Here is a 59,580-nt window from a genome sequence, read left to right as displayed (position 1 = left end):
GATTATTTTCACATTAAGAGTTTATTGTTTGTCACATTGAATATATGTTTAAAACATTGGTTGTATTTAATGATGCTACATTTGAGGACATTTTTAGGAATAAAAACAGCTGGAATTAAATAGAGTTTAACTGGGAAAAGCAGCAATAAAAGCTGATTTAATCCTGGATTAATTAGAAATGAGGGTTTTTTTTTTTGTTTTGTTTTTTAAAAAGCTTTGTGTCTTGGTTCCCTGAAAAGGTCATCAATTTAAAAAATATATATACTGTATATATTTTAAAGAAACGTCACAGACACAAAATGAAATCGACAAACCATCACTTTCTGTAATACTGTTTTATTACCTTTTCACATTTTTTAATTGACAGAAGTCAAGTATCCAAGTCATTTGTAAACAGTGTGTCCACAAATCTACATGTTGCCTCTATTCAGTGTGGCCTTTCAGTCAAAAACAAAAACTGTCCTTCTGAAATAAATACAATACTAATAAAAAAGAAAGAAAGAAATGAAAGAAAGAGGAGGAGGAGAGTAAACTAACCTACAAGTGTCTGCAGGAGCTCGTACAGATTCAGGTTCAGTCTTTGTGTTTGTGTGTGATCACAGTTGTTGTTGCAATGACGACATGAAACGAAAAGACAACGTGGAGGTAAAAACGTCCTCCTTTGACGATGTGAAACGAGCAGAGGAGGAGAAACCATGGCGACGCCCAGAAAATCCTGGAGCTAAGTGGCGCCGGTGACACACGAGGACGAGTCACTGAGGTCACCTGACGCCTCAAACACCCACCGGAGCAGCAAATGTGGGTTAATTCATTAATTAATTAATCCGCCTCTGGAAGTAGTTCCCCCAATAATCTGTTTTTTAATTATTAAAAACAAGCTCAGGACATTAATTATCTTGATTTTTCTAATGTGGAATCTTTTTCTTTTTTTTTTTAGCTGTTTTACAAAATACTAATATCCACAGACCAACTGCAAACTGTTGGTTTTGGTCTTTTTATGGGATTGGTTGAAGAAAGAAGAAAAAAAACACACAAAATTGTAATACTCTTTAGAAGAAAAATACTGTTTTCACATAATCAACTCATCAAAAAGTCTCAGTGACCTTTTTATTTTTAAGATTTTTACTTAAAGCAGAAGTAAGCAATATTTTTGTGTTAATATAAGTCTTAAATAGTTCTATCTTCCGACGGCAATCACTTACATAGAGTGTTTGGTCTGAAACACGGGTCTCTCAGTCACTCTGCTCTGCTCTGAGCCGAAGAGAAAACTTTTCTCGTATCCTACAAGTTTTATCCAATGAGGAGAGAGAACGGCATGCAGGGCTGTGTGTGCAGCCAAGGGATGCGCTTGAATGTGGTGACGTAGGGACGAGGACTGTTATGGTGCGTTCAGGGCAACCGGTAACTTGTGTTTTTCCGACCTGTGAAGTCGTACCAGTTCGATCTGGTACGACTTCACGGGTCGGAAGTTACGAGTGGCCGTTATAGTGACTTTCACCGGTAAAACAGGTCGGAAAAACACGAGTGGGTTGCCTGGAACGCTACAAAGTCGTAAGTTGTGACTTGAAGCTGTAATTTACGGTTTCAAAAGCCTGCCTGGAACGCAGCATCAGCCAAAACGACCGGATCGCTTACTTCTGCTTTAAGATTTTTACTTAAATGAACTCAGTTTTCTCCTCGTGGTTCCTGGTTTGAGGCGACGTCACCAGGCCGAGTACTTCAGGTGTCACGTAAACAATAGGAAACAGCAGTTTTTTTTTTGTTTTTACGATTGCGAACTGTTGGCACAAACAGAACGAAGAGTTTCCACTAACACGGTCGACACAGTTAACAGGACTTAGCTGTGATCTGCAGGTTGTTGTTGTAAAATGTAAAATAATAATGGAATGTGTTGTTGTTTCTACTCTAACATCTACTGTCTCTACTGTGTTGTTGTTGAGGACTGAGAGTTTTCTTCTTCGTCACTGCTTTTCAGGTGAACAAACCCCATCAACTTAATACACATACAGAAAAAAAAATAATAGTTCAACATGGTGCAGCAAAATTCAGATTGTATAAAATAAAAATGATAAAGTTCTTTACAAATCAGTGAAATTCATAAAAAAAGAAGAAGCTCCAGTTTGTCTCATGTTATTATTGTAGCACAAAGTAAAAAAAAAAAAAAAGAGAAATCAAAACATTTCCAGAGTCTTTAAATTCACATTTATCCTGCAAAAAATGAAAAACACTGATCCAGAAACAGAGAAGTTTGACTGTCTCTTATAAAACATAACGATTTAAATGGACTTTTCGTCGTGTTTCTGAGCTCTTATTCTGTGATGATCTAAAATATCTTAGTGTAATAGGAGATTTTTAAATTGTTGCTGAAAACACTCGAACTGTCTGCTCATCACATTAACATATTATATTATTTATTATCGCATTGTTAGTAAAGTTAAGTGTGTAGTGTGTTAAACTATATTTCATTAATATTAGTGTTCTGTTTAGAAATGTAAAAACAGGAACTTTTGATTAAATATCAACACATTTCAGTCTTAAATTGTCTCTTTGCATAAAGATTTTTGAATTTTTTTTATAATGTTTTAAGTGGATTTGAAATGACTCAGTTGTCCTTTCAATTCAAATATCTGCCTCAGTCTCCCATGATGTTAAATTTACTGTTTCTGGATCATCAACGACATTTTCTCCATTTTATTTATTAAACTTAAAATGTAAAACAAGTGAAACATGACACACACACACACACACACACAGTAACAATCTCTTTTGTTGTGTGTCCTGTTCCACCTGTGACCAGCAGGTGTCCTCGGAGGACAAACCACCAACAACGACCCGACTGCATCTCGTTTGTTCATAAACAGGAAACACTGAGGTCAGAAGAGTCGGAAATAAAACACACACACACACCATGATTCACCGAGAGCTGCGTTAACACTGCTGCACATTATTAACACTGTGTTAGTCCAACACCACCATAAACATCCGAACAACTCATAATTAAACTGTGAACCATTAATTTACAGCCCTGAAATATGTCACTCTGTAAAACCACCTATTTGTGTAATGTTTTTTTTTTTTTTTTTTTTTTAAGTGGTGCAGTTTCAAGAACACAAAATGATTTCTTTTTTAAATATACTGTATATATAGAGTCTAATCTAATAAAAAATTCAAACAAATTCAACTTTCAACAAAATAAATCCGGTTCCTTTTCTCAGTGACGCCTCGGTTCATCAATCAAAACAAACCAACCAGTTAGTCATTTGATCCAACACAGAAAAATTCAACTACTCAACTGTTAGAAACTTCAGATTCAGTTTTTTGTTAAGTTATTTTTATATATATATGAACCAGAAATTAAACTCAAACCACACCACTTGGAAAAGAAACAGATGGTTTTCAGAGTAAAAGACTCCAGAGCTGTGAAGTCAGTGATTTCTCAATTTCACAATTATTCTGCAGATCTAAATGTGATTGAGTTTTAACTACTGAAACATAAAAAATAACTTCTCTTCCTGTTTTCTTTCAGAGAGGATTCAAGGTTTTAATGTCCGGAGTGAAGTTTTTTTTTTTTTTTGAGTTCAAGTTTGTTATTGAGTCAAATCAGCAGTTAGCTTCACGGTCGGACGATGAAATGAAGCTCGGCGTTAAAGCTCAATAAAAGACAAAAAAAAAAAAATTACTTGATACAACGGAGGTTTTTTGTTTTTTTACAGTGTAGTTATGGCTTCGGTGAAACGACGTGTCGAGCAATCTGACAGGAACACGATCAATAAATCACCGAGACAAAAAAAACACGAAACACTTAAAAAAAACCTTCAGCGTCTCAAATGTTGAACACATGTGGGGGGGAAACTTCTTTTTCTTTTCTTTTTTCTTCTTTTTTTTCTTAAATCAAACAACTCATTGTTAATTTTAAAACATAATCAATAGATGTATAGATCATAATAATAAAATAAAAAAAACAATCATTAGCTGCAGTGATCAGAAGCCTTCGCTGTTCTTCCCCCCTGCTGTGATTGATGCTGAAAACCTGTGTGGCTGAGTGAGGTGAAGACAAACTGCACAGGAAGAATAAGAAGAAGGTCATTACCCATAATGCATTAGTACATCAGGCTGGGGATGAACTTCCTGTCCAGTCTTCTTCCTATTCTTCTTTTCTCTCTCTCTTTTTTTTACGACTACACTATACGACCGCTACACGACGATGGTCGACTACTCGTCTTCCTACATGTTTAGTAAAAATGAGCCATTGGCCAAGCTGAGTTTCTTTTTTTTTTCCTCCTTCTTCTTATTTTTTCCAGTTGTGAGGAATAAAAAAAATGCCGATCCAGTTTTTTTTTGTATTTTTTTTCAAGTTAAACCACTTATGAGGAGTGTGTGTGTGTTTCTGTGTGTGTGTGTGTGTGTGGGGGGGTATATGGATGCATTGTATGGAGCTGGCAGAAGCCAAACAATCCAGACTTCCAGCGGTAATACTACGTGTCATTGTGTCGCCGGGGGTAACAAACAAAAAGGACAGGAATGCATTCTGGGAGCGCCAAAGCTGCTTCGGATCGGTCCAGTGACCTGTCGTCCAGTTGGGCTCAGTTCAAATGTTTTTAACCCTAAAAAAAGAGAAAATGGACGCTAAAAACACTTTCTTTTTTCTTTAACATAGCACCATGCCATCGGTTTCCAGTTCTTCACACTTGTTTGTAGTGTTGTCACATTTCCATAGGGTGGTTGTTTTTGCGTTTTTGTTGCAAAAACTCAAAATCTTTCCAAGAATATTTGTCTTATTTCTTGTCAAAATGTCTAATTTCTAGTCAAAACGAATCAACCTAAACCTAAACCTAAAAAATGAACTTGTTTTTAGATCATTTTCATTTATTTCAAGCATATTTTCACTTTAAATAAGTAGAAAAATCTGCCAGTGAAAGCAAGTTTTTTTAAATGCTTGTAATAAGGAAGAAAAACTTGCTCCACTATCAGATTTTTCTTCTTATTTCAAGTGAAAATATCCTTGAAAGAAGTTAAAAAAGTGTCTAAAAACAAGCTACTTTTTAAATGTGATGAATCTTATTTTAAGTATAATGAGATTTGTTTTGACTAGAAATGACATTTTGACTAGAAATAAGACAAATATTCTTGGTAAGATTTTGAGTTTTTGCAGTGTGCTGATATGTGTAAAACAAAAATGGCCGACGTGGACGTGAGGGTGAAGAAATAAAAAAACAAAAAAAACACAAATGAAAGAGAAGAAGCGGAGGTGAAGCTGAGGTATCTGTCCAGGTGAGTCTCTCTCCTACAGGTGACCACAGTCTGAGTGTGTGTGTGTGTGTGTGTGTGTGTGTGTACAGGTAACTATACATGTGAGGACCGTGGTGACAGAAGGCACGTATCGCCGAGTGTGTGTGTGTGTGTTTTTTTTTCTTTAGGGGGGGATGAGGGAGGGAGAGGGATGAGGGATGAGGGGATGAGGGGGGTTAGTTAATGTAGCGGTGAACTCTGCACCGTCCCCCGAGCGGCGAAGCGAAGCCTTTGTCTTTCTCCCGCTGCTGCAACAAAGAAAACACCTGGCCCCCGCCGGCTTTTTTAACGTTTTCACCAACCAAGCAGATTCTTGGTGTCAGCGCGGGGTCTCCGGGCGGCGGCGGCGGCGGTGGCGTTGGCGTTCCCCCTCCTCCCCCACCCTCTGACACCAGTTCAGCTCGTCATCCTCCCACCTGTCGGGGAGCGAATCAGGATTTCTCCAGTTAATGTTTCTGCGGCGGCGGCGTTTTCCCTCCACGTGACGAGGTTTCACAATAAGAGCCGTCGGCGGTTCGTCGTCCTGCCTCAGACTCGCACCGAGACGTGATCCAGCGACTGGGCCGACGCCGCTGCGGTGGCCGTAGGCGGAGGAGGAGGAGGAGGAGGAGGAGTTATTGCTTTCAGCTCGTTGCCGGGGCAGCTCTGGGTGCTGACGCCGCGGTTGAGGGCGCCGGCGCGCGGCGGGGCGTTGGCGGGCAGCGCGGCGGCGCCGGCGGCAGCGTTGGGGTCGGTGCTGCGCGGGATGTTGACGGGGCAGGAGCGCGTGCGGGCGTGGCCCTTGTGGCCGCCCGGGTGGCAGACCAGGCTGCCCACGGTGTCGGCGGGCGACAGGTGGCGCTTCAGCCAACGCTCCACGCGCTCCTCCTTGTACTTGATGGAGTACCAGGTGAGGAAGATGAAGAGGAAGCCGAAGAACTTGAGGCTGGCGGCGAGGCCGAAGTAGACGAAGCGCAGCGAGGTGACGTCGTACTCCCAGCAGGAGCCGTGGACGCCGCAGTCCTGCTGCCACAGCATGCAGGTGGTGTCGATGACGGCGCCGAAGTAGATGGGCGTCGGGATGTAGGCTGAGAGGAGGAGAGAGGAGGAGGAGGAGGAGAGGAGGAGAGGAGGAGGGGAAAACATGGAGGAGCAGTGAGATACATTAGACCAAACTGAGAAAATTGAAAAAAACAAAACATGAGAAAAATAAGAAAAGAGATAAAGCAACAATAAAATAAAAGAAAAAGAATATTATCTTTCCCTAGCATTAGTACAGAGCATTAAAGGAGAATTTTACAATCTGGACCTTATTTCTAGCATAAAATACAATCATTTACTCACCCAGATAACTTTGGTGTCATTACAAGTCGTTCCGACAAAATAAGATCCAGCCGAGAGCCGCGTATATCCGTTCACCAATATTTAGTTATGATAGGCTAGTGCTACTCCCCTCTGAGTCCAGGGTTAGCTGTTATCAACATCCGGAGTCTGTAGGTTGACCTACTGACCTGACATCATCCAGGTCAGAGGTCAGTAGGTCAACCTACAGACCCCGGATGTTGATAACAGCTAACCCCGGACTCAGAGGGGAATAGCACTAGCCTATCATAACTAAATATTGGTGAAATTAACGAGTTTCGCGGCAGATAATGTGTTATTTAGAGGCTGCATTCTGCTGCCCTGTAGACTCCATTATACAGATATACGCGGCTCTCGGCTGGATCTAATTTCGTCAGACCGACTTGTAATGACACCAAAGTTATCTGGGTGAGTAAATGATCGTATTTTATACTAGAAATAAGGACCAGATTGTAAAAAAAAACGGCAATTCCCCTTTAATGGGTGAACAGATACTTTTTTAGCTGCTTTTAACGATATTGACATGGTCTCTGTTTCCTGCAGAAACAAACTTGAGGACTCATCGATCCTACGTTTCCCATGATGCAACAGAGAGTTGCCCTGACAGCAGCTGTGAGAAACGACCTGTCAATCAGACCCCGTTCCCCCTCCCCACTCCTCAATCAGCAGTTGGTGCGTTCACAGTCAGCGCGTTTATCTGACAACTCTGATCGCCCTCTGGCTGATGCAGCTTCTTTTTTTAAAAACCTTTTTGTTTTAGACTTTCTCTTTTTTTTCCAGGGCGTCAGGAACAAATTAAAATCTGGTGCTGAAGTGACTCGACTCACCGAGAGTCCTGAGGAGAACGAACTGCATTCCCAGAGCGAACGGCCGCTCCTGCTCCGCCACAGACCTGCAGCAACGAGAAGAAACCACACAGCAGCTGTTACCGACTGTCATGAACAAACCGGGTGCTGCTGTTCAACACTGAGAAACACTGATGTAAAAACCCCTTGGAAATTAAAAGATTCATAAATGTGTGCATGAAGAGAAGGAAGTATTTACCACAGAAGAAACTGGTAACAACTGTTTATTACCAGAGCTTGAACATTTTAAAGACCAAACAAAGTTTCTAAGACCAGAACAGGGATTTAAGATAAAGAGTAAAATTGTATGTCAACCACATAAATAATCTGTTGATAAAGAATTGATTAATTTATTACGTGTATATCTTATTATATGTATATATACGTATACAGCTCTGCAAAAAAATGAAGAGACCACTTGAACATATAAACACATATATATAGGTGTTTTGTTTTATTCTATAAACTACTGACAACATTTCTCCTATTGTCATTTAGAGCATTTATTAACTGGTCAAAATAACCCCCCCAAAAAAGAAAAAAAGATGCAGTTGAGTTTTCAGAGTTGGAATAAAACTGCTAAGAAAATAATTTAATATTCATTTTCAAACAACACAACACTAATGTTTAATTTAGGAAGAGTTCAGAAATCAACGTTGGTGGAATAATCTACATTATTTTATCCCAGCAGTGGTTTTTATAATCTTCCTTGTTAAATATGATATCAGGTGATCACGTGATCAGTGCGTCATTAAAGGAATACTTTAATTCACCAATTGTCTACTCACCGTCTCCGAACCCTTCCTTGGCATGACAGTGAGTAGGCCTAGACGATTGGTGAATTACCAATTTTGGGTGAAGTATCCCTTTAAGTAGAATGAGATGAACTTCTGTTGTAATGCTAATGCTAATTTATTAAGAACAATTTGGAGTGGTCTCCCAGTTTTTTTCCAGAGCTGTATATGAACAACAACCAAAAATAACTCCATTTAAGTTGAACTTGATGTCGATGTTACGTTTGTTTTTCTTTATTTCTGTTCTTTTTTCTGCGTGGTAAAGTGAACTTACTGTAAATACATATTGAAATGTACATGTTTATGTTTGTCAATGAAGGTCAATAAAAGGAAATAAAAATAATAATAACTCTAAATATGTGTGAATAGAAGTGTAATAGGGTTAATTAACGACTGGAAAAGCTCTGTATAAATGGAGTCTATTAAACACTTCAAGGCCAAATATTACATTTTCAATTGATTCGATGTCTATGAGTATGAAACAGGAAACAAGGACTGGGTTTATGATTTAATGAAGTTGAAAAATGTTTGATTTTTCAGCTAAAGTTCGACTCATTTGGACCAAAAGAGAAGTAAAACATGTTAATAAAATCTGAGCTAATAATAAAATAGAAATACAAGAAATTTCCAGGTTTGTTCTGAAAAAAATATTTTTTTTGGAGGTGAACTCGTACCTGAGCGTGACGATGATGGCGGAGGGCTGAGCGCAGGCAGTGATGAGCGTGACGATGAAGAGGAAGATGAGGAAGGGGATGAGGGTGCTGCAGGTGCGGTCGCACTTCCCCGACACCGCGTAGCCGTTCTCGTTCAGGTAGGTCTTCACGATGACGAGCTGCAGCTGGTTGCTGCCCTGACCGCTGGACGACGGCGTGATGACCTGTCGACTCTGGACGCAGGCGCAGTCCGAGTAGTTACGGATCTGGAGGGAGGAAAGAAAGAAGGGAGGGGACCATGAAGAAGAGGAGGAGGAGTGACGGCTTCTCTCAGACTCTGCACTTTTAAATTTTAGTTCAATCAAGTGACAGTAAATGTGTAATTTTCCAAAATATTCATCGCCTCCTTCGTTTTATTTTGAAGGGTCGAACCATGGGAGGATCTCTGCTCTGATTGGCTGACTGTTTTCTAAAGTGATCCAATAAAAAACTAGAGCAGATTTCAAAATAAAACACTCAGAGAAACCAAATCCTGCATAGTTTTTGATGATGGTGGGTCCAGGTGGTGAGGGGGCGGGGCTTTGTTGTGACATCACAAAGTGACAGGAAGTCCTGACGGCTGGTTTAAAGGCTCAGTTTCTGAATACAGGCTGTGTGCATTTCTCTGTGGACTGAGGCTTTGATACTTTCACAGTATTAATATAGATCCTAGAGCTGCTTTATAATCACACTACACATGGACATCTACCTTTATACTGTATGGAGCTTTAATACAAACATCTACCTTTATACTGAATGGAGCTTTAACACAAACATCTACCTTTATACTGTATGGAGCTTTAACACAAACATCTACCTTTATACTGTATGGAGCTTTAATACAAACATCTACCTTTATACTGTATGGAGCTTTAACACAAACATCTACCTTTATACTGTATGGAGCTTTAATACAAACATCTACTTTTATACTGTATGGAGCTTTAACACAAACATCTACCTTTATACTGTATGGAGCTTTAACACAAACATCTACCTTTATACTGTATGGAGCTTTAATACAAACATCTACCTTTATACTGTATGGAGCTTTAATAATAGTAATAATAATGATCTTACCCCGCTGCTGTCGTTGGCCACGCTGCTGCAGCCGGCCAGGCAGGGGTTAAAGTACGTGATGCCGTCGGAGCCACAGACCGGAGCGTACTCGTGGATTTTGCAGCCACAGTTCACATTACAACCTCCCGTCAGGTTCCTCTGGGTCATGGTGAGAGTCGGTCTGCAACGAAGAAAGTGACGAGATTAAAAACTAAACTTTACTTTTACTATTATTTCATCACATGTAGCAGTGAGTGAGTCTCCGTTGTTGTCATTTGCTGCACAATAATACCTTAAAAAAAGCCGATAAACATTCAACAATTTAAAATCATCTCCATAATGGATGGTATCACATCATTTATGATATATTTGTGATGGAAAGAATCGATTTCTCAGTAAGGCTTCAGCAATCCAAATTCAACTAGACATCTGGACGAAAAGGAAAATGTATATTTTCCTAAAACGCCCTTCTTTTGTTTAAGTTTCTTTTTATATCATAAGGATTACTTGATTTATTTTCTTCTATTATTATTATAATAAAAAAACATCCCAAGTTCATGTGTTATTTCATAAAATGCTTTGTTAAAGCAGTACTAAAGAACTTTCAGTTTGGCGGCGTCTGTGGACCAAAGCGGTAGTGTTTTGCCTGAAGGAAGACTCCATTTCCCATGAACACTAGTGTGAAGCCCTGTAAATATCCTGCATTAAAATTAACAGAAGACATCAAAACTAAGTTTCTGTTTCCAGTGGATCATTTCAAAGTGAAAACACAAACATAATCCATTGCTTAAGTGCTGTTTTGCCTGTTCCCTCCTTGTTGTGACTCGCAAAAGTGAAAGTGAAAGTAAAGTGAGAGCAGAGTTCCTACCATGCTCCTCAAAGTTGCTTAGTGCCAGAGAAAGAGATACAGACCATAATGATACAGACCCCCTCAGACCACGACAGAGGTGTCATTCAACTTGTTGTAAGTCGATGTATCATCACAAAAGTTATGAAAATATTTTATGAAGGTTGAAAAGTTCCTTAGTGTTGGTTTAAAAGGGAAAAAGAAAAAACATCTACATAAGCAGCTGAGGCTTATGGGTATTGTAGTTTCTTCAGCCATGAAAAAACGGACCAAGTTAATAATAATAACATCCTCTCTATTCAACCCAAACATTTCAAACGTTTCCATTATAAACAGTGATCATTCATAGTTATCTATTTACTGACGTTTAGTGGTTTGTATGTTGGATGTGCGTTTAGCCGCCCTGTAACATGTTGTGTTTGCACTGATCTACATTTACAGCTCAGGCTGAAAGAAATTTGGCCTCTACTTTTTATTATTATTATTTTTTGGTCAGCATTCATTTTCATGCCAATCTGTGGTTGTTGAAATGTTTCACATACTTTTAAAATACACAAACAGGCGAGCGAGCAGCCAACACCGCCGCCATCGCTGCAGCCAAGGCTTAAAAAAACAAAACAAAAAAAAACATTAATGAACTGGAGAAACAGCAGCGACTTTAACTGATATCGATTTGGTGAAAGTGCTTAATGGACACCGAGAAAGAAGCACAGCAAAAAAAACTGATAAGGAAGGAAAAAGACAATAATGAGGAGAGACAGAGAGGAAAAGATGGAAGCACAGAGGAGGAAGAGAAGGAGATAATAAGGAAGAAGAGGAAGAAGAGTGAAAGAGGAAGAGAACAAGAAGGAGGGATTTAAAGGGATAGTTCACCCAAAATTCAAATTTCACTCATTATCTACTCCCCCTCATGTGGACTAAGGGCTGAGAGAAGTTTCAGAGTCCTCCGTGGCTTCTCTGAGTTACAGGGGGTCTCGGCGTAGCAGTGCATGTCCATATAACGGTTGCAAATGGATACCAACTGTCTTTGTAACAAAGAGACACACCAAAAAACATCCAAATACCTCCATGCTGCTCGTATGTAATGTCCGCCTTGTATTGAAGCCCCGAAATGCGAAATTGTTCCGAAAAAAATTAAAAAGTTTATATTTCAAGCTTGTTTTGTAACAGAAGCTCCTCTTCCCGGTTCGTCCAAATTGGAATTATAGACTTATTAAATTTTTTCGGAACAATTTCGCATTTCAGGGCTTCAATACAAGACGGACATTACATACGAGCAGCATGGAGGTATTTGGATGTTTTTTGGTGTGTCTTTTTCTTACGAAGACAGTTGGTATCCATTTGCAACCGTTATATGGACATGCACTGCTACGCCGAGACCCCCTGTAACTCAGAGAAGCCACGGAGGAAAATTTCAATTTTGGGTGAACTATCCCTTTAAAAACAACTAGAGGAGGACAGACAGAGTAGAAACCGAAGCAGCAGAGGACGGAGAGAGAGACGCGGCCGGCGGCCAGGGGTCCTCTCCTCCAATCTGTCCTTGGACCTCGTCCATCGTTGCCATGTCATCGCTGCATCCAATAGGAGAAAACGCCTCCATTTACTGGCTCCTCGTCTCTTATCCTGCTCTGATCTCAACGCTCGTTTCCTCCCCGACGTCGCCACAGATGGGACGACGGATAAAAAAAACTAAAAAAAAAACTAAAAAAAACTATAAAACACGACCTCTGATTCTGTCAGTGAAGGGAAATGATTTATTTAACACGACAGTCGGTGAAACGGAAACGTCTCGATTGAAACGAGAATCAAACCGTTGGGATCAGGAGGAGGAGGAGGAGGAGGAGGAGGAGGAGGAGGGGGAGGAGGAGGAGGAAGAGGAGGAAGAGGGGGAGGAAGAGGAGGAAGAGGAGGAGGGGGAGGAGGAGGAAGAGGAGGACGGTGGGAGAGGAAGGAGGGGAAGGAAGAAGGAGGAGGAGAAGGAGAGAGGAAGAGGAGGAGGGGGAGGAGGAGGAAGGAGGGAAAAGAGAAGGAGGAGAAGGAGAGAGAAAGAGGAAGACGAGGGGGAGGAGGAGGAGGAGGAAGAGGATGAGGATGGATGGAGAGGAGAAGGGGAAGAAAGAGAAGGAGGAGGAGTAAGAAGGAGGAGGGAGGAAGAGGAGGAGGAGAGAGGAAGGAGGAGGAAGGAGGAGGAGGAGGAGGAGGAGGAGGAGGAGGAGGAGGAGAAGGAGGAGGAGGAGGAAGAGGAGGAGGAGGAGGGGAAGAGGAGAAGGAGAGAGGAAGAGGAGACGGAGGATAAGGAAAGAGGAGGAAGAGGGGGGGAGGAAGAGGAAGGAGAGAGGAAGAGGAGGAGGAGGAGGAGGGGAAGGAAGAAGAAGGAGGAGGAGTAAGAAGGAAGAGGAAAAGGAGGAGAAGGAGAGAGGAAGAGGAGGAGGTGAAGGAAGAAGAAGGAGGAGAAGGAGAGAGAAAGAGGAAGAGAACGTAGGGAGAGGAGAAGGGGAAGGAGGAGGAGGTGAAGGAGAGGGGAAGAGGAGGAGAAGTAGGGAGGAAAGAGGAAGAGGAAGACAAGGGGGAGGAGGAGGAGGAAGAGGAGGGGGAGGAAGAGGAAGGAGAGAGGAGGATGGAGGGAGAGGAGAAGGAAGAGGAGGAGGAAGAAGGTAAAGGAAGAGGAGGGAGGGGGAAGGAGGGAGAGGAGAAGGAGGAGAGGAGGAGGGGGAGAAAGTGAAGGAGGAGGAAGGAGGGAGAGGAGGAGGAGAAGAAGGAGGAGGAAGAGGAGAAGGAGAGAGGAAGAGGAGGAGGAGGGGGAAGGAGGGAGAGGAGGAGGAGGGGGGGAGGAGGAGGAAGAGGAGGAGGAGAAGAAGGAGGAGGAGGGGAAGAGGAGGAGAAGGAGAGAGGAAGAGGAGGAGGGAAAAGAGAAGGAGGAGAGGAGGAGGAAAAAGGATGTGTTTTTAAAACAGGTAAAGAGAGTAAATCTCTACTTTCAGACGTCATAAACAAAGATCAATAATCAGTATTAGTAATATATCAGTATTGATCTCTTGGTGCTTCAGACTGAGGACGACGACGACGACGGTAAAAGCTGCGTCTAGATATCGAGTCCAAACGTCAGCGACACTGTTCCTGTAGTTTATTATTTATTTGCCTTTCTGTTTGTTTCATATTTGCCGCTGCTTCAGAAAAGGATGAGGTCATCATTTCTCTATATTTCTGTTACTGTCACTGAACCCTCGCTCAAAAATGTTTAAAAACAGCTCAGAAAATAACATTTTTTGTTGCTGTTGAGGATCATTCAGTCTTTTAATGCTTAGTTTAGTTTAGTTTAGTTTGCATGGTCATATACAATGCAAATTTCGTTTGGCAGTCTCCTGTAGCAGAAAAAACAATTAAAAAGTTAAAAACATAAAGTGCACCAAGGGTCAATAAATAATCAAATATCAACAGTATTAAATCTATAGATCCCACAGGAGAGGCTGCTGTAATAGCTTTTAATTATAAGGAAAAGTGTGGAGAGTAGAAACTCTCACAAAGGACCAATATCTAACAAACTTAACAAAGTGGAAAAAGTAAGAAACTGGACGATGTAAGACCACGTCCACATGGAAACACAAACGGGGCGAAACCAGATACTTCTCTGTGTTCAGGCCGGTCATCCACCTAGACGGCGTTTCTGGTCCTTAAAATATTTTCCAAAACCTCCCTCTGGGCAGTCCACTTTTCAAAACATCGTTTTCACATTTACTTGTGGAGAAGGAAAACTGAGTTTCCGTTTGCACAGAGCGCTGGGTCGCATGGAGCTGCTGGAGAAGCAGGTCGGCAGAGCGGATCAGTATTATCTGCTGCTTTCTGCATGCGTGTCGCACCTACACGTAATGGATTTGTGTGTGCAAAAGACAAATATGCACAATTTCTTTGTGTTTTTTATATGCAATGATAATAAATCTATCTATCTATCTATCTATCTATCTATCTATCTATCTATCTATCTATCTATCTATCTATCTATCTATCTATCGTTCTATCTATCGTTCTATCTATCGTTCTATCTGTCGTTCTATCTATCTATCTATCTATCTATCTATCTATCTATCTATCTATCTATCTATCTATCTATATATCTGTCTATCTGTCTATCCATCCATCTATCTATCTATCTATCTATCTGTTGTTCTATCTATCTGTCTGTTGTTCTATCTATCTATCTATCTATCTATCTATCTATCTATCTATCTATCTATCTATCTATCTATCTATCTATCTATTTAGATTTTCTTTAAAGGTGCTGGTGTGGATGTGAATTGTTTTGGAAAACCTCTGTTTGCAAAATCTACCTGTATACGTGTGGACACGGCCTAAGAAGTAGAGACTGTGGAGACTGAGTGATGGATGAATTGTCTTCCAAAGGCTGATGTGAATAAAGATTTCCCCAAAAAAAGAAAAGAAAAAAAGAAAACATGGCTGCAGAGAGAGAGAGAGAGAGAGAGGGGGGGGGTTTCTGGGACACGAGGCCTTACGACCCCACCCAGGATTAGACGGATGGACTCACACATCCAGCTGAGTCCGGGGCCGACGTCCTCCCCCTTTGTTTTAGGGCAGAGGACGGGTTAGAGGAGAAGATAGCGGTCACGGTGTGTGTGTGTGTGTGTGTGTGTGTGTGTGTCTTTATCTAACCCTCCCTTCACTCTCCATCTGTTTATCTCCTCTCCTCCTTCCTTCATCCTCCACCTGTGTTTTTCTGCTTCGCTCCGTCTCCCACAATAAAAAAAAACGCCAACCCTCTCTGAGTAAATTTCCAATTCAGATCAGACACAGAACAGTTTGGCGCCGTCAGCAGCGATGCGTGACGACCCTCCCTCCCCCTCCTCCTCTTCCCCTCCCTCCCTCCTCACCCGGTGGTGTAGGGGATGTTGATTCCTCCGAGGTTGATGCTCTCGCAGCCCACGATGAACAGCGTGGAGAAGCAGAGCAGCGACACGCCGCTGCAGATCATGGCGAGCTTGGCCGACTCGCGAGCTCCCAGCTTCAGCTTCTTGATGATGTAGCCGCCCAGCACGATGCCGACGCCGGCGCTGGGCACGATGATCACACCTGGAGGAGAAGCAGACAGGACAGGTGTGTTAGTGAGAGGTCACTTAGTTCATAGACTGCTTTGTTAATTACTGTAAAGGGACATTCTGTAGGAATTACTCCCATCTAGCGTTGTGGTTGTAGATAACAAGCAACTCAATCATATTTTTCATGCTGCATTCACGTGAAATTGGGCAGACGGACGACAGCCGCTGCACGTAACGGCATAAACAAGCCTCTATGTAAACAAGTGGTCCGTCAGCACGAGGCAAAACAATACACGTGACAATATGTTGTCATGGTGATGTCGTATTAGACTATTAATAGTTTTGTTTGGAATTTTTTTTTTTCCGCACCAGAATTTTTAAAAATTATTATTATTATTTTTTATTTTTTTACACTTTATTATTTTATTTTACTGCAACTTTATTGCTATCATCATTGTTATCATTCTTCATTCAATTTTTGACATTTATTCATTTATCTTATTCTTTTATTTCTTTCTATCTTTATTTATTTGTATCTTGTTCTGTGTGCATCTGCTCTGGTTCTGTTCCCCTTTTTTATTTTTATTTTTTTTATTGTGGTCTTGTTCGTTAGTACTGTCTATCGTTTATCTACCACACTCCCTTGTGCCCTGTATTATTCACTATGTTTTTTGTTTTTTTTCTTTCCTAATGTTTTGAGGAATTAAATCAAATTTTGATCAAAAAAAAAAAAAAAAATGGTGATGTTGTATTGTTTAGCTGATCCACGTTTTACCGGCTTTCTCTGGACTTCTGTGACTAAAATGACATCTAGTTTGTTAGCGACGGCCGTCTGCCCGACTGCAGGTGAATGCAGCATCAGTGTAACGCTCCATTCCTCCTCGCTGCGTTACCACGGTGACTTCTCACAGACGCCACCTCCACCTGAGCCGACAGCTCCGGTGTCTCCGCTGAGTTTCCGTGGTTTCCTACCGTCACGCTGCCACTGAACGTAAAAACATGGCGACACGACATGGCAGCAGCACCGAGCTTACCTGCTCCATGGAGATATGAATGATATGAACGGCTCATTCAGAGCTGAAAGGAACACTTCAGTTTGTTGATGGGGGGATTACTGGTTAATGAAAAACAGACTTTTGAACAGAATAATCGATTTTCCTGAATAGATAACAAGAGAAGTTACACAATGTCCCTTTAAAGTAGCGTCAAAGTAACGTCTGTGATTATCAATATCTGTCAATATATTGATAGATAGTGATCAAACCAGGCTGGTGAGTCTTTCTGTATTTTCTGTATTGTCGCCTCTCTGTTCCTCTGTTGCCTTAAAACCCATCAACAGATAAAATGTCTATTCTGTCAATTCCTGTGACACGTCAACAGTACCGTACTTTCCGGACTATTGAGCGCACCTGAGTATAAGCCGCACCAGCTAAATTTTAAAAAGAAAATACATATATAGGCTGCACCTGAATATAAGCTGCAGGTTTTCATGTCGTAACATGAGATATTTACACAGAAAGACAGTAGGGAACTGTGCAAGTTCGCTCGCTTTTCCACTGTTTTGGTTACGCTCCTCTCGCCCATGTGCATTTGTTTACAACGAAGCCGGCGAAAAATCAATAAATGGAGCGGTGGATAACGTTACATGACATATACGATGTTACGGTGCATGTGTTTGTGTAGATTTGACCGTCATGAACAAAAAATTGCGGGTTTCGGAGCATGTTTGTGTTGCGGTGTGCAGAGACGAGAGCTGGGACACCGGGCGGGGAAAAAAAGTAGCGGCTTATAGTCCGGAAAGTACGGTATATTGTGTATTTTTCAGTTTCATTCTTAAAACTTATTTGCAAAAGTCGAGGCGGCATTAGTACAGAATTATACAGAGTGAACACACACAGGTCAATTGCAAGGTTGGTTTTCAGCCATGAGACGCCAGGTAGAAGGGAGTCGTAACAAGTCACAAGTCATGTAGTTAACTATCACTATTACTCCTGAGCTTTTTAATGAAGGTAAAGATGTAGCATAGCCACGGGAGAAATCCTGCTTAGTTCCTCTTTAAAAGCTTTGACAGTTCACCTGATGTTCAACTGGGAGGGACAAAACAGTAACGGTACTGTAGCTACGTTTTATTTTTTTTGTGTGAAACAAGCAGAGATTCTCAAAGTCATGTTTCACTTTCAACAAGAAATTGAATCAGCTTTATTTACATCGACTACATCGATGATGAGACAAACCCTAAAGAAAATGCAGCAACAACAGCCGCCTCCGACCGTTAACTAAGACAGCACATATTTCCAGTGCAGGTAGGTAGGTGGCCCCCCGAGGGGAGCGGAGCCTCCAGCCCCGGCTCAGTCAGAGTCAGAGTCGCTGCCTTTTTTTTTTTCAGTGGGTGTTAGATAATGTTGTGTCCTGACGTGTGCAGCTTTCTGTGTCCGGGTGTAAATCTGTGTTTCTGTAAATGCAGACGGTTCGGTCGGACGATTTCCCTTTAGAGCGAATTCTGGAGATTCCTGTCTCCTCCTGTCTCTGTGAGAAAAGATCTAGAGCCAACGGAGCAGCAGCTGTTGTTGCTGTTGTTGTTGCTGTTCAGGGGGAAATAAAAATAGGAAGTCCTTTTGCTAAACGGGCAGCGACCAACCAATCTGTCTTTCCAGGAAAACTCTTGACTGGGTAAAGCCTCTCCGGGAAAAACAGATGCACATGCAGCATCTCTCTTTCACTAACTGAAAATCAAGCAGAAGCACACATAACACGGCTTCCTGGTGCCGGCACAGGGACACGGAGTGATTCAGCATCCGCCGAGGGAATACGACCGAACACCCAGTGCCTTGCTCTACCCACTCAGCCAACCGCCGGATCCCTGGGAGCGATGTGATTCTCACTCCCGGGAGGTTGGCATTGTATGAAAATATGTGCGAGTGGCAGTTTTAATCAGAGGCTCCGCGGCACGGCGGCCCACTCCACCTACAGCTGAGACAGTTATGTAAGTGTCGACACACGGAAAAACATTTCCAAGATGGAATCTCTCTGGACAGCATCGATATAGAAAATAAAAAACTGTATAAATGGATGTTTCTGCAGTTTTTAAAAATGAAAACTTTGAACCAATCACAGAACTTTTTGTGTTGAAAGTACCAGGGGACTAATGCTGTCCGTGCTGCACTTTGACACCATGTAATAATTTTGTCCATTTAAAATGTAATAAAGCCAATAACGTGCCAATAATGTAATAAAATGTTTGAGCCAATAACGTAATAACTTTATTTTGCCAACATTTGCCACATTTTATGTCATAAGTTATTTCATTATTGGTCTTGTATTTAAAGGGATAGTTCAACATTTTGACAAATTGGCCCATTGCCATAATCCCTATAGTCATAGCAGTAGGTTCGTTACCTCTAATTGTCGGTACAATACATTTTTTTTTTCCCAAATGTTGGACTATCCCTTTAAAAAACCCTTTGAAAATGAAATAACTGGTGCCAATAATGTAAGAATATATAGAAGATGTCAATATGTTACAACTTGATGTGTCACAATGAGGTTGTTGATAACCTATTCTTACTTTTTCTGTTTGCAAACATATGTGAGAAACAGCCAAGCAAATGTCAAATGTTTCTTTAATTCTAGGCCAATAACGTAATAACCAGCCAATAATGTCATTTCTTATTACATTATTTGTTGGTTATTACATTTAAAATGGCCAAAATTATTACGTAATTGGCCGTGATGACATTTTGGGTTGCAACACAGCAGCAACCAACATAAACTCTTGAAAAGTGCATCGATTAAAAGTCACTGCCACTGTTATTTATTTCTCTTTTGGAGAAGGCATCAATTTTTTTTCCAAATGGAAGCTGCAAAAACTTCCGTAGGAAAAATTGAATGTCATGATGCAAATGTGTCCATCAAACCCACTAGAAGGGAAGCGAGCCGTCCTGATGTGGAAATGCTTTTCGCTATCAGTAGGCTGCAGTTCACCAAAAATAAAACCACAAGGAAATGTCATGAGGTCAGAGCGGAGCCTCTCGCCGCTCTCGGCTTATCAGACTGTGAGAGTCTCTGTCACTTCAAGATATCCTGCAGAAGCACTGAAGGCCTCCTCTGTCTGAGTGTATGTGTTTGTTTGCCTTTTTAACTTCTGTGACACTGAGATGAGCTCCACTGAAGTCAACAAAGACCTGACCTACTCTTTAGTGTGGCTGTCACAAACTCCTCTCAGCTCTCAGACGCTTAGGACGAGGATTATTATATCAGAAAATAAAAATGTTAATGGTTGTCAGTGGATTAAGAATCCTCTCCTTTTTGTTCATGACTGTTTAGGAAGAACTGGTTTGTATTCAGTTCTCCACGCTGAATCATGGGTGTAATGATCCAAATCGAAAGGAAGAAGGGTGTGTGTGACGACGCCATGGTGTTATATTATATTCTACCAATAAATTAAAAAAATAAATGACTTATACGGTTAACTTTCATATTATAATGCTCCCCGCTTTTCAAAATGTGTGAGCTCGATAGGCCTATCACTGCACATTTTGTTATGTGTTCTTATTGTTTCATTAAACTCAATGCCTTAAATGCAGCTATAAATAGACAACAATGCCTTTTTTTTATGTGTCAGGCATTGGGGATGCATCAGGTCGGGAAGTAGAAAGGGTCGGAAGCATGGCCTAAAAAGTTTGGGAATATAAGAGGTTTGGGAGCGGTGGATAACGTTATATAACATACAGTGTTACGATGTGTATATTTGTATAGTAACTGTTTATACAAAGATGCACTATGTTCACAGTTACCTGCTTTGAAAATTGACAATATTTTTTTATTTTTTATTTAATTGACATTGGGGTAGGCTATATGAATGAATGAATGAATGAATGAATGAATTATTTTTTATTCTCGTGTCATGCCACCACTGTGGCCCATCCCATATGGGATTACAAGACACATTTAATGACAAATACAACAAATTTGACAGTCCTTCCTGTTGGTATTACCTGCCACACAAGTGTGACACATAAATAAACAATTTAAGATTACTTTCAGTACTCATCTACTGTATACGCTCTTCGTCTCATTATCTATAAGACACAATTAGGACTTTATGAGGTCCGCACCTTTTACTTGGATGATATTTCAGTAACTGGACCTCATTGAATTTTAATCGAATACCCCTGTGTTAGGGCATCGACTTATGGCTCGGCTTCAACTGCACAACAGCCTGACAACGGCCGACCAGCATCTCTTATTGGTCAGAGACTCGTTCAACGGCCGATTGGTCCTCACTCCTCCCTGTCAACGCCAAACAACGAAGCTGAAAGGGATAGTTAAACATTTTGGCAAATTTGGCCCATCGCCATAATCCCTATAGTCATAGCAGTAGGTTCGGTACCTTTAATTGTCGGTGCAAGCTGTTTTTAGAACGGCGGAGCAGAGCCGTGAGCTGCTCAGAGCTACGCTACGGAGGCTCATGGGATTTCTTGGTTTCCCTCATCAAACTCATCAAATACACAATCCAACAACTCCACAACGCTCTGGTGGACAAGTTGTGACCTGCACATTCACCACGCTATGAGATAATAACACAACGTTACCAGACAGAGTTGTTTTAGAGGTAAATTCATGCAAAAATGTTGAATTATCCCTTTAAATTCTCCACGAGATGAATCTAAACTCGTACAGTGTGTCCTCGGCTTTTCCTTTGCCGACAAAAGCCTGACGTTAGCGCGCCTGAAGAGTCGACGTTCATTCAGTAGTTACTGTAGGTGTGATGTATATCAGCCTTTAAGCCTGTTTAAGCATTCAAGTGTTTCAGCATGTAACTGTGAGTGTATGTTAGAGCGTTTTAGTGCATGTGTGTGTTTCTAAATGTGTGTGTGCTGCACTCAGTGCTCCAGCTCGGTGTCCCAGGTGCCCCCTTCATTTGAAGACCAGCAGTGTCTTTATTATTAATGTGTGTTGGCTCGCAGCGACGGGCCGACAGACTCTCCTCTCCTCTCCTCTCCTCCTCTCCTCTCCTCTCCTCTCCTCTCCTCCTCTCCTCTCCTCCGATCCGCTCTGCTCTGCTCTGCTCTGCTCTCAGATAAAAACTGGCTGAACAGACAGAAAATAAAGTCCTGGGCGTCTCTGCTCTGTCTGCATCCTGTCTGGATTATTGCATGGGAGCTCACAGGAGGAGGAGGAGGAGGAGGAGGAGAGCGGTTCTGACGATCAAATACCTCCCAGGGTTTCATTCATGAGATGTAATGAGTGTGTGATTCACGGTAACAGAGTGACGAGGCCACTTCGGGCGTCGTGTCGTGTCGTGTCGTGTCGTGTCGTGTCGTGTCGTGTCGTGTGGTCGTGTCGTTCATCTCACCGGTGTAGATGCTGGCGTTGGAGGCCGGGATGCCGAACTGCGACTCGATGAACTTGGGGATGAAGGTGATGAAGGCGGTGACGATGGCGCTCTCCGCCGTGTAGGACAGGCTGACGAACAGGAAGGTCACGTTGCTGAGGATCCTCACTGCGGCTTTGGGCAGATCTGGAAGGAGGAGAAAAGGAGGAGAAAAGGAGGAGAAGAGGAGGAGAAGAGGAGAAGAGGAGGGAGGGATGACAGAGAAATGTTTATATTGTTTTGTTAGTTATCTGCTCCTGACATGTCGACTCTGATTATTCAGTCGGTGTTGCAGCGTTAGCATTCGCAGCTTTTTGGTAAGAGCTTTGAGTATTGTTCTGTTTACAAGACAAGAGGTTATAAATACTACATGTTAGCAATAAAAAAAACATACTTAGAATAACTTCTTCAAGTAAAACAAAAAGCTTCATAATATCTGCTTTAAATCCAGGAGTGAAGCCGACTGTATTCACTCATTATTTTCAATATTCATTCGTTTACGGATTCATTATCAATCATTTTCTCAACAGAATATCAGAAGACGGTGAGAAATGGCCTCAAATGTTAAATATTCAGTTCAATCTTTCAGTTTATGGTAAAACTAACTAAAAGAGTTACTCCAAATAAAGAATTTATTATTTATCTTCTGTCAATTGAGTAATTACGGTAATCAAATAAACTCTTTACCAACAAGTATTTAATCACTATATTTCTCTCACATTTTATAATAGTGTTGTTCAACACATCCAACACTCATCAATACAGTTTGTTCCTCTTTTTTTTTTAAGTTTAATTTATTTAAATGTATTTATATAGCACCTTAAAAGCAAAGAGCATTTGCAGCAAAGTGCTTCACGGTCAACAAGTCACATGAACCAACATCAATACAATGCAACAACATCATACACTTCAATTAATCAAAAGAAGAGATAAAAATGATTCAAACCCAGGGTTATCAGATGTATATTAAAAACAGATTAAGTGCTAATTAAAAGACAAAACATAAAAATAGGTTGCTATTCTTTTTCAAAATGTCCTCCTCCTTCCTCCATCACCAGCTCCAAATCACCGCTACTCCCAAACTAAATTAATTATTGTGCCACTTCTTGCAATGTGCCAAACAAAGTGCAGAAACACAACAAGGTGCAGTTAAAGTATATTAAAATACTATACTATAAAAGTGTGTTTTCACTTTGTTCATAAAACTGCTTCAAAACGCTCAATCTGACACCAGCAGCAGTAGAAACATCTGAGACACCAGGTCACATGTATGGACGCATGTCTGATCTTATAGAGCCGATGGAAACAGTGGATGTTTATACGGTGGCGAGGAAAAGTATGTGAACCCTCTGGAATGACCTAGTTTTAGTTTTCTGCATTAACTGGTCATAAAATGTGATCCGATCCAAGTCTAAGTCACAAGTATAGACAGAAACCATGTGCTTAACCTAATACTACACAAACATGTATAATATTTAATGTCATTATTGAACACATGCATTGAAAAGTCACAGTGCGAATGCCTCTAAATAAAAGCTACTTAGAGTCAGGGGTGAGGAAACCTGCAGTCCAATCAATGGATCTAGATTGGGGCCAAGGTTGAGCCACTTTGACCTATAAAGTCTAAAAGAGTTTTCTGTTCACAAGGAGCATCTGTGGATGTGAAGTAAGTTGACACCAAAGGCACGACGCAGGATGCTCTGTGAGGTTAAAGAGAACCCTATAGAGCAGTGATGAGAATAATGGCGTTATAAATAAACAGTGTTTATTAATCAAGTTACTGTTTCCCCTGTTATAATGCTGTTATCGTTACAATAAAATGCGCCGTTACTCAGCATCGTTACTATACTCAGCTCAGCAGCAAATCTGAATTTGATAGATGTCTGTTGCATCGTCCCACACAACAATGCAATGCAGTGTAGTGTAGGTGTTCAATGTTCATAATAATAAATTATTAAATGTCAATTTCATTCATTTAACATAAACAATGTTGAGTTTCATTACAGTTGAATTAAAAAGTTCCACTGGGGGGAGGGGTCCAAGTAATATGACATATTTGAGCATTTTATAAAAAAGTAACGCAATAGTTATCTTTCCTGGTAATTAGTTACTTTTATAATGTAGTAAATAGTTATACTAACCATAACTTTTACAACTTACTTTTTTAAAGTAACAGGCCCAACACTGCTATAGTGTAATAGATAAAGACTTGAAGAGGTCTAAGGACTAAAACACTCAGATAATGCGATTGGAAACCGATTTTCTTCTTCTTTTTTTTTGTCCAGAATACATGAATGGCATGTTAGTAGAGTCTAAACCCAGCAGAGCTCTGAGATCTACTGACTCAGGTCAGATAGTGGAGCTCAGAGTTCAGACCAGACATGGTGAAGCAGCATTTAGCTGTGATGCTGCTCACAAGTGGAACAAACTACCAGCAGAACTGAAATCAGCCCCAACTGTAAGCACTTTTAAATCCAGGTTAAAAACATTTCTCTTTTCACGTGCTTATAGCTGAGCTCTTTTTAATAACTTTATAGACTTTATCTATTTTATTTCATTTTACTTTTTTTTATTCTTCTTTGCTCCTGTTTTTAACTCTGTGTTTTTTGTTTTTATGCTGTTTTATGCTGTTCTTTTTTTTTAATGTTTTGTCTTTATGTAAAGCACATTGAGTTGCCTTGGTATAAAATGTGCTATATACAGTAAATAAAGATGCCTTGCCTTTCTTCGTCATGTAAACGTTTTAATCTGACTGAAACTGGACAGTGCATGTGTGCAACAGTAGAGATGGCAGAGAAGAGAAGCAGAGAAGCCGGACCGAACCCGGCCAAAGAGAAAAGACAAGGGACGAGATGCCCGACTCGAGCTATGATCATGAGACTGATAAGAACTGACTGAATTGTTGGGAAAGGTAAAACTATGTCATCTTAAACATCTTCTTTAAACTTTATCTATTTTCTTTTTCTTTTATTTGCTCTTGCTTTTAACTCTGTTTTTAGTGTTTTGTTTGTTTTTACTATCCATTTTCTTTTATTTTACTTTTATTTGCTCTTGCTTTTAACTCTGTTTTCAGTGTTTTGTTTGTTTTTATTCTGTCTTATGCTTCTTTTTTTAATGTTTTGCCTTTATGTAAAGCACATTGAGTTGCCTTGGTATGAAATGCGCTATATAAATAAAGATGCCTTGCCTTGCCTAAACAGCGTTCACACAATTTTTCTTCATGTCACAGTATGACATCATCACCATCACTGACACCATCAGCCCCAGTGCTTCCCGCCGGTAGGTACTGTACCTTTAATGTCCTTGCCGAAGCCCATGGAGGACGTGACGTTCTGGTTCTTGCCGTTGTTGTTGTTGCTCTTCTCCTTGAGCACGTCGTCGTCGCTCGACAGGTCGTCCATACTCAGCTTTTTCCTCCTCTTCTTCTTCTTGTGTCGGGGCGGCAGCTTCTTGGGGAAGGTGAACATGGGGAAGATGACCAGCAGCATCGCCACGGCGCACAGCAGGAAGCCGCTCCACCTGCACCCAGGAAACAGAGAACTTAAATAGTTATATCTTCCGACAAAACTTAAATCACTGATATGATGAGAACTGAACACTTAAAGCAGAAGTAAGCGATATTTTTGTGTTAATATAAGTCTTAAATAGTTATATCTTCCGACAGCAATCACTTATATAGAGTGTTTGGACCGAAACACGGGTCTGTCAGTCACTCTGCTCTGCTCTGAGCCCAGGAGAAAACTTTCCTCGTATCCTACAAGTTTTATCCAATGAGGAGAGAGAACGGCATAAAGGGGCGGTCCTCTCTGTGTGTGCAGCCAAGGGATGCGCGTGAATGTGGTGACGTAGGGACGAGGACCAATAGATCCATGACGAGGGCGGGGGCTGCTAACTCCAACGGCTGACAAGACGTTATGGTGCGTTCAAGGCAACCTGTAACTCGTGTTTTTCCGACCTGTGAAGTCGTACCAGTTCGATCTGGTACGAGTTCACGGGTTGGAAGTTACGAGTGGCCGTTATAGTGACTTTCACAGGTAAAACAGGTCGGAAAAACACGAGTGGGTTGCCTGGAACGCTACAAAGTCGTAAGTCGTGACTTGAAGCTGTAATTTATGGTTTCAAAAGCCTGCCTGGAACGCAGCATTAGCCAAAACGACCGGAACGCTTACTTCTGCTTTAAATATTCAGAATACAAGGAAATTACAGGAAGTTTCACGCTGCCAGAAAGGCGATCTAGATTTTTCGCTATTTCATCTTTTTTTGCTTCGTTTAGTTTGCACGTAAATAAATAAAAGTGACTGGCCCACTCATCCGTCCTCTTCCTGCCACCGTCACCTATAATTCATGTAGGAAGTCCGTGGCTCTCGGCCGCTGAGTCACAGGTTGTGATGCCAGTTAGAGGACGACATCACTGTGATCTGGAAATGTATGACTAACAGGACCTTTTCTTTTTTTCTTTTTAACTTCCCACTGTTTGATTTTTAAATGAGGTTAAGACACAATTTTCTGCCTTTCTACTTATTTTTTGGGGGAGGAAATGTCTCTGCTCATGTTGTGAGATGTCGATCACTTGGCGCTACATACGTAATTACAGATTACAGAGTACATCAATTAATAAATTAAATTCCAATTTTAGATTAGCTTCATCGGCCTCTGTATCAAGCCTCAATATCGACCTGCAGCACTTTAATCCATCGACCAGTGGCACTGCTGACTTTATTTCTTACATTTTCTGTAACAGACATCTCAAAGAAAGCATTATTGTCTTTAAAATAATAATAAAAAACTCAAAAATATCTGTTCACTTCTCCTCTTTAAATCCACACTCAAAACCCATCTGTTTCTGCAGTGCCAAATTTTAACCCGTTTTACATCTTGTGTATTTCTTAAAATGTTTTACTATTATGATTACTATCATTATTATTATTAAAAATATGGCGAGCAACAAACCCCATTGATCTTATTGATCTACAATTTCTGTGTCTTTCAGCTCCAAACCACCTATAAATCCTATAAAACCTTCAGTTCAAAGTTATTCCCTGAAATATCTAGACTTGGTCGTTTTAACCAAACAAACCTTACTTAACAGAAGAAATTGTGCATCTGTGTTGGACTATTTTTAGTGGTGGATTAATCCAGATTTGGTGCCGTAATCAGTATTTGTGTAAAAATGAACTACAGGTCTACAAAGCAACAGTGAAGGACTGACAATAATACACATTTTATAGTAATATAATGTCCAAACCTCCGTAGTTAAAGACTAAAATAACAGATAAACATACAGACAGATGTTTCTCACCAGTTGCCGATGAAGCGCGGGTCGCTCTGGTCGATGTTGACGACGGTTTTGGGGTCGACGTAGAAGCCGATGAGGACTCCTCCTAGTAAGTAACCGGCTGCTGGGCCCAGTGCTCCCATCACATACATGATGGCTGAGGAGAGGAAGGACACACACATGAAGACATAAGAATGGTGATCTAACGTCAAAGCTGCAATAACCACAAGTCTTCTAAATCCATCCAGCAGAAGTTAAGCACCATTATCACCATTATTTAAAGTGTTAACTACGCAAAGATGCAGGAAGAGACGTTGGTGTTAATTGACGTAACAATCTAATGAACAGAACAAAACACTTAAGGTTTTAATCAGAACTTTTATTAAAGGGATAGTTCAACATTTTGGCAAATTGGCCCATTGCCAAAATCCCTGTAGTCATAGCAGTAGGTTCATTACCTATAATTGTCGGTGCAAGCTATTTTTAGAACGGCGGAGCAGAGCCGCGAGCTGCTTAGAGCTACGCTACGGAGGCTCATGGGATTTCTTGGTTTCCCTCATCAAACTCATCAAATACACAATCCAACAACTCCAAAACACTCTGGTGGACAAGTTGTGACCTGCACATTCACCACGCTATGAGATAATAACACAACGTTACCAGACAGAGTTGTTTTAGAGGTAAATTCATGCAAAACCACTGATGCGCGTTCCCGTCGGGAGCAGTTTTTCATCAAGCAGTCTCTGCATTTCCCTCTAAAACAACTCTGTGTGGTAACGTTGTGTTATTATCTCATAGCGTGGTGAATGTGCAGGTCACAACTTGTCCACCAGAGCGTTGTGGAGTTGTTGGATTGTGTATTTGATGAGTTTGATGAGGGAAACCAAGAAATCCCATGAGCCTCCGTAGCGTAGCTCTGAGCAGCTCACGACTCTGCTCCGCCGTTCTAAAAATAGCTTGCACCGACAATGAAAGGTAACGAACCTACTGCTATGACTATAGGGGTTATGGCAATGGGCCAATTTGCCAAAACTTTGAACTATCCCTTTAAGGCTAGACTTAAAATAACTGTCAGAAAAAGCTTTTATTTGCGTGACACATATGCCAGGAAAATCCAAAAAGACGAGACACTGTTCAGCTGTTAAATTACATAAATTAATGAATCCAAACTTGCTGTGGAGGGTTTTTGGTCTCCATTGACCTACAACTTGTTAACTATCAAAGAAAGTGCAAGATTGCGAGCGATATTTTATTTCCGTGATGTGGTGATGAAGGTTGTGGTACCTTCACCTTTCACTCCTGGTCTCATGTGCGTGGTCTCTGACCTGCTTTATGTCAACTTATTATTCAATTATCCAAACTCAGTGACATTAGCCTTAACTTTAACCCTTATGTAACTGCCAGAAAACTAATCTAGCATTAAGAGCGGGGTACAAAAGGCCATGTGTGTGTGTGTGTGTGTGTGTGTGTGTGTGGGTCATGTGTGCAGTCAGATCATATGACCCTGCCATAAGGGGCCTGTGCTCAGGGGCTGAGAATAAGATTTCTCCAATTAGAGGGAATTAACATCTTAAATTCTTTGGCTGCAGTTGAAAGGTGGCGTGACTTAAAAAACGGCACCAGGCACCGGAGCGGAGTGAACGTTATCTAACGGTCACAGCTCTGGGAACTCACTGGGAGCTCTGGGTTCACGTTCGCCTCATGTCCAACTGGGTTGTACCTTTCAAAATAAAATCACAACCTGCTAGTGGTGATGCATCACCAGGTATCATGGCTGACTGTGGGAACACAGGTAAAACGTTTTGGGTTAGGGTTTTTATTTTTATTTGGCATTTTGAGCAGTCAGTTCAGTTGTTTTCTTGTTATCTTTGGTCTGTTGTTTCTTTTTTGTTGTATTAATAATGTGCAATTTTGAAATGTTCTGTTTATTTTTATTTTACATAAACCCCAGAAAGACTTGAGACGACTCTGTGGAGGCGAGTGAAGCCACAATAAACCGATTGTGAAGCTGCAAATGACAATTATTTTCAGTTCAATGATTATTTATTCAATTAAACTGTCAACTGTTTGGACTATAAATAGAATAGAGTAGAACTGTATTTTTTCTGTTTTTTGGTAAAGTTGTAATCGCAATTTGTTTGAAATCATCATTCCAAGAAAACAATTTAAGCCGTTGAGCTTTTTTTTCCGATTAAATCTCATGTAATTTCTATTTTTAGTCTATTAAAGCAGCAAAGTCTCATATTTCAGAGGACGGGACGAGACAACAACAAAGTTAAAACGTTGTTAAATCATATTCTATCTGGTGAAGTCCACACTGCATGTGTTGTCAGCTCTTGTCCGTTAACGCATGAGGAGTCAGCAGCATCTCCCAGACGCTTCTCAAAAACCCAACCCCTCAGAGAAAATCTCATTTTCAGCTCTCAGTCTCCGTAAAACTCGAGGCTCTTTCAGAAACGCCAGCAGCAGCAGCAGCAGCAGCAGCAGCTCTGCAGTTACTCATCTGCCAAGCATCTCCACAGGAGCATATTGTCCGTCGCTCCACTCGACTATTGCATCACATGACCATGGTGGCGGCGGCCAGAGCGCGGGATGAGGGAGCGGAGGGATGGGGGGGATTGAGGGCTTGGACCTTCCAACAGGGGACCCTGCCTGCGGCATCGCGGATAATCCCTTATCTAGCCGGAGAAGAGGGAAAACCCTCGACTGGCAGGCTGCCGTGTTACGCAACGTGATGCAGACTATCAGCAGAGGGATAAGAGACGAGCAGGCGGCTGGTGGGAAGGCCAGAGACCAGGCGCCGCGCAGATACGAGGAGCCAGAAAAGGAAAAAAAAAGATATGGAGGTGGAGAGAGTCCAACAATAGAAACTGTAGAAGCTGCCTTCATGTGGTTAGAGTTAAGAGGATGTGACATGATGACAGGCGCAATCTGGGCAATAACTTGGTGATTAAAGTTATATTTTGTTGTATTGTAAAAGATTTAAATTAATCAGTGCATTTTTTTCATCACCTATCATCATTTCTTCTTTGTAACTTCCAGCCCTGGTGGTTTTGAGTCCGTTTACTGGAAGCAGACCAAGACTTTTCATTCCTCCACATCTTTAACCAGTATCAATACTGATCCACAGCCCGAGGCCTGTTCAGTCCCGTCCTCCGGTCTGACTCAAGTGTTCTGAGGTTTTAGGACAATAACTTGGACAGAGCATGCTCTTTGAGTTAGGGCCCGACTGATATGGGACGTTTGGGGCCGATATTGATATTAGGGAGCAAAAATACAAAACAATAAATGACAAGTGGTCTTACTATTGCAAAATGCCAGTGAAATGTATCAGAATAAGTAGAAACAGGTGAAAACTCTCAATGAGTGATTGTCCACTTTGTTTCCCTCCAGTGTTGTGTGGATCAAACCTATAGAAATCAGATAAAAACCACAAATACTAACGTTATTTTTCTCTAGGACGTCCTTTCCTCATGAAACCAGACAGATAGACATCTACCCATAGATATTTAGGCATTTAGTTACTCAAATTAGGCATTTATTTTCCCATTAGTTTATTTTATTTCATTCTATTATATTATTATAATTTTTTTTTTGGTTAATTTCCTTTCTTTGAGATCCTCATTTGGGAAATCCCAGTTTGCCTCGTATATATGTTTGTCTGTTGTCTTTATGGTTTGTTATTTACTTTGTGAATATATACCTGGAAAAAAAGTGCAAGGTACAATATCGCAAAAAAAAAAAAATGAAAAGACTGATTATGTTTGTGAAGGTAAGAAGCTTTGCAATAAATTATAAAAAAAAAAAAAAAAAAAAGGAAACCAGACAGTTTGTAGTTCACCTGCAAAGTCTGAAGACACAACAAAAGTCTTCATGTCCGTCGGTTCTTATTGAAGACGCCGATACCGAGGATCAACCAGGATCCACTCCGAATATGTCAACATCAGCTGAAGTGAATTGTGATCATGCAGATAAAACAAAGAATAAATCAATTGATTTTCCAAAATTGGCAATCGCTCACACGAATCCTAGTCATTCACTTTGTCCTCTGTGACATCTCACCCCTCTCAGTGACATGCACGGCTGGGACAACTAAAACAACAACATAAAAGCAGCGTTTCCTTGTCCTCGCTCCACTGTGATGAAGTTACACAGTCTTGTTGCTACAGTACAGAGCAGGTAGATGCAGCCGAGCAGTCTGATCTGGTCAGATCTGGTTTTTCTGAACTGAGCTGTGAGTCATGTTTCACTGGCTGCAACATCAGCTCTTGTAGTGAGCAGGTAATTATCCATCTTCCATTTTGCACATTTCCACCTTTTTTTTTTTTTTTTAAATCCTTGCACACAACGGAGAGGCAACTTCCTGTTGTGCTAATGTCGTAGTATCTGCCCGTTAACAGCGCACTAACACTCCAGTATATCAGAATAGCCTCAGCAGGGGGCCTTCTTTGCAGTGCTTATGATGAGCGCTGTGCTGATGCCAAGGTGTTGCATCACTGTCACACACGTAATGAGAGCACACAGAGGCCTCCGCTGCATCGTGTTGCTGCATCTGTATAGTCTGGATCACTACACCCCTGATTACATGAGCGTTGGACCTGCTGGGCCAGCGACACACACACACACACACACATCACACAACACATCACACAACACAACACAGCAGAACACAGCAGGGCCGTAAAACAGATCGATGGCAGCTGTAAATCCGAGGAGGAGAGACTGTGCGACAGCCACCGCTGGCAAAAACGCTGTCAATAAATGTAAAACCTAATTTTCTCAATTCCTCAATCGAAAAGTAAAAGCCTTGTAAGCTTTCGGCGCGTTGAGCATAAATCAAAACCATAAATCTGAACAGAGGTTGCCAAGTTTGAGTGGAAGTTTCAATTTGCGGGTTGATTGATGGGTTTATCTGCTACGTCGTACGGCATAAAACTGTAAAGATGACAAAACCGTAGATGGATGTTTTTGTTTGTTTTTTTGGTCGCACCTCCGTAAATACTGAGCGACGGGGCCGCGTGACGTAGTGTTGGGAGAGACGGGTCAGGTTGGACTGCAGCGAGATGGAGAGAGGACGGGAGGGAAGGGGAGGGAGGGGAGGGGAGGGGAGGGAAGCGTTTGACGGCACAATGAAATGTTACGGGATGTGAGCGATGTCATGGCAACCTGCTGACAAAGCACTGTCTCGTTACAACTTCCCAACGAGCTGCCAGCGCCGACATCAGACTCCCCTGCCTCCATGAAATCTGTGCTCAGGCTCCCTGCACATTTCCACCGTGGAGTATTGGCATCGCTGTGGTCACTGCTGCTTTTCAACCACTAAAACCACTGAGTGATTTTAAAGGGGGTCCTCCAGAGATTAAGTATCACTGATCCAATCCTTTATACCCCTTCACTTACCACCTATCTACTGTATTGCAGCAGAGTGGAGAGGTAGGGGTAGAAATATCCCCCCACCAAATGAGACACCGCTACTGAAACATAATGCAGCAAAAAAAAAAAAAACAGAAACAAATTCGGTTCTGCTTGGATTTCAATTACCGTAATTTTCGGACTATTGAGCGGACCTGAATATAAGCCGCACCAGCTAAATTTTAAAAGAAAATACATTTTGTACATATATATAGGCCACACTTGAATATAAGCCGCAGGTTTTCATGTTGTAACATGAGATATTTAACACAGAAAGACAGAAGGGAACTGTGCAAGTCCGCTCGCTTTCCCGCTGTTTTAGTAACGCTCCTCTCCTCCATGTGCATTTGTTTACAACGAAGCCGGCGAAAAATCAATAAATGGAGCAGTGGATAACGTTACAGGACGTATACGATGTTATGACGTGTGCGTTTGTGTAGTCTTAACCGTCATAAACAAAAGATTACGGGTTACGGAGTGCGTTTGTGTTGCGGTTCGAGAGCTGGGACACCGGGGCGGGCGAAAAAAGTAGCGGCTTATAGTCCGAAAAGTACGGTTAATTTGGGACCTCAAGATATGCAAAAATGTGGAACTATTCTTTTGTTGCTTGTGCAGCCATCTTGTTGGTTTATCCAGTGTATTCTGGGAAATGTGTCATATCCCTTTGGTTGTAGTGTGGCCCTCAGAAAACTGAGCCCTATACTCACTTATCTAGAACAGAGTCGTGACACCTCCTAACCGTTGACGTGAGGTAGGAAGGGGCAGGTCTAAGTGAGAGGGTTCAGAGGTGGAAATGGGACTGGGCACTGGATCCCACACTTCCCAGTTAGGCCCTTGTCTTCATCAGATACTCAGCCTGCCAAATGGCATGGCCTCTTCAGTAAAAAACTATGCAGCAGCCCTCTAGTCAGGGGTTATTATCATTCAAGAGTCACAGAAGGGACATTGTGCGGAGACGTAGTAACCATGGCGGGGTAAACTGGAATTCCCCAATAAATATGTACAGTAGATTCTTTTTTTACGCCCGCTCTCTGACACTGAATGGAAATCATCCAAACCAGAGTGTCTGGGACTGTTGGAGGGCCAAAATGGGAGGGGGCAAAAAATCACTTGGAAAACAGCCCGGTATTGATGAAAAATGTGATTATATGCATTCGTACATATATAATATGATGTTTTAAATGTCTTAAAATGACATTTTGGCTACAGAGTACTAAACTTAGTCCCTGAACTTACTGGAACAGTAAGTGGGTTAACACTACAACTAAACAACATATTGTTGTTAAATGGCCTTTTTCAAGTTGAACCCTTCTATTATCATCTAGTTTGACAGTCATCAGAGCTGAAAAAAAAGTGGTAAAAAATAAAGAGTCACAAAGCAGTAAAAACAAAAAACTAATTTTCAAACTCGTTTTCATCAGCAGCACTCAAATTTGAAAAAACAACCATACAGTACCCGTATTGCTGTCATTACCATGGCATAATAGACGCAGCTCTCCACAGGTCTGAGCTCACATGCACAGAGCTGCTACATGACGAACACGTCCAAACACCGCAGCCCTGTTAAACCCGCTGAGGACCATATTGCATCTCTGAGCTGGCACATTAAAATTTCAAGTGGTTGCGGCGTGGCCCGCTGCCTCGCATGGGAGCCAAACAGAGCATCTCTTATTGGGGTTACAAAGCAATATTGTGCTGAATTATTCTAATGGATGTCTGTCGAGCCTTTGGGCATGATCTCATATGTAGGCTAATGCAAAAGAGGGCCAAAATGGACCAGAATGTTTGTTCTACCGCAGACAGCAAGTAGTGCTGCACCCATACTGGCACACAATGATGAAGTCCTGGCTCTGCTTCAAGACCTTCCCTTCTCATTTGGTCTATTTCTCTGCCAGAGTTAAAAATATAGCTGATGGATCACAGTCAATCCACTCACTGGCTTCTTTTAAGGGTCTTTTCATGTTTTACACCAGGGGTAACCAACCAACCTATTGTGAGGGGTGGATCTTTAAGACTTTCCGAGTAGACCTGGAGGACATTAAATGAACTATAGGGACATTATGCACCACAGGTACCTGCAGTCTTTTTACTTCATGATGACAACATTTGTTTGAAAAAAAAAAAAGAAGGGTGGGGCTTCATTATCATTCAAGCTGCAGTTCCACTTTCCACCACAACGTGGGTTTCAATGGCAGAGTGGCGCTGTTTGTGTTTTTACTAGTCAACTCCACAGGCAGACAAAGAAGCAACAACAGAAAACTAAGTCAGTCAATACTCCTCAAACCAATAAACATACAGCCAAAGGAGTAAGTGTACTTCTCAGTTCTCGCTTGCAGTTACAGTGCTGAGAAAAAGTAAATGTAATCACAAATTGTAACTTTACAACCTCCAGAAAACACGTTAACAAAGGCAGATAACATGATCTGCTCAGTGAAGAACAAAATATGAAATCATAGCAGATGAATAAAACATTTGCGGAGGAACTTTTTCTTCCTGTATAGTGACTGTAATGTAAGTTAGAGTAGCACTAAGGCTTATAACAATAATAGTACCTCTTGTTACTATGGCTATAAGCATTATTGGAAACATCGGGTGACTCCATGTGAACCTGCATCAGTTGGATTCCTCCTTAATAACAAACTACCATCTTTGTACCAGTGAGACATTCCTCTGAGGCCAGAGCCTTAAAGACGATGTTGTATTGTGTTACTGCTGGGTTGACCCTGTTCACACTGGGCCTGCCCATTGCACTCAGGATTCAGAAAAAAAAAAAACATTAAAGGTTTAACTCTCCCTCCCTGTCGGCCCTTCATCTCCATTAACAGCCGAGAGAAACCCTGTTTGATCCGACGAGAGATCACAAGACAAATGGTTACTGACCGATTTCTATTTGCATTTACCACGGAGGGTGTGCCAGGAAATTCCCCCATTGCTCCTGTAAGTCCTCGATCAATGTTGGTGTGTGAGCTTTTTTTTTTTTTTAAGGTGTCTGCAGAGATACAGTGGTGAGCTAAATGAATACAGAGGTGGTGGTCTATCTTATGTGGCATTCCAGCTGAGTCCTCAGTATGGCTGCAGATTTACTAAAGACATCATCATCTGTCTCCGCTCATCTCATGTTTTGCCACTAACATAATAACCTAAGTAGGCTAAGTAGTATAAGAGGCCTATCTTTGCACAGTCAGCCCTTTGTGCACTGTTCATGGTCAATATCAGACACACTGGAGAATTCAACTCAGAGAGAGAGAGAGAGACTCCAATCTGTAAATGAATGCTCTAATTTATTTTGTGGTGCATAGAAAAACACCTAAAGGGCATTTTAGGCTTTATACTGTATATTTATCATTATTTCATGTATCTGTTGTATATGTGGCTACTGGGGTGAGAACTCCAAATACCCTGCAATATTACAACCTTATGTCTGAATTTCAATCTATAATAAAATAAAAGATATTCATAGAAACATGACGATGAAATGATTGAGCCATTGTTCTAGCTGCAAGGTCAATTTTGATTTGTGACATTTCTGATATCCAGGATTTGAGCTGGTCGTCCATTTACTATGATATAATGAGAAGACAAAAAAAATGGTTTCAGCTTTTATGGCAAGAAATATGGTGGAAAAAACAACCTCTTCCAAATGAGAGCTGCCTACTTTGAGAAATTAGAGCAACATTTACCGGTGTACAACTGGCTAGAAGGAGCTGTTTTGTGTTTTTCATACTGGACTAGATTAAAAGAAAACAAAAACAGAGCGTGTCCTCATTCCAGTGGCTGGAGAAGAAGCTGTCAGCTGCCATTAAACCACCCGACTACACCGACATGTTTCTGCAGCCAAACAGCAGAGTCTGCTCCGTGTTGTTGACTGGGACGCTCTGCTCTGCTGCTCTGTCCTGCCGTTACTCGCCGTAAAACCGGAGACAAACGCTTTCATTCAGCTTCCACAAAAGCAACCGAATGCCAAAGTTTACTGGTCAAGTGGGACAAGACAAACACTTACTGGATAGTGGCCAAAATGGCTGGTGGAGCTGAGCCACAATAGCCTGGTTGGGGTTTCTTAAAGGCTTCAGGTTCACCAACGAAACATTTAAATTTGTTGATGGAAAATCACAGAAATCCCTTTTTATCCATTTATTTTCTGATCTATTGTCAACTGACTCCACAGTCAATCACAGGAACCAATTTTACCATCCTGCTTACTTGATTGTGTTTCAGGGTCCACATACTTTTAGCCATCCTTTTTCTTTTTGGTTTTGCTTATCATTTCTTCTTTGCATTCAAATTTGAAACATGTACTGTAGGCTATATGCAAACGGCATCCAAATGAGGTAAATTTCTCTTTAAACTGCAGTGTCCAATCACATTGCAGGTGACCTGGTACCACCAACCAGCTGCTGCACTGATCAAAGCTCACCTCTTGTCCTATTGAAACAGAAAAAAACGAATGGTTTGTACCAAAGCTGAGCCTCTGTGGCACTTTTACCCCCCCCCCCCCCTCACCCCACCAACGACAGGAATGCACATAAGTCCTTCCCTCCACTTCCCCAACTCTCTTTCATAACACAGCTCTCATTTGTTGGTTTAATTCGGCTTTACCTTGTTTGAGGCTAGTGGGGCGAGAACTTCTGGGGAAGCATGTGAAAGGGAAAGGGGGTGAAAGTGGGGTAGGGGTGGGGGCACAGTTTCAAGGTCACATAGTCGATTTGGCTGCGATTTGGAGCAAGTTTGAGTGGTAGGCGGTGGTGGTGGCAAATGTGGGCATGACCGAAAATATGTGTCACTGGTTTAGACTTTGGGCTTAATTGGCAACAATTCTGATGAATGACTAATAATAAAATCATCAAGTATCTCGACATAATATGAGGATTCCCTGTCATTGCTTATAAGTTTTGCACTTTCTGCTTCTGGGACATTGTGATAGGCATTGTTCACTGTTTTCTATACTGGTGATTCATCAGTATTGAGAATTGATTCTAAACTGTCATCCTTCACAACGTCAACTGGTGAAAGTCATGGGCCTGGACAATATGGCTGATCATTACAGACACAAGGCCCATGATGTGTTTGTTGGACCTCAGACCTCTTGGTGTCAGCTGCATGAACTGTGTTTGATATTTTCAACTGAATTCTGGACAAATGTCAACGTGAACCATGAAAATGACGTTTCAGATGGTTTAAGGTTGAAAATCTGCCTGATAGTTTTGGCGCATAGATGGCCAAAGATCATCTTAGCTTTGGTTGGACCGTGCGTTGACTGTGTGCAGACGCTGTAGAAACGTGTTGCTGGTTTGTATTATTTGGGTTTTTTTAAGGATCTATGGGTTCTCAACGCAAATAAAAAAGTAACCAAGGGTTTAAAAGTAAGTCACATGGCCTCAGAGCTGGATGGTTTACTGCACAGAGTAATCCTGACTTTGTTTGTTTGAGTTTAGCTAACCGTCGATCCCTGTCTTCTTCTTCTCTTCTGTGGAATACATCTGAATATGAACATCAATCAAGTTGATGAAGAACCATATTCAGCGGCCAATACTGATAGCAGTTACTATTTTCAGGTGCTGCATCATGCCGGATGGATCCTAGCCCAATTGCAGATCTCGTGTAGCCAAGACACTTAATGTTTTTCATTGAAACTAAAGCACTGAAAAAGAGAGTAACGACACTTCCATTGACTCCCGTGGTAAGGGTTTTGCGCCCCGAGTGGCAGGATATGGGTATTGCAAAAGCGCCCAGAAAACCCATTCACTCCAATGTATGTGTGTTGCCTACTTGCTTGTAAATTGATGAAAACGGCCGTGTTTTTGTTTTTAGGTGTCTTGGTCATATCGAATTACACTTACAATTTGTTGTTGTTGTTTTGTTTTGTTTTTTGGGGGGGGGGGGGGTTACTCGCCTATGTGTTAATGTTTATATGTAAAGGGTCCTCAAGGATGCTATTAACGTGGGTGATCTATAAATGTCGTTAAATTATTGAAAATACCGCACTCGCTCATTCACCAACAATGCACAGATGTCATTTCTTGGGCGCTTTTGCAACACCCATATTCCGCCATCAGGAGGCGCTTCCATTGGACCAATGCGTGTCGTTGTTACTCTCTTTTCCAGTGCGCTAATTGAAACCAACTACTCTGCTGATGATCAACCAGCTAGATGAAGCCTGTTGGCGATCAGCTGCTCTAATGGCTAACAGGAACAAACACAACACAATCTTTACTCCTCTTACCTAGATACAGAGAGGCGTTCTCCTTCTTGACGTTGTCATCCAGGTAGGTGGGTCCCAGCGTGTAGATGGGCGTGGATCCCATGCCGACCAGGATCTGAGCGATGATGAACAGCGCCACGTACAGGTTGTGCTCGTTGCCTTCCTGGTCTCTGGGGCAGGAAGTGATGTCGACGCGATCCCTGCCGCTGGCGTTGCTGTTCATGCAAAGGCCCTCGTTGCCGGAGGACGAGTTGACCTCCTGGATCTGGTAGGGCGGCGAGATGAAGTGAGGTAAGGAGAAGAGGGCGGCCCCGACGGCGATGAAAATCCCGCCTACCGCCAGCCAGCGAGGCCTCTGGCCCCGTCCGCCGAAGTAGCTGATGAAGACGACCACCAGGAGGCTCCCGATGTCGAAGCAGCTGACGAGGAGGCCCGACTCGGAGCTCCTCAGGCTGTACCTCTTCTCTATGGTGGTGATGACGCTGCTGAGGTAGCCCGACACCATCAGCGACTGGATGAACGTCAGGTAGCACATGCAGAAGAGGAAGCAGCGAGAGTCCTGTATGAGAACGCTTAGGTACTTCCGACTGGGAAGGCGAATCCGAGCCAGCCTGGAGGCAAAAAACCCCGGGGGCTTCCTCCTCGCCATGTTTTTACTCCTACGGATCTCCGTGTTCTCCATGTACGAACTCGGCCTGTTCAGCGCCGACTTCCCCGGCTTGGGCAGGTAGTTTGTCCTGGTTGGGGACTCTGCCTCGAAGGACTCGGTTTTGGCCGGGAGCTGGATGAACTCTGCGCTCTCCTCCGCTGTTATGGACATTCGCACAGAACTAGCTAGTAAGGTTTCCTTCTGAGGTGCTGCTTCATTTAAAATAGGCATACTTTTAGATTTGAAGTCTGTACCTGGCTCCTCCGGCTCACTGGAAAACCCATCCTCCTTCTGAAGGGACTCGGACAACTCCGCTTCTTCGTGATCAGCCATTATGTTCAATCAAACCCACCTTTTTTTTCTTTTTTTTTTTTTAGGGGTTAGAAAAAATAAACCAGCCCAGTTCAAGACTACATTTACAGTTCAGGGACTGCTGCCCATTACATTTATTATTAATAGGTACATCTACTCCTACAAATAGAGTCTGTGGTGCCTAAAGAGGCCCAGAAAAAGGAAGAAAAAAAGTCAAAGTAGACTCACAGCTTCTGCTTATCTGCAGCACAGGCAGGACCGCCTCCGGGTTTGTTTATCTTGTCTTGCACACTTTGCCTTGTGCCACCATCTAATCCGGAGGTGGAGACCGCTCAGGCCTCCTCAGCTTGACCAGCGGAGCTCCAGGGCCAGGGCTTCCTGCAGATGCACAGCATTTCCAGTCTCAGCAGGACGCCACTGCTGCTGCTGCTGCTGCTGCTGCTGCTGCTGCTCCTCGTCCGGCAGGGATGAAATGAAGTTGCAGAGGCTGCGCCGCATCCCTGGCGCCCCTGCCAATGGAGATCACACAGTCACAATGTCACTACTTGCCGTACATTACATGATGGTGCTCCCCTTCTCCGCCTAACTCCTCCTCCCCAAGTCAAGGGCATCCCCCCCTCCACTCGCCTCCGATGTTATCACCGCACCAGCTGTCCTCTCTGTGGGTGAGGGGGGCTGTCATTTAGTGGCTATATTTCTGTGCGGGTCCTTCTTGCTGTGTATGAGGAGATTCTTTTTTTTCTTAAATGAGGAAAGAAGAGGAGCCGTCGAGGAAAACGAGTGGGCAGCCGGAGAGGTCCGGGCAGTCTGCTGGTGACGGAGTGATCCGCTAACAGCGCTGCTCCGAAACACTGCAGTGGCTCTCAGCTGTTTTTCAAGCTCATGAGTAGTGAGCCGGAAAAAAAAAGCGGAAGCAGGAGAAGTGCACTTCAAAATAAAAGCGTGCAGCTGAACGTGGAATCTGATCCACAAATCCCTTCACATAGTAAACAAAATAACAACGAAAAATACAGTAACGACTATTTAAAATACGTCAGAGTTTATGTGCAGCAAAATATTTAGGCTATTTGATTTATAATTATTATTAGGCTATTGTTTGTTGTTGTGTATCGCCCCACTATAAGACACAGGAGAAGTCATGGATAAAAGAAGGTGCATATGGGGCATTTATTTTATTTAGCCTATTCTATTTTTATTTTTCTAGTTATCATTATCATTTCTTATTTTTCGGATTTCCAAAAGTTGCCTTCCAGTTCAGATGTATACCTGTATAGGAATACTGTGATAGGAGAGTATAGGTGCTTTTGTAATGTTGTGACTTTATCTTTCTTTCTTTTATTTCTTTTTTAAAATCTTTTTTTTCTTTCATTAGGCCTATCTGTTTTGATTCAGACTTGATGACATGTATCCAAAATGAAGAGAAACAGCTATGGCTATAACCTATTTTTTTCATCAAATAAAAAGTTTAATAACAAAAAAATTAAATTAAATCGAATAACTAGCTACATGCACGAGTCTTCAAATTACAAACAATTGGATGAAGTCGTAAAAATTTGAAATATTTGACTTTTTCCCCCTGATAATATCAAAACAGCCTACATTTCTGAAACCCATGTAGCCTAAATTACTGAATCATTATCACTGACAGATTGATTAGGCCTGAGTATACTTAACAATGATTCAAATTAACTAGCAATATTATTAATTTACGAAAACTATATATATATATATAAAAAAAAAATAAAAAAAAAACTATAGCCTAAACAGGGTTGAGTTTAAGTCGTGACATTTGCGTTTCTATCATTGTATAATTTTACGTTGAAAAGAACAACCGGAAGTCCTTTTAGCCCTTTCGCCTGCTTCAGCTAGTGACTAAACACAAAACAACAACAATGGCAACACTGCGCTTTACTAACCTGAAACTCTGAAGCGACGACCTGAGATTAAAACCTCCATAATAACAGTCTGTGGAGACGGCTGGAGGTTAAAACGCGACAAAAGCAGCGGTTATATTAAAAACGACCCATCTAAAATGTTACATTTCATGAGAGCGCAGTGAGCTACAGAAACACCGGAAACGTGTATACTTTCAGAATAAAAGCCCACTCTCAATATATTTTTTGTTTTATTTGATTTTATTCGTAAGCATATTCATTTAGTATCTTTGTATGTGTAAAACATACACAGGTGTTTTAATTGTAAAATAAAACATAACGATTAAATGGGATGTTACAATACAAGAGTTGCATTAAAGCAGGATATCAACAGTAAAAACATGAAAACTGAACTCAGTGTTCATGATAAATCATTATTGTTTTATTATAGAGACATTTAGTAAGTATGGATCATTTGAGAGCTCTGGAAGTTTCATAAAGTACCTTAACAACAGAAATATATAACCTAGCCTACTATAGCAAAAACACTAGCCTATGCAAGATTACCAAAATAAAATAAAGTATTTAGCTCAATCAGCTGTCTGCAATAATGTGTATCAGTAATGTTCAGTACTCATTATATCAGTGATTTAAGTTTTGCAGTATTGAGACAAAGGTGTCTTCACATAGCTACTGTAGCAGCATAAATCAGAGAACATACACATACACTTCCAAATGGTATAGCCTAATCAATCTAGCACAGGAAAAATAATTATTTCCGAATTATTTTGATTGTCAACACTTTACCATCCATGACCATGACAGAATATGAATATGAATATGATTAAGTTGTATGTAGCCTACACAGTGAGTTGAGGAGCTTTAAACTCCACTACCTCCCTGGTCAGGAGGAGGATGGCGCCCTCTTGTGTTGTGCATCAGTTTTCAGATTTCAGTTGCTGTTCACCTGCTGTGATGGTCTCTGCAGCAAGATGAGGAAAGACTTCACACAATTACACCTTCAATGATCTTTGTCTATTTGAGTTTACACAACTCTGCTGTGTCTCTTTCAAACCAACTAAGCCCAATTCCAGCATGTAGAGGCTGAGTGAATGTGGTCTGGACTCTGTGGAGGAGAGTCATGGTTTCAGAGACGCTGTAGAAGGACAGAATACCTGCTCTGTGATCCAGGTACACTCCTACTCTGGAGCACTGAGGACCTGAGACTGTAGTCTGGATGTTGTTGAACCTAAATGTGAAACTATTGTCGAAACAATTAAAATCTAACATCCAAGATTTGTCATTACATCCAAATTTACAATCATCCCCCCCCCCCCTGCTCTGCTGATATTCTTGTATGCGACTGCTACTTGAACGAATCCTCCTCTCCACTCCACCTCCCAGTAACAACGTCCAGTCAGACTCTCTCTACTCAGGACCTGAAAACAGCCAGTGAATCTGTCTGGGTGACTAGAATAAGACTGTTGTTCACTCATTATTGTTACTTCCCTGTTTCCCTTAGATAATGACAGCCATGTGTTTACTGTGTTTGGATCCAGTGTGATTTCCTGTGAATATCTCAAGAAGTCAGCTCTGGTCCTGGGCTCTGGCAGTAAAACATCCACCTGAGTCACTATCAGTGAGATGTTTGTCCATGTGTCTCTCAGAAGGTCCTGTAGTTGATCTCTGAGCTCTGACACAGCTGCTGTCACATCCTCAAAGTGTCTGAGAGGACGGATATCGATGCTGGATGAGTGTGTAGATGGACTGAGTGCTGACAGTGAGGGGCAGTTGTGTAGAAACTGGGTGTGATCCTCAGTGTGTGACAGCAGCTTCAGCTCAGCGTCTTTCCTCTTCAGCTCAGTGATCTCCTGCTCCAGCTTCTTCTGAAGCTCTTTGACTCTACTCACTTGAGTTTCCTGCTGGGATCTGATCTGCTGCTTCAGCTCAGAGCTTCTTTTCTCCATGAGACGGATCAGCTGAGTGAAGATCTTCTCATTGTCCTCCACTGCTTTATCAGCAGAGCCATTGATGGCCTCCACCTCCTGTTGAAGCACCTTCACATCTTTCTCTGTGTCCTGGATTCTCTGCTGGATGTTTTGTCGACTCAGCTCCAGCTCTCTCTGCCTCTCAGTCCTTTCTGCTGCAGCTGAGACTGTGTCGTGGCCTTTATGTTCATCCAGAAGGCAGACAAGACAAATACACTTCTGATCAGTGCGGCAGAAAATCTTCATCACTTCATGATGACGAGAGCAGATGTTCTCCTGGAGCTTCTTGGAGGGCTCCACCAGCTTGTGAGTCTCAAAAGCCAGAGACTCATAATGAAGCTGCAGGTGTTGTTTACAATAAGAGATCACACATGTCAAACAGGACTTGACAGCTTTGAGTTTCCTCCCAGTGCAGACATCACAGGCCACATCTTCAGGTCCAGCATAGCAGTGATCAGCAGGAGCAGCTTGGAGTTCAGTCTTCTTCAGCTGCTCCACTAAAGCTGCTAACATGGTGTTTTTCACCAGGTCAGGTCTTGGTGTGAAGTTCTTCCTACACTGAGGACAGCTGTAGATTTTCCTCCCATCCTCTTTATCCCAGTAGGTTTTAATACAGTTGAAGCAGTAGCTGTGTCCACAGGGAATAGTGACTGGATCCTTCAGTAGATCCAGACAGATGGAACAAGAGAAGGTCTCCTGGTCCAGATGAACTCCTTTCTGCGCCATTTCACCTCTCACAGATGATGACTGTCTGAGTTTCTGTTGCTCAGAAGTGAAACTAGTTTGAGCTCTGATCTCAACAACATGTGTCTCTGCAGTGAACGGGGCCTGTCAGCTCCTCCTCTTCACCACATGTTGGTTCCACCCATCTTCAAACTGTAGATCTGAAGGGGAGGGAACAAGGAAACACATGAACCGGGTGCAGCTCACTGTGTTTGGGAACAGGAAGAAGAGGGAGGTGATCAGGTTGGACTTTGTTCCAGTAGGAGGAGCAGTTTGATACTGTATGTTTAACCTTTTATTTACTGTCCTGCTCATTTCATTTGAAAAGACTGATCATCTCAGCATTTGGCGATAAACTCTTTTCAAGATCTCTGGGTTTAGAAAGTGCATTATTGGATTTCTTTTCAATCATCTTTTACGTCACGTAGAAATGCAGTCCCATTGAAGTTTCTATTGCCTTTCACAGATCAAATACAATAGATGAAATATTGATAGATTAATCTAAGCACAGGGAGTTAGCAACAGAAACATGTTTATTTCCTGAGTAAAAGCCGAGTCTCAATATATATATATATTGCTTTATTCACGTCAATTTTATTCGTCTAATATCTTTGTGTGCATAAAATATAGCCTAGACAAGTGCTTTAATTGTAAAAGCGGCCCCTTCCGCCCTGAGCAGCTCAGCCATAGGCAAACTAATCTTTTGAGTGAATGTACTGAATGGAATCACTTCATGAACTGATTCATTCCTTTCAGTTCAGTTGAGCTCAGCTGTGAGTGTGCCTTACATGCAATTTGTCTTTTAACTGATATAGCATGTTCTGGTATTGCTAGATGTCTCTAACAATGGTCAAAATTGCATAGCACAATTCTGAAGTATTTTTCTATTAAACAGCTTGTGTGAGGTTATTCATTCAATGGGAGAAGGTCCAGAGGAATTTGAAGATGACAAAACTTTAAAAAGGGTTCAGATGTAGTACGTCTTACAGGCACTTGGTGCCGCCAAGTTTCATGTTGCTTTCAATTTAGCATAGAGTGTTAGGTACAGACACACTAGAAATATGTTGCCTAAATTTGTTGAATGAAAACTCTTTTTTTGTATTATTCATGACAAGTTTATTAATACAGTATCTTTATAGAATGAACACATGCTTATATTATAAAATACACACACAAAATGAGCTGAAGTGGAACAAAAAATGATAAAACAGCAGAATATAGTGGTATTGTGGTGTCAATTCTTTTAATGGAGTCAGTCCTCGATCATCTCACAGGCCTGGAAGTTTCTTAAATAAGCTCTAAAATAGAAATGCATTTCCAACCTATACTATATAAACAAACCTCTATCTTGTTTACCAAAATGAAATAAAGCAGTCCACTCAATCATCTACTATCTTTTTAACAACAGGGATCACACACATGCACACAGTGATTAATTCCCATCACATCAGTAATTTAAGTTTTACAAGATTGAGAAGTATCTTCACATAAACGCATAAATGAAAAAACACTGTAAAATACAAACACCCCCAAAACACTATCAAACAAAACAAAAAAAAGTGATATATTTCATGTCAATATAGACCTCTTATCCCCCTAACCTAACATAATGTGAATGTGAGAACAAACCTCAGTGATAAAGGAAGGTCTGATAATTTACACATTAACACCTAACAAATATCCAACAAACATTTAGAAGTTAAAGAGAAGTTTCTATTTTCATGTGGAGAAATGTGAGTTTAGGTAAAGAAACATCATCATGAGCAGTGATCTCCTCCACGGCTCCAGCTCCACCTCAACAAACTCAAACATCAACACAACGAGAAATGACAAGAGGTCAAAGTCCCGCCCACAATGTTTGATTGACAGGTGATCTCTGTGCAGTGCAGAGACACAACAGCAATGAGCTTTTAGCAACAAACATGGAGACTAAAGAAAGTGATGAACTAAAATACAGATTTTAACCAACTGCACCTTCAATGATCTTTGTCTATTCGAGTTTACACAACTCTGCTGTGTCTCCATTAGACCACGGAAGCCCAACCCCAGCATGTAGAGGCTGAGTGAATGTGGTCTGGACTCTGTGGAGGAGAGTCATGGTTTCAGAGACGCTGTAGAAGGACAGAATACCTGCTCTGTGATCCAGGTACACTCCTACTCTGGAGGACTGAGGACCTGAGACTGGAGTCTCGATCTTGTTGTTGAATCTGTACGTATAACTATTGTTGCGACACTCTAACACCCAAGATTTGTCATTGTATCCAAACACACATTTATTCCAGCTCCCTGCCCTACTGATATCCTTGTATGCAACTGCTACTTTAACGCCTCCCTTCCACTCCACCTCCCAGTAACAACGTCCAGTCAGACTCTCTCTACTCAGGACCTGAGAAAATGAAGTAAATCTGTCTTCATGATCAGAATAATACTGTTGTTGACCTCGTGTTACTTTCCTTTCTCCCTCATGTAAGAACAGCAATGTGTTTGCTGTGTTTGGGTCCAGTGTGAGTTCCTGTGAATATTGTAAGAAGTCATCTCTGGGCTCTGGTTGTGGTGCGACAGCCATTTCAGTCAACCTCAGTGAGATGTTTGCCCAGATGTGTGTCTCTCAGAAGGTCCTGTAGTATATCTCTGAGCTCTGACACAGTTGCTGCTCCTCAAAGTGTCTGAGAGGACGGATATTGATGCTGGATGAGTGTGTAGATGGACTGAGTGCTGACAGTGAGGGGTAGTTGTGTAGAAACTGGGTGTGATCCTCTGTGCAGCTTCAGCTCAGCGTCTTTCCTCTTCAGCTCAGTGATCTCCTGCTCCAGCTTCTTCTGAAGCTCTTTGACTCCACTCACTTGAGTTTCCTGCTGGGATCTGATCTGCTGCTTCAGCTCAGAGTTTTTCTTCATGAGACAAATAAGCTGATCAGATCTTCTTCACTAGTCACTGAATCCGTCAGTAGATCCAGACACATGAAACAGCAAAAGTTCACCAAGATCCTTCTAGAAGTCTTCCAGCTCTTGCACTTCCCCCTTTGAACTTCCCTCAGGTTAAAATGAATATCTGGGCAAAGTGAAGATCCTTACATATAAGGTCAGCATAAAAAAAGAGGCGTTTACAATCTTTGTTTTGCTTCTGGAAGAAGAGGAGTGGTTTGATATGTTAATGATGGGGAATGTTTTCCAAATTCTTAACAAAGAGAATACACAACAGTGTACTGACTCATTGTCCTACACAGTTAAAACTGAACAAAAGTGACATTCATGAAACCGTACATTTCATTAAATAAAAATAAATGGCACCGAAATTTGTAGGCTACCCCTCATGAGAATGTTTCTGTAGGCGTGAACTTAGGTGCCAGCTGTAGGGCTGAACACATAAACATGTTGCTTAGACTTTGCACAAATAACCTTCAGTGTTTATACTCAGTTGAACTGAACACATAACAGGTTTCTCTTTAAGGTTTAAAGTTCTCACACTGTTGATAAAAGAGACAAATGATGTCAGATCTCATGTCCTGTCTGGGGTGTGGTACAAAACCATTATTTTGCCATTATTTGTAGTAGTGCAGTGGGTGTAGATGTGGGTGCATCACTGTCCTCACATAACCTACTGTAAACCTCGCCTGTGCTATCTCCACCTGAACCCACTGCCTTTTTGTCAAAGTCAAAGTCAAAGTCAAAGTCATTTTATTGGTCTCCCGTGGGAGAGATTTGTCTTGGACATAGGGCAGTGCTGCAACACAACAAGACAAAACAGTACAAAAACAGCTGCATAAAGTGCTAAAAACATACAGTAAAATATATGCCTCGAAAGTGATAAACATACAGACACAAACATTCATACAATGATCATCACGCATTCAGGGGACTTTTTGAACAGACCAAGGATTACAGTATCATCTGAATATTTGACCACAAGTTGGTTAGGCTGAGAGCTAACACAGTCATTAGTATACAGTGTAAAAAGAAAGGGTGAACTGACGCACCCCTGGGGGGCCCCTGTACTACTTGTGGAAAGATTTGAGAGGACAGAGTTTAATTTCACCTGCTGTGACCGGGAGGAGAGGAAGGAATGATACCATTTGATTAAAAAAAGGTTCACATCCAGTTTCATTAATTTCTTAAGGAGAATATGTGTTTGGATCGAGTTAAAAGCCAAACTAAATTCAATAAAAAGCAGCCTGGCATATATATATATATGCTGGGCTCTCCAAATGTTTTAGGGTAAAGCGCATTAGAGTGGCAATAGCATCGCTCATACTGCATTTTTTTTGAGTGCGCCACCTCTGCCTGCAGTACCTCTAGTAAAAGTCTCTCCAGAGATTTCATAACATTGGACGTGAGAGCGATGGGTCGATAATCATTGGGAACTTTAATTATAATAGATTTTTTCCAGAGTTCCGGTACTGTGTGAGTGTCTATGGACAGGAGAAAGTTCATCAGCAAAGGTTTTAAGAAAAAATGCCGACATGTTATCTGGCCCCACTACTTTTTTCACATTCGTAGATTTAAAAACTTTGTTGACTGAGTGTGGGTCAATAACAATCCTGTCCACATCCCAATTACTTCCTTCCAATCATGTCCCATACATGCCGCATACAGTCCACAGCACAGCATAGCATACTTTCAGTAGATATATTGCACATACAGTCCATTGTTGGTAGACAGGGGACAGATGGTGAACAAGGATGAAGAGACAGACCAAGAGAATGAACAAAACAAACGGCAGCAGGAGCCCTCCTCCGCAGAGCAGCGACTTATATTAACACAAATATTCCGCTTACTTCTGCTTTAACTGATTTATTCTCCTCTGGAGCGGCCTGGCCGAATAATTTCCTTCGGGATGAATAAAGTTATATCTATCTATCCATCTATCCATCTATCTATCTATCTATCTATCTATCTATCTATCTATCTATCTATCTATCTATCTATCTATCTATCTATCTATCTATCCATCTATCCATCTATCCATCTATCCATCTATCTAATTGGACTAATAACAGATTTGGTTGGAATGCCTTGGACACAGGACATAATGATAAGCTGGTATACGTTGTGTATATAATGAGCTTTAAAAACAAAATTAGAATATAATTTAGAAATTTAAATCTGATTTGACGGGAAGATTGACAGTCCTACAGTGGAGGCTGTTTGAGTCCTGTGAACTCATAGAACTGGGCACTTCCCTTTTGGAAGATCTTCCGGCCATGTCCAACTCTAGGTCCTGGAGCAGTCCCTAAACTCATGACAGGTTTCTCTTTAAGGTTTAAAGCTCTTACAATGTTCATAAAGGTGACAAATAATGTCCCTTTATCTATTGTTCAGATCTGATGTCGTGTCTTCCTTTGTTTGGGCTGTGGTACAAAGCCATTATTTATCTGTATTAGTGCAGTGGGTGTGGCTGTGTGGCTGTGTGTGTGTGTGTGTGCCTCCCTGTCCTCACATAACCTAAACCACACCTGTACAATCCCCACTTGCAGCCACTGCCTAACCAACCTTAGACTCATTCATCAGCTTAGGTTCATCACCTTGGTAAATCTTTGACACCAAGAATCTGAAACTTTCTTCAGAGGATTTGGTCCATATTGTCATGACAACATCACACAACTTTTGTATGTTTTTCGGCTGCATATCCATGATGTAAATCTCCTGTTCCACCATATCCCAAAGTTCAAAGTACTATTACTGTAGACTAAGATCTGGAGATTGTGAAGACCACTTGAGTCCAGTGAAGGCATCAAACTGGATGCATCTCTTTGGAGGATTTCCTGGTATGTCCAGCTGTAGGTCCTGTGGCAGACCCCACTCTTACCTCTGCTCCACCTGCTGCTACTGTGACAGTTGACGGTCCTGTCACTATGCCTCCAATTGATCATGTGCCCTGGCTACTTGGCCACAGTGATATCCCTTTGGTCGAATGGTCAGCGTGCATGATTCTTACCCAGGAGACTAGGGTTCAAACCCCGCCAAGGCCCTCCTTCGTCCTGCCACACTGGGATTTTCTATCAGTTTCAACTACTTTTTCCATTCTCCTCTGACCTGGGGAGCATACGTCAGTCGCTCATTTCTCTGACTATCCATTAATCCGAGTTTTTCTACGTTTTCTGGTTAGGTTTAGGGTTAGGGTTACTTAAGTCGGAGAAATGGGAGGTCGGACTAATGGACGCAAAAATAAAGAAATGTATGGTCGGAGAAATGGGAAGTCAGAGAAATAGGAAGTCGGAGAAATAGGTAGTCATGCGCCCCTCTGACATCTGGCATCAGCAAGACATTATCTTCCAGAAAATAGCCGCTCACTTTATATGTTTCTCTGTCTTGGACTGTAAACCCTAGAAATGGTACGCATGAAAATCCCAATGGTTTCCTTAACCACTCAACCATGCAAAATTCAAAGACACTTAATTCACTTCTTTCCCCATTCTGATGCTCTGTCTGAACTTCAGCAGATGGTCTTGGCCAGCTCTACCTACCTGAGATTGGCCAATAACACATTTGTATTGAAGGGGACATATTATGGAAATATCACTTTTTGAAGGCTCTTTGATGTATGTTTGGTTGTTTGTCTGTGCTATACTACTATTGTGCATGAAAACCGTATGGTAAGATTTGTGGTATTGTGGTGCAAATACATTCATGCATACATTCAATTAAAGGGACAACGAGGAGTTTCTATTCGGTTATAAAAAAGTCTCACGTTAATGTTGATGAATCTCCGCTACCCACACTTGTTAATGGGCCCATTTTCGATAAATATATCGCTCTGTCTCTATCGTTATTTTGTTATTATTAGTGGTGGCGGAAATGCTGGTCGAGCCGACCAGCGTTTCCTTACTTTCGGTTTTGTGGCGTAACGCAGCTGAATCGCCGTTTATGGTCAGGACTACGACGGTAACTGAACCTCTTTGAACCTCTGACTTTAATTCTTGATGAATGAAAACATGAGTCCGTCTTGCGCCGGTCAAAGAATTTTACAGTGCGCGCGGAGGCTCATAAATGTAGTGTGAAAACGCTTCGCTTTTCCAAAACTCCTCGTTGTCCCATTAAGAGAAGAAACACAAAACTGATTTCAGTGTTCATGATTAGTCATTGTTTTATTCATGGAGAAAGTGAACAAGTTTGGACCATCTGACAGGTCTGGAAGTTTAATAAAGTATCTATAGAATAGTAATGTATTTTCAACCAACACTATATAAACAAACCAAACCAATATCTAAATATCTAAATACATAACATAACATAACATAACATAACATAACATATCCTTGTCTTCTTCGAGTCTCTCAGTTCTTGCACTTTAACCTTTGAGCTTAAGTTAAGAGAATATCTGAATGAAGTTAAAATCTACGTGTTTCCCACCCAGCCTCTTAGATGGCCTCTCCGTCCTCCTCACTGTAGCCAGCCAGCTCCTGTGTCTTTTGTCTCATGTGATTGTTGATTGTGTAAACTTTGAATCTTTAGGCAGTGGTGGGGGTGAGAAACCTGTTTTTGTTCTAATTCTGTTTTCTCTTGTTTCACATTAGAAGGTTAGGTAAGTGCCCTGTGTTTTTGCTTGTTTCTATTTGGAAAGGTAAGGTTAGGGCCTATAGAATGTTTTTGTTTGTTGTGTTGGGTATTGCTCACCCTCAAGTCAATAAAGCTGCTTTTCTGTGTTGAACTCTGTCCTGCTGGCTGGTCCGAAGAAACACCGTAAACATGTTTTCTTTCAGAGTAAAAGCCAACTCTCAATCTTTTTTTTGTTTTGTTTTGTTTTGTTTTATTCACAAGCTTATTGGTTAAGTGTCTTTGTATAAAACATATACAGTTGTTTTAAGTGTAAAATAAAACTTAAAGAGATTAAAAAAAGAGATTAAATAGGACAAAAAAGAACAGAACGTTACAATAGAGTTGCATTAGCAGAATATACACCAATAGTAAAAACAAGAAAACTGAAGTCAGTGTTCATGAAAAATCATCATTGTTTTATTTAAAGAGACAGTGAGCAAGTATGGATTATCTGAAATTTCTGGAAGTTTCATAAAGTAAGTAAGTAAGAATAGAAATATATTTTGAACCTATACTATATCAACAAAAGCAGTATGTAAGTGTACAAAAAATAAAATAAAGCAGTTCACTCAATCAGCTACTCCTGCGTGTATATGCAATAATGTGTATCATAGTTAAGTGTTCAGTTCTCATCATATCAGTGATTTAAGTTTTGCAGTATTGAGACAAAGGTGTCTTCACATAGCAGCATTATGAGAACAACATACAACACATACACTTCCAAATGATAAAATCAATCAAGCACAGGAAAAAGCATTATTTCTCTCATTTTGACGATCAACACTTTACCACCACTGACCATGATATATGACAAAATATGAATATGAATATAAAATGAATATTAATATGGATATGATTACTGTAAGTTGTGTGTACACAGTGAGTTGAGCAGCTTCAACCTCCACTACCTCCCTGGTCAGCAGGAGGACGGCGCCCTCTTGTGTTGAGCATCACTTTTCAGATTTCAGATATTGTTCACCCGCTGTGATCACTGCAGGAAGACGAGGAAAAAAGACACTCAACTGCACCTTTAAGGATCTTTGTCTATTTGAGTTTACATAACTCAACTGTGTCTCCATTACACCAATAAAAATAAAATCCAGCATGTAGAGGCTGAGTGAATGTGGTCTGGACTCTGTGGAGGAGAGTCATGGTTTCAGAGACGCTGTAGAAGGACAGAATACCTGCTCTGTGATCCAGGTACACTCCTACTCTGGAGGACTGAGGACCTGAGACTGGAGTCTTGACGTTGTTGAAACAAAATTTGATACGGTTGTTTAGAAAACGTAATGCCCAAGATTTGTCACAACCTCCGAACCAACTTTCATTCCCTGCTCTGCTGATATTCTTGTATGCGACTGCTACATCAACTCCTCCTCCTCTCCACTCCACCTCCCAGTAACAACGTCCAGTCAGACTCTCTCTACTCAGGACCTGAGGTGATGTAGTGAATCTGTCTGGGTGACTAGGATAAGACTGATCTTTACTCATTAATGTTACTTTTCTGTTTCCCTCAGATAATAACAGACGTGTGTTTGCTGTATTTGGATCCAGTGTGATTTCCTGTGAATATCTTAAGAAGTCAGCTCTGGTCCTGGGCTCTGGTGGTGACAGTAAAACATCCACTTGAGTCTCTGTCAGTGAGATGTTTGTCCATGTGTCTCTCAGAAGGTCCTGTAGTTTATCTCTGAGCTCTGACACAGCTGCTGTCACATCCTCAAAGTGTCTGAGAGGACGGATATTGATGCTGGATGAGTGTGTAGATGGACTGAGTGCTGACAGTGAGGGGTAGTTGTGTAGAAACTGGGTGTGATCCTCTGTGTGTGACAGCAGCTTCAGCTCAGCGTCTTTCCTCTTCAGCTCAGTGATCTCCTGCTCCAGCTTCTTCTGAAGCTCTTTGACTCCACTCACTTGAGTTTCCTGCTGGGATCTGATCTGCTGCTTCAGCTCAGAGCTTCTTTTCTCCATGAGACGGATCAGCTGAGTGAAGATCTTCTCACTGTCCTCCACTGCTTTATCAGCAGAGCCATTGATGGCCTCCACCTCCTGTTGAAGCACCTTCACATCTTTCTCTGTGTCCTGGATTCTCTGCTGGATTTTTTGTCGACTCAGCTCCAGCTCTCTCTGCCTCTCAGTCCTTTCTGCTGCAACTGAGACTGTTTTGTGGCCTTCATGTTCATCCACAGAGCAGAGATAACAGATGCACTGCTGATCAACGCGGCAAAACATCTTCATCACCTCATCATGACGAGGGCAGATGTTCTCCTGGAGCTTCTTGGAGGGCTCCACCAGCTTGTGTTTCTTTAATGGAGCTACATCATAATGAAGCTGGAGGTGTTTCTCACAATAAGAGGCCAGACATTGCAGACAGGACTTGACAGCTTTGAGTTTCCTCCCAGTGCAGACATCACAGGCCACATCTTCAGGTCCAGCATAGCAGTGATCAGCAGGAGCAGCTTGGAGTCCAGTCTTCTTCAGCTCCTCCACTAAAGCTGCTAACATGGTGTTTTTCACCAGGTCAGGCCTTGGTGTAAAGTTCTTCCTACACTGAGGACAGCTGTGGATTGTCTTCCCATCCTCTTCATCCCAGTGGGTTTTAATACAGTTGAAGCAGTAGCTGTGTCCACAGGGAATAGTCACTGGATCCTTCAGTAGATCCAGACAGATGGAACAAGAGAAGGTCTCCTGGTCCAGATGAACTCCTTTCTGCGCCATTTCACCTCTCACAGACGACGACTGTCTGAGTTTCTGTTGCTCAGAAGTGAAACTAGCTTGAGCTCTGATCTAAACAACATGTGTCTCTGCAGTGAACGGGGCCTGTCAGCTCCTCCTCTTCACCACATGTTGGTTCCACCCATCTTCAAACTGTAGATCTGAAGGGGAGGGAACAAGGAAACAAATGAACAGGGTGGAGCTCACTGTGTTTGTGAGCAGGAAGAAGAGGGAGGTGATCAGGTTGGACTTTGTTCCAGTAGGAGGAGCAGTTTGATACGGTGTGTTTAACCTTTTATTTACTGTCCTGCTCATTTCATTTGAAAAGTTTGATCATCACAACATTTGGTGATAAACTCTTTTCAAGATCTCTGGGTTTAGAAAGTGCATTATTGGATTTCTTTTCAATCATCTTTTACATCACGTGGAAATGCAGTTCCATTGAAGTTTCTATTGCCTTTCACGGATCATATACAATAGATGAAATATTGATAGATTAATCTAAGCACAGGGAGGTAGGAACAGAAACATGTTTATTTCCTGAGTAAAAGCCGAGTCTCAATATATATATTGCTTTATTCACGTCAATTTTATTCGTCTAATATCTTTGTGTGTATAAAATATAGCCTAGACATGTGCTTTAATTGTAAAAGTGGCCCCTTCCGCCCTGAACAGCTCAGCCATAGGCATATATACATTGAATCCATGAATTCAGTGGCTTCTGCTTGCCCCACCGGCAAAGGCTGAAAGAAAGCGCAGGTCTGCAAGTCAGTTTCACACAGTGCTACTAGCGAGTAGTGTTGTGTCGTTTAGGAACGATTCGGTCAAATGAACTAATCTTTCGAGTGAATGTACTGAATGGAATCACTTAATGAACTGATTCATTCCTTTCTCAGTTCAGTTGAGCTCAGCTGTGAGTGTGCCTTACATGCAATTTGTCTTTTAATTGATATAGCATGTTCTGGTATTGATAGATGTCTCTAACAATGGTCAAAATTGCATAGCACAATTCTGAAGTATTTTTCTATAAAACAGCTTGTGTGAGGTTATTCATTCAATGGGAGAAGGTCCAGAGGAATGTGAAGATGACAAAACTTTAAAAAGGGTTCAGATGCAGTACATCTTACAGGCACTTGGTGCCGCCAAGTTTCATGTTGTTTGCAATTTAGCATAGAGAGTTAGGTAGCCTACAGACACACTAGAAATATGTTGCCTAAATTTGTTGAATGAAAACTCCTTTTTTGTATTATTCATGACAAGTTTATTAATACAGTATCTTTATAGAATGAACACATGCTTATATTATAAAATACACACACAAAATGAGCTGAAGTGGAACAAAAAATGATAAAACAGCATAGTGGTATTGTGGTGTCAATTCTTTTAATGGAGTCAGCATAAGCATTAGGCTATGTAAGTTTACCAAAATGAAATAAAGTAGTTCACTCCATCAGCTACCCCTGCATGTTTGTAATAATGTCTATCATACTTCAGTGTCCAGTACTCATCATATCAGTGATTTAAGTTTTGCAATATCGCGACAAAGTGTCTTCACATAGCAGCATTTATGAGAGAACAACCTTAACACATACATTTCCAAATGATGTAATCAATTGAGCACAAGAAAAGGCATTTCTGAATCATTTTGACTGTCAACACTTTACCACCACTGACCATGATATATGACTAAATATGAATTATGAATAAGTTGTGTGTACACAGTGAGTTCAGGAGCATTAACTTCCACTGTCTAAGCAGGAGGACGGCGCCCTCTTGTGTTGAGCATCAGTTATTAGATTTCAGTTATTGTTCACCTGCTGTGATCACTGCAGCAAGATGAGGAAACACTTCACTCAACTGCACCTTCAATGATCTTTATCTATTTGAGTTTACACAACTCTGCTGTGGATCCATAAGTAGAACAAACCAAAAATCCAGCATGTAGAGGCTGAGTGAATGTGGTCTGGACTCTGTGGAGGAGAGTCATGGTTTCAGAGACGCTGTAGAAGGACAGAATACCTGCTCTGTGATCCAGGTACACTCCTACTCTGGAGGACTGAGGACCTGAGACTGGAGTCTGGATGCTGTTGAACCAAAATATGAAACTGTTGTGTCGACAATCTAACGCCCAAGATTTGTCATTGGATCCAAATCTACATTCATTCCCACTTCCTGCTCTGCTGATATTCTTGTATGCGACTGCTACACGAACTGTTCCTCCCCACTCCACCTCCCAGTAACAACGTCCAGTCAGACTCTCTCTACTCAGGACCTGATAACATGTAGTGAATCTGTCTGGGTGACTAGGATAAGACTGATATTCACTCATAAATGTTACTTTTCTGTTTTCCTCAGATAATAACAGGTATTTGTTTGCTGTGTTTGGATCCAGTGTGATTTCCTGTGAATATCTTAAGAAGTCAGCTCTGGTCCTGGGCTCTGGTGGTGGTGACAGTAAAACATCCACTTCAGTCTCTGTCAGTGAGATGTTTGTCCATGTGTCTCCCAGAAGGTCCTGTAGTTTATCTCTGAGCTCTGACACAGCTGCTGTCACATCCTCAAAGTGTCTGAGAGGACGGATATTGATGCTGGATGAGTGTGTAGATGGACTGAGTGCTGACAGTGAGGGGTAGTTGTGTAGAAACTGGGTGTGATCCTCTGTGTGTGACAGCAGCTTCAGCTCAGCGTCTTTCCTCTTCAGCTCAGTGATCTCCTGCTCCAGCTTCTTCTGAAGCTCTTTGACTCCACTCACTTGAGTTTCCTGCTGGGATCTGATCTGCTGCTTCAGCTCAGAGCTTCTTTTCTCCATGAGACGGATCAGCTGAGTGAAGATCTTCTCACTGTCCTCCACTGCTTTATCAGCAGAGCCATTGATGGCCTCCACCTCCTGTTGAAGCACCTTCACAGCTTTCTCTCTGTCCTGGATTCTCTGCTGGATTTTTTGTCGACTCAGCTCCAGCTCTCTCTGCCTCTCAGTCCTTTCTGCTGCAGCTGAGACTGTGTCGTGGCCTTTATGTTCATCCACAGAGCAGAGATAACAGATACACTGCTGATCAGTGCGGCAGAACATCTTCATCACCTCATCATGACGAGAGCAGATGTTCTCCTGGAGCTTCTTGGAGGGCTCCACCAGCTTGTGTTTTTTAAATGAAGGAGATTCATGATGAGGCTGCAGGTGTTTCTCACAGTAAGAGGCCAAACATTGCAGACAGGACTTGACAGCTTTGAGTTTCCTCCCAGTGCAGAAATCACAGGCCACATCTTCAGGTCCAGCATAGCAGTGATCAGCAGGAGCAGCTTGGAGTCCAGTCTTCTTCAGCTCCTCCACTAAAGCTGCTAACATGGTGTTTTTCACCAGGTCAGGTCTTGGTGTGAAGTTCTTCCTACACTGAGGGCAGCTGTAGGTTTTCTTCCTATCCTTTCCACCCCAGTGGGTTTTAATACAGTTGAAGCAGTAGCTGTGTCCACAGGGAATAGTCACTGGATCCTTCAGTAGATCCAGACAGATAGAACAACAAATTGACTTCTTGTCCAGCAGAATTTCTTTCTGTGCCATTTTAGCTCCCTGAAGTGAATGTTAGCTTCCCTTAACTCATTGAGTGCCATTGACGTATATATACGTCAATCAAAATCCAACGCTTGAGTGCCATTGACGTATATATACGTCAAATGCAGTTTTCTGCGGCTGGTAAATGGGGACGCTGTTGCGCACACTGTGAGTAATTTTGGGGCTTCTGGGATGTGTAGAACGAAGAAGACTGTAGATCAGAGCAAGAAGTGAAGAGGAAGGAGAAGACGAGTGCGATCGGTACAGAGATAAAAAAGTTGGGAAAAGTTTCTATTTCTAGAGGAAAACTACGGGCAGAGCCTGGAACAAGTGTAACGTGGAGCTGGAGGAAAGCTTAGCCACGGATGCTATTAGCATAGCTCCAGCATGAAGTGATCGGAGGAGGCAGGAAAGGTAAACTCATAGATGATCAGCACCAAAATGCCGAAGCGAAAGCGGATCGCGGAGTCAGTTTCACCAGTTGCTGTAAACCAACGTCGTGACGACGAACCGAGAGATCAGCGCGGTGAGTCGCTGCCGCGGCCGCGTCCAGCACAGAGGCTGGAGACGCCATGACGTCTCCCTCCCTCCTTCAGAGACGAAGGGAAGCAGCAGGAGGAGAAGTAGGAGAGGGGAGGGGCAGAGAGGGGGTGAGGGGAGGGGGGGGGGGGGGAGGGTGAGGGGGCAGCAACTGCAGGAGGAATAGGAGAGCAGGCATCACTCTGCAGAGTAGGACTCCTACTTGTTGTATTTTTTATTTTTTATTTTTTTTTGTACAATGAAAAAACATGTGAAATGAAATTTTCAGATGTCTTACATGTTTTTGAAGCCAAAATTAAAACGGATAAATCACTGTTTTTCTTGAGAGACTCTCTTTCACAAAAATGCATTTTTCTCAGCTTTCTAGAAAAAAAGTGGTCTTTTTGGTGCAACCAGGCTCTATTCAACTTAAGATAAATTAAGAATGGAACAAGGTACAAACAAATGGTTTTTCCCTAGTTAAATAGAGAGTCTCCTCTTTCCTTTGAGCTATTTTGTGTTTTCAGAGTCATAATACAAAATATTC

At 41.8% G+C, this 59,580-nt stretch overlaps 3 protein-coding genes and 1 pseudogene across 4 annotated transcripts; all 4 read right to left on the bottom strand.

The window, feature by feature from the left end:
* Positions 1–5,817: 5,817 nt before the first annotated feature.
* Positions 5,818–40,759, bottom strand: LOC311000200 (solute carrier organic anion transporter family member 5A1-like; the record flags this gene model as incomplete). The annotated part of the gene is made up of 9 exons (XM_083990851.1): positions 39,196–40,759; positions 27,588–27,720; positions 25,581–25,807; positions 22,271–22,435; positions 15,751–15,949; positions 10,042–10,201; positions 8,944–9,188; positions 7,458–7,522; positions 5,818–6,356 (listed from the first exon to the last, which is right to left on the bottom strand). Exons 1-9 carry the CDS (start codon positions 40,154–40,156, stop codon positions 5,818–5,820), a joined length of 2,694 nt encoding a protein of 897 aa, XP_083846977.1. The 5' UTR covers positions 40,157–40,759.
* Positions 40,760–42,772: 2,013 nt separating this feature from the next.
* On the bottom strand, positions 42,773–44,723 carry LOC311001044 (tripartite motif-containing protein 16-like; annotated as a pseudogene). Its single transcript has one exon. The product of its transcript is annotated as a tripartite motif-containing protein 16-like (transcript).
* Positions 44,724–45,959: 1,236 nt separating this feature from the next.
* On the bottom strand, positions 45,960–54,970 carry LOC311001052 (tripartite motif-containing protein 16-like; the record flags this gene model as incomplete). Its single annotated transcript, XM_083992010.1, has 2 exons — positions 45,960–47,106; positions 53,690–54,970. The coding sequence occupies 2 exons, from the start codon at positions 54,968–54,970 to the stop codon at positions 46,711–46,713; spliced, it is 1,677 nt and encodes a 558-aa protein (XP_083848136.1). The 3' UTR covers positions 45,960–46,710.
* Positions 54,971–56,846: 1,876 nt separating this feature from the next.
* Positions 56,847–58,523, bottom strand: LOC311001043 (tripartite motif-containing protein 16-like; the record flags this gene model as incomplete). Its single annotated transcript, XM_083992002.1, has 1 exon — positions 56,847–58,523. One exon carries the CDS (start codon positions 58,521–58,523, stop codon positions 56,847–56,849), a length of 1,677 nt encoding a protein of 558 aa, XP_083848128.1.
* Positions 58,524–59,580: the final 1,057 nt, after the last annotated feature.

This window comes from Trachurus trachurus (assembly GCF_905171665.1).
Source record: "Trachurus trachurus genome assembly, chromosome: 17".
In the NCBI taxonomy this organism is placed as follows: domain Eukaryota; kingdom Metazoa; phylum Chordata; class Actinopteri; order Carangiformes; family Carangidae; genus Trachurus; species Trachurus trachurus.
Note: the sequence above shows the minus strand (reverse complement) of the source record. Positions and strands in the feature narration are given on the sequence as shown.